The following is a 72,089-nucleotide window of genomic DNA, read 5'->3' as shown; positions in this document are numbered from 1 at the left end:
GGAAGCTACAATCACAGGTAAAGTCTCAGATGGGCCTAAAAACACATACTTTAGATTATCGGGTAGTGGTTTAAGGTCCAACTTTGGGAGCTCTTCTAAAGAAGGAATTAGAGTAGTCTCAGAAACTGGTAATGGTTCAAACCTAGCTTTCCATCTATCAGTGTCTAACACAGGGGTAGAATCTAATAGAGCATTTACCTGTTCAATAGTGCTATCGTCGTCAAAATCTAAACCAAAATGGGATAGACAAATTTCTAATGGGTCTTCAGACAAGATGTTTGGTAATGACTCCTGAACTAAGGCTTCTATCATGTTCACCTCCTCAACACATGTGTCATCTAGCTCATGAGGTTTCTTACTGATATTAAAAATGTTCATCTCCATAGTCATTTTACCAAAAGATAAACTCATCACACCATTTCGACATTTAATGATCGCATTAGACGTAGCTAAAAATGGGCGACCTAAAATCACAGGTATCTGGTTCTCTGGGTCAGGGACAGGTTGGGTATCTAGGACCATGAAATCCACTGGATAAATAAACTTTTCGACCTCAATAAGAACATCCTCGATAACACCTTGAGGGATTTTAACAGACCTATCAGCTAACTGCAGTGTCATCTGAGTAGGTTTCATTTCACCAAGTCCTAGCTGTAAGTATACATGGAATGGCAGTAAGTTCACACTGGCTCCTAAGTCAAGTAAAGCTTTTTCTACCCGGAAGTTACCTATTGTGCAAGCAATGGTAGGAGAACCTGGGTCTTTGTACTTTGGAGTTGTGGTGTTCTGAATGATTGAAATTACGTGACTAGCTAAAAAGGTTTTCTTATGGACGCTAAGTTTTCGCTTTCGCGTACACATATCCTTAAGGAACTTGGCATAAGCAGGAATTTTCCTAATTGCATCTAATAAGGGAAGGTTTATGGTAACTTGCTTAAAAACCTCCACCATGTCATTAAAGTTCGATTCCTTCTTTGTTGGTACTAATAGCTGAGGAAATGGGGCTCTAGGCCTAAAATCAGACCTTTCAGGAACCGAATTCACATCATCAGAAACTTTATCAGTCTCTTCAGCTACTGGTCCTGAGAGGTGAGATCCTGAGGGGTGAACTACAATATGTTCACTATCGGGCATGGTTACCTTATTGTCTACAACTCTACCACTTCTAAGGGTTCTAACAACATTCAATTGATTCGATGGTTTTGCACCTAATTCATGAACTCCTCTAGGGTTGGGTTGTGTTTGACTAGAAAACTTACCTTTTTATCTCAAAGAATCACTTATCAGACCAACCTGGGTTTTTAACTCGGAAATAGCCTGACTATTTTCTTGTCCTATCCTGTTACTAGCTTGTAGACTCTGTTCTATGGATAACTGAAATTTTGCAGTTTGCTGAGTAAACAAGGCGAGAGATTCCTCTAAACTTAGGATTTTCTTATCTGACTGATTCTGAAACTCAGCTAGTCCTGAAGGATTCTTAGTATAGCCAAAACCTGGGGGAGCATTAGAATTACTAAACTGACCTTGACTTTGGCCTTTAGACCATGAAAGGTTCGGATGGTTTCTCCAACCAGGATTATAGGTTTCTGAATATGGGTCAATCTTTTGACGGTTATCAAATCTCGTGTTATTATAAAGAGCATTGGTCTGCTCTTCAATATTCTGGCCTTCCCAAAAAGGCTCCACTCTACCACTAGTCTGGCCCACTTCTAAGGCTTCTAACCTTTTTGCTATAGCAACAATTTTGGCATCTGATTCATAGCCTCCTTCTACCCTATTAGCGTTTCCTCTACTTAAAGAATTGTTTTCTGGGGTGCCCTACTATTTTCCCATTGATGGGTATTTTCGGCGATTTCATTAAAAAATTCCATCGCCGCATCAACAGTTTGGTTTTCAAATCCACCAGTGCATAGAGACTCAACCATGGTCGTTATGGAGTAATCTAAACCCTCATAAAGGATCTGAACTAGCCTAACCTTTTCTAACACATGATGAGGACACTGGGATAATAAATCATTGAACCTTTCCAAATACCTATATAAAGATTCTCCTTCTTGTTGTGAAAATGTGCATATTTGCGTCCTAATAGACGATGTTTTGTGCCTAGGGAAAAACTTATTGAAAAAGGAAGATGTAAGTTTTTCATATGTCTCAATTGACTCGGAGTCCAAACTATACAACCACGACTTGGCCTTATCTTTCAGGGAACATGAGAATAACCTAAGTTTCAAAGCATCATCATCTAAGCCTCTAATTCTTAGAGTACTACAAATTTCCTCAAAATCCCTAACATGGTAATAAGGGTTTTCATTTTCTTTCCCTAAAAAGATTGGGAGCATCTGTAAGGTCCCAGGTTTCAGTTCATAGGGTGCCTCCGTTTCAGCTAACTTAATACACGAAGGACGAGTAGTCCTAGTTGGATTCAACAAAGCTTTCAAAGTTGCCATTCCTGGCGCTATCGGAGCAACAGGGATTCTCTCCTCAGTCAAAGGAAGTTCAAAAACAGATTCTTCAAAAGTCGTACTTTCTAGATTAAGGTAATCGAGATGCTTCGAACTACTAGGTTTCTCGTTAACAAATCTACCTAGTGCGTCTCTTTTACGTTCAGACATACAATAGAATTTTTTAAATTGGAAGGGTAAGCAAACACAGATCAAGGCCGACTCAACCAAATCAAACCTATTGATTTCTAGCAAACAAAAAGCATGATGGCTCCACTTAGATTGTTTCTAGACCAGCTTCCAATCCTTCGAACGGGAATTCGTTACAATTTAAGCAAACCCCTCTGGAATCAATCCGAGTTAACGTAAGTTGAATAGAGGCGAGGGAAGCTCGGTGGAGCTTTGATACCCAAGGCCTCACTGGTATTACAAGGCGGCGCAGTCACGCATTCAACTTACAGAAGCCATCAAGAACTTCGAAGTATGCTTAAAAGAGTAACCAATATTTTTCGAATGACTTTCCTGTTAAGCTCGTTACCCTATCGGTCTCGTTCTAGTCAAAATTTTAGGCTTAGGTTCGCGTAGGTTACGTGTTCCTAAAGCGGGCAAGAAGAGAACGGTGATGAAATCCGAACCTTTATCTTCTATGGCCAGGCCTTGCCCTTTACTAGAAAAATAAATGTCCGTATTCAGTCCTCAACATATATGCATACGAAGGAGTCCAGTAACTCGCTGACAGGGGATTCGCGAGTGTTTAGAATCTTACCTCCCGTTCTAGACGGGGGATGAATCGGTTGTAGTCGACTCGGGCCACTGACTCCGATGTCTAGTGTACGAACCCAAGGTGCAGAGAAAATATCGTAATTTTCCTCCTTCTCTGCAAACAATTTATATTTAAAGTACCCTTCCGTAGGGTAATTAAAAAAAAATAATGTCCAAAAGTCCAAAAAAATAAAGAAAAATTACAAAAATAATAAACCCTAATACAGTTTTTTTTTTAAAAGAAAATAAACAAACCCTAAACTAAAATTGTCTAAAGTAAAATTGTCTTCTTTTCTGTTCTTTTTGATTTAATCTTTAGCTCCAAGTCTTTATGAAATCACCAAACTCCTTGGCTCAATTTTCTTTATGATCCAGAACCTGTAGATACAAGATAAATACCCAAAAACATAAAAAAAGACAAAAATAAAAAATAAAAAAAATCTAAAACCCTAAAAACAAGTCCCCGTTAGCGGCGCCAAAAATTTATGTGATTTGTAGATAGTAGTAAAAGTGGTTCGATTCTCAGACTTGTGAAGGATATTAATTAGACTTAAATTCTAATATTAAAATAGAAAACTCACTAAAAATTTTAGCAAACTCAATCAAAGATGATATCAATATTAAAAGAAACACTGAGGCTAAGATTCCACTATTTTCCAAGTTCAAAGTGATTAAGCCAATACTTATATTTATGCAATTTTCTCATTTAATTTGATTCTAAAATATTGCAACAAGTAGATTTTCAAAAGTAATAATTGTAAATACCAAGTATGAAGCATCAAAAGTCTTAAAACGAAGCATATTCCATCAAAATAAATCACAATCACTCAAATCAAAATCATATTCAATAATAGTTCAAGGCAAATAATCATATAATTATTGCAAATAAAAAGATAAAATAGAATATACCATTTTTTTTTGGAAAAATAGCTTCCTCTATCGCCTCAGCAATGGGGTTTAGCTCCTCATATTAATCATGATCTCAAAATATGTGTTTGTTGCTCAAAAGATGATTAAAAGAGTGAAAAGTAATAACACAGACTGTTTGCAACATTGTATTGGTGTTGCAAAACATCTGTTACAATGGAAGGAGAGACAACCCCTTTCATACGCATAACACTTTTGGAATTTGAATAAGGAAATGATTTCCTATTTGAGCTACGTATGGAAAGAGGCAACTGGGCTCGCAAGAACAAGTTCGCGCCTCGCCAAGCCAGCGCCGTGTCAAGCCAACAGTCCGCGCCATGCCCAGCCGACAGTCCGCGCCATACCAAATCCAAGCCAGCTTCCATGCCAAGCCAGCGTCCACGCCAAGCCAGCGCCCATTCCAAGCCGATCCAGCGCTAACAACTTGCATCTTTCTAGCGCCAGCAGCTTGCATCCTTCCAGCGCTAATAGATTGCATCTTTACAGCAGCTTGCATCTTTCCAGCACCAGTAGCTTGCATCTTTTCTAGCGCTAATAGCTTGCATCTTTACAACAGCTTGCATCTTCCCTGCGCCAGCAGATTGCATCTTTCCAGCGTTGCTCTTGAACGCCTAGTAGAAGGGAATCAGCAATCTAATTTCATTACACGAAAAGATCAAAAACGACTTCTCTAAAATCAAAGCAAAGAAAAATCAGCAACCCCCCTGAGTTCACAAAGACTCTTTTCCCTGTCAGGAGATGCATGATTTCTGGGAACTTCTCCCACAAAATCGTGCAGTCTATGATAAAACATTTATGTGAGATTCTATATTTTCCCTAGGCGCAACGTCAAGGAATATTTGCAGTCCTCAACCGCACTGCATCAGGGAAGCAGCTGTTTCCAACCAGAGAAGCCGTTCCCAAACCCAAACCTCTCCTGGAAAGCACGATTGATAGATGGAACTAGGGACTCCTAACCATTGTTCGCTTGAAGGGTGTCCAGTTTGACAACACAGTGATTAACGCAGCCGCTCCGTTTCAACGCTCGCTCCAGCAGCCGCTCCGTTTCAAAGTTCTCTCCATAAACTTCTCCAGGATCCGAAGACGAGGCTTCAGCGTTCGGCTTCTTAAGTTTCAACATCTTCTCCAAGAGTCGAAGCTTCTTCTTGCAAAGGGTCGTACCACCACGCTCCCCATGTCAAGGATCATGATTACAACCAACCAATATTCGTATTCACGGACAGTTTGCTCGCTTACGCATCCAGCCAATCCTTTTACTTCCACGGATTCCCGTACAACTCCAGCCAATCCTTTTACTTCCACGGATACCCATACAATTCCAGCCAACCTACTTTGTTACCACGACAATGTAGTCTCTTATGATTAAATCTGCTACCAAGAATTGTTGCCGCTCATTTGTTGATACCAGCCAGAGCTTCACCACATCAGGAATCACTACAAATATGGAAACATGTAAACCATACTTGAGGACTGAGGATATACACGGAATCCCTTCACTGTCAAAGCTCAAAAGACACAGTCAACCAAAAGGCCATAGCCGCAACAAGTTCATCTACTCTTCAAGGGTGCAGCGCAAGAATATAGTCACCTCTCTGTCTAGAAGGCGCCTTCAACACTTTACGAGGCCGCGGAGGATCCCAAGCCTGCTCAGAGGAAAACAATTTCAGAAACTAAAGAGAAATGCGACTGGGGACTTCTCTTCGCAGTCCATCGACGACCATCAAAGACTCATGAGATAACTCCAGAGACGCGGCTGAAACATTTTCTTGAAGAAACAGAGGGAGCCATGATAAACAACATAACTCTCCCATCTTCGCTGTCCTGAATATTTCGTCCATGCGATATCCTGAGCATACCAGCGTCACATCCATAAGAGTACGTTAAGCTTGTATCAAATCACATGGACGTGGATTCAAGGAGATGCAATGAAAATAGTATACACATGGGGACTACCAGCATGAGACGCTTTCACTCCCCTCAACCAGGTTATTTCTGATTTCAACATCATCACTGTCGAAGTTTAACGAGCCGTAGGAATTTCTCAACACAAAGTCGTACATGTACACCAAAGACTTCAAGAGCACGCCACAAAGATACATTCACATATTCATCCATGCCATCGGATCAAACCGAAGTATAACTGGGGACTTCTTACCACATCTCATTCCATACGATAGTCCAAGATTCAGAAGATGGTTCGAAGGATGTCGCTTGGAACAAAGTCCTGGAAGACTTGATAGCAACACATCGGCAACTGAAAGTCTCCCTATTTCATTCGGGGGTGCCAGAAGTTTTCGACCATACAAGCATTCACATCACATCATCATCATGATCAGAAGGTATAGGCACTGAACAACCTAAAGCCGAGGATGGACCGACACCGCAACCACAATCTCCAAGATTAACCCTGACATGATCGTTGCGAGCATATATTCCATCCATCCGTCCCAAGAATGCAATGGAGTTTGGTAAATTTTGGAATCCACTGGAGAGACACTGCAGACGAAAGCGCGGATATAAACGAGCAACGGAAAACATAAGAAGGTCAATACCTCTTTTCATATGGACGGAGTTTCTAGATTTTGCACAGAATAAAGTTCCCTTCTTTCTCCATGAACGGGAACAGATGACTCGGCGCGACTATGCTACCCCGGTCCCGCAACATCCCTCCTGAATTCTTCCCGAGTTTCACTGTCGGGCCGTTTTCACCTCCTAAACAAGCTCAAAACCTAAATATTCCAGCGCAAAGAGATAGGAAATTCTTTTCCGGTCAGATGGAAGGGCGGACCGTCAAAATCCGAGTTCGTACGAGAATTAGACAACGATTTTAGTAAGGAGCGCTAATTAGGGTTTCGGCATCCCAAACCCTGATTTCGACAAAGTTGTCATACGCCATCACTACCATTTGATAACCAAAGTTCTAGCGTCATCAACATCATTTGGTAGCCGAAGTTCTGAAACCAGTTTACACCATTCTGCGGACTGAAGACAGTTTCCACCATTCCGCTGACCGAAGCCAGTTTCTCCCATTCCAAGCCGACCAACGCCTGCGGCTCCCATTCCAAGCCGACCTACGTCTGCGGCTCCCATTCCAAGCCTACCAACGCCTGCGGCTCCCATTCCAAGCCGACAATATATATCTCACCACTTCACGGTCTAGCCAGTAACACCACAAGTAGAATTTATGCTAGGCCGCCAACACAAGAATCACGAACTCTCCTTACCTCTCGAAAAAGGTTAGTCAGGTCTTCTTGACCATGTTTTCACGACTTGACATTTCGATTTTGTCCTCGCCTGTCACCATCTTATGCTTACCTCGTAACAATGTTCCTGTTCCGAGCTAAGCAGGGGACTTAATGTTGATGGTGGTTTTTAGCTTAGGGTTAAAATCGTAAAACCTTACATATGACATGACGTCACTATGACCATTAGCACATTTATTAGACCAATCAACATACCTACGTAAGAATTACCAGGGTACCTTTTTTTTATGTGTCATGTTCCACGACAGAACCCTTAACATTGACCGACATCATCTATTCCAAACCCTAATTCTCATGCTATCGTGCCAATGGCAAACCACGTCAGCCACGTCTCCGCGCCAAGGCATGCCAACCATGCCAGCCGCATCACCGTGCCAATGGAAAACCTTGCCAGCCACGTCTCCGCGCCAAGACATGCCAACCATGCCAGCCGCACCACCGTGCCAATGGAAAACCTTTCCATCCACGTCTCCGCGCCAAGGCATGCCAACCATGCCAGCCGCACAACCGTACCAATGAAAAACCTTGACAGCCACGTCTCCGCGCCAAGGCATGCCAACCATACCAGCCGCACCACCGTGCCAATGGCAAGCCATGCCAGCCGCGTCTCCGTACCAAGGCATGCCAACCATGCCAGCCGAACCACATGTGCCTATGGCATGTCGCGCCAGCCACATTGCCGCGCCTAAGCCATGCCATGTCGGCCTTCCCATCACGACTTTCAAAACGAAGGCGTGCGACAATCAACGACCACCCTTCCCTCTTAGATGAAAATCTCAGCCGTCCAAGGTCACCAACCAATGCATGGTAGCCTTTGGCCCAACGCCAAAACCCTAGTTTGTCCGCGCCTAAAACATGCCAAGGCTTGCCGACCATGCCACATGTGCCAATGGCATGCCGCGCCAGCAACCTTGCCGCGCTTAAGCCATTCCATGCCGGACTTCCCTTCACGGCTTCCAAAACGAAGGCGTGCGACAATCAACGACCACCCTTTCATCTTAGATGCAAATCTCAGCCGACCAAGGTCACCAATCGACGCATGGTAACCTTTGGCCCAACGCCAAAACCCTTTGTTTGGCCGCGCCTAAAACATGCCAAGTCATGCCGACCATGCCACATGTGCTAATGGCATGCCGCGCGTAAGCCATGCCATGCCGGCCTTCCCTTCACGGCTGCCAAAACGAAGATGTGCGACAATCAACAACCACCTTTCTATCTTAGATGCAAATCTCAGCCGTCCAAGCTCACCAACCAATGCATGGTAACCTTTGGTCCAACGCCAAAACCCTAGTTTTGCCGCGCCTAAAACATGCCAAGGCATGCCGACCATGCCACATGTGCCAATGGCATGCCGCGCTTAAGTCATGCCATGTCGGCCTTTCCTTCACGGATGCCAAAACGAAGGTGTGCGACAATCAACGGCCACCCTTCCATCTTAGATGCAAAATCTCGACCGTCGGAGGTCACCACCGAGCCGGCAAGTCTCCCAAGCTCAACTTGCCAAACAACAACAACATGCTACATGTTTTCCATGAAAACACTCGAGACATCAACACATGTCACAAACTGGGGGATGCTCATTGGGTATTGGTTTGGCGGTTTACATCGTGCGGCGTACACTACTCCCGTTACAAGACAGTGTCATAAGAATGAGGCGGTTAGTAAATACAGGGAGTAATGGTAAAACACTTTCTTTTATGGAACATCAATTCCAGGCATTACCAGTTACCACCTCCTCCCATTTACTCATCTGTTTTCCATTTCTTACGAGACCAGAGTACGTTTCACTTCGACTTGTATAAATAGGTCTTACTTATTTCCACCGAACAACAAGTTCTGGTCAGGAGCATACAACACTCAGAAAACGTTTGCTAGCTTTCCCATCTGTTAGCTTCCCACTTTCTGATGCAAGTCACAAAACAACTACTCTGCCAGGATCAACTATTCTGGCCTCAACACTCTCTTCGTTTCCCTCCCCAAAACCAACCCTTTTCCTCCTTTTTGTGACTGAAGCAAGTCTGGAACGACCATTTATTGCTTTAGGACGGATTTGTACAGATTGATATCTTGAATCTAAAGTACTCCCTTGCAGTACATTGTTTAGGGTTTAGACTCATTTCTCACTCGAAATCAGCAGAAACCGTTTTCACCCTCAAACAGTAGGATATGGCGTGAAAATATATGGTTTTTTAGTAGCTCGCATGCTTCTTTTGCGTATCTATTCTTCCATTGCCAATATTGATTTGGTTGGTCTCTTGCATCTTCTAAGTATGCTTTCAATTGAATTGGTAGTTGATGACGAACTTTCCATTGAAAAAATGATTTACTTTGATTATTTTAAGTTCTATTTGCTAGTTAATGGTTGAATCTTTATATAGAAAGAGCCTTTGAGGTCATTTTTTTGGGGAAATAGTATCTTCGAGTCATTGAAGGTATATGTATGGAATCGTTAAGTTTGAGTATTAGAAAACGAATGACCAATATGGACGTTTTTAGTCGTCAGGCATAGAGGTAAACGAGTAACGACCCTAATCAGATATGGACTACTTGAGTCGTTAGTTAATTAACATCTTCTAAGAATGACATCAAATATGTATTCTTAGAGTCGTTGGTTTATTAATAGCACAATAACGACCCTAACGTTACAAAACATCCAGGAGATCAACAACGTTGTTTGCTTATAGTCGTTAGTTTATTAATAACGTAGTTCACGACCCTAAAGTTCCAAAACATCCAGGAGATCATCAAATATGGACTACAAGGGTCGTTAGTTAATTAACATCTTATAATGACGACCTTAAATTTACATGTTAGAGTCGTTAATTTATTAATATCACAATACCGACCCTAAAATTCCAAAACATCCAGGAGATCATCTTACATGTATGTTTAGAGCCGTTAGTTTATTAATAGCGTCGTTAACGACCTTAAATATGTATGCTTAGGGTCGTTTGTTTATTAAGATCACAATAACGACCCTAAAGTTCCAAAAGATCCAGGAGATCATTAAATATGAACTATAAGGGTCATTAAGTTTTATGAATACTTACTTAACGACTCACATTGATAAGGTAAGAGTCGTTAGGTTAATTTGTTAAATTGTAACCGACACTATTCCTAAAAAATGAATTATAATGATAATTTTATAACACAAAATAAAACGCATTGTATTCGTTAAAGATTCGTGATAATACAAACATCCAAGTTGTAGATACAACCATCTTCCAAAAGCATGCTTCAAAATAGAAAGCTCCAAAAAAAAAAAAAAATCCTTCCACATTTAGTCGCACATGTCAACGTGTTCATGCATTGTACTTGGTGTTCCTTCCAAAGCATTCCATATGTTCATTCCATACTCGTACTGGTTTGTCCACTCCTTGGTGTAGTCTCCCCAATCACCATAGGCCACCCGTGGTAGAGGACATTCTTCGAAAATCTTCAAACCTATGTAATAGTTATTTTTGACATGTGCCATTACAATTATTCTTTTCTTTATTGCCGCCTCGCACCTAATTCTTGAGGGTACGTACATACAAGAGCCTCTGGGGAAGCCTTTGCTGAATACAATTACAACACAAGTAAATTTGTCCGCTAAAAGTTGACCACCAAAAGGCATTTGCATCCAAAACTTAAAACCGACCTTCTTCGACCCCTTCTGCCATTTCACGTTAGACACCAACTCTTTGAACTTCATTTCTTTCTCTTTTGAATCTCCTTGCATGATCATGGTTAAATAGAGTTGCTTGTCCTCGACAAGTTTAGCTGCCATTTGTCTTCTTGCATATTCGATTTGGGTGAGATTAAGTCCGTCGGACTCGTCGAAATGCCCTAATTGTTCGGTTGCAACATGGTAACCATTTCCATCCCCATCAACGTCGTCGGTGGATATAAGGTGATCTAAGATAACATAAGGAAGTTGTTCGGTATACTCTTTGTACAAAGTGTAAGCAACACAATGTGGTCTTCGTTGCGAATCCCTAGGTGTCTTCGGATTACCCTTTATTCCTCTTATCGTCACCATACCACTAGTTTGGCTTTGCTGGGTATCGACCGCATGCTCAACAATATACATATCATCATTTTCTTGATTTTTTGACCGTTTCTTAGGAATGAAAGACTTTTCGTACTCCTCGTATTCCGCCCGGACATGCTCATGACATGATAGGTTTCTTCCGCAACCCTTGGAATTATTAACAGTTTCTCTAAATGACATTTTAGTTTTTGGTATTCCTGGTGGTTTTTGTTTGATTGGCTCTTCTTCAACCCTCAAGATCTTGCGGGCCGTTGACCACAAGTTAGCAACCATAATTTGTCTTCCTACACAACTCATTTTTCGGTATCTTTCGTTGATGTACTTGCCAATCTCCAAGTCTCCAAATTATTCATCGGCTAAACCCGTGGGTTTGGGATGAACGAAAGTTGCTTCCATAATGGATCAATATCTTCAAGAGGAATGATATATTTATACCCACCAAGTTTATGTTTACACGGGAGGCCGAGCAAAATATCGGTTGTACAATTACACTTCACCACCTTTTCGGCGGCTGCATTGGCTCTAAACTTTAGAAGTTCTTCCATCATATGGGTTATTGGCCACCATTATACTTGGTGTGCTACCCCCCGTAACAATTCTTTGTCTTCAATATGTTGCATCAGAAAACGGTCTTTACTTATCTTCATCTGCTCCACTATTTTTCTTAGGTCATTCTTTGCGTGCTCGTGAATAACTTCTTGTACCATAACTACCCCACCAGTATTCTGTTCCAGAACTTTTTTCAAACGTCCGTGAGACTTCTCTGCAAGACTAGTAGACTCGTTTTTGAAGTGCTTGTATCTATTGGTCCATGCATAAACAAACTTCTCCTTCCAAGGATTCAACCATGTATTTAGGCAATACTCGGCAACCTTCTTATGATCCATGCTCCAATCATCAATAAACTTCTGCAAGTTGGCATAATACTTAACCTCAGTTTTCGAATGAGCCAAATGGTCCCAATCTTTGCAAAAATCTTTCCATGGACCCCCCTCTTCATCATATTTTGCCTTTTCTTTCCTTTTCTCTTCCGCTCGCTCTTTTTTGGAAAGTTGACTTAGACGCTCATCTTCCTCCTTAGAAAGTTGATTACCCTTCTTAGAATGGATCTTTTGGATTTGATTCTTGCAACTAGAAAAAAGATTGATTTGGATGTGCCACGTACAAAGAAAATGTTGAGCAAGTGGAAAAACTTGACGAACGGCACTCATAATTGAAAAATCCTTATCCATAAATATAACTTGTGGTGTCTCTTCTCCACGGTAAATCAACCTCACTTGTTCCAACGCCCAAACATAGTCCTCTATTTCTTCTTTTTTCCATAAAGCACCATGCAATGGTGAATGATTGTTTATCCGAAGTATGACTGACCACGTTCAACATCGGCATGTTATACCTGTTTGTCTTGTAGGTGAAATCTATGAAAAGAACCAGATAAAAACACTGAGCCAAATCCACCATCCTTGGGTGCGCAAGAAAAATATGAGTCACTTTCTGCCCCGGACCCACCCTAGTTTGCATGGCGTAGTTCAGTTTTTCTGCTAACCATTCTGATTGTTTCATAATCAATATACCATTCCATTCGGGTTTTTAAGCGTTGCTTTTGCGGCGTTGATTGTGGAAATGGTATACAAGTTATCCTTATCTTCCACCCTTATTTCATTTAAGATATTAAGAGGCCTAAATCCCTTCATCTGCCTCACCTTGTCCATCTGATGTGGTTTCAACCGTGCATATGCAGGTGTCCATATAAACTTGTGGGTGGACGATGGTTATGACGACCGTCCGGAATACTATACAATCTCCATCGATCGGCTTCATGACGTCTTTTGAAAACAATCCTAAACGGGCATTCACACTTCTTCGACGATGTTCTGTAGACCCTAGTTGTATTCTTATCATACTTGTAATTCTTACCTTTGTGACTTTCTCCCTTATTACCCGCTCTCTCGCATACCATTTCCATATTCTTAAAATCGACGTGTTTACTTTGAACAACCACACACATCTTCTCTTTTGCGTTGGAGATAAGCCATTCCTTGATGTCATCCTTGGTTTCCCATGTCTACATCGAACAAACAAATTTGACAACCATGAGATCACTAATAAAATTATTTTAATATATAAATATATCGATTCGGTTAAGGAAAACGTACCAAATCAGTCGTACAGTGTTGGGAGGTATCCTGACCCATCGTAGATACAGGTTCTGTCTGGGAGCTTTGTTGCACTACCAACTACAAAAGAAAACACAAAACCATTATTAAAGGGTTGTTAAGATCGTAGATGTCAAAATGATGACTCTTAACGAATTAACTTTTCGGCCCTTAGAGTCGTCAACCGTTCTTTTGCATATTGACGACACAAATCTAGAGTCGTCAACCAACATTTTGCAGATTGACGACTTTTCTTACTGAAATTATGGGGATTCATCTTTTAATAGAGTCGTCAATCTGCTAAAATGACAATTGACGACACTTTCCTAACAAAAAACATAAAACAAGGGTCGTCAACTTGTAAAATTTAACAATACCAACACTTTAAGAAAAGTTGACGACTCTCCATGTAAACTAACGACTCTTGACAAACATATATACACCATTCTGCTTGGTTTCCTTCTAGAGTCGTTCGGTTATATATGACAAACCTGACGACAGATGATACAGAGTCTTAGAGTCGTTTAGTTGTAAACGTAATATATTAACGACGCATGAAAGTGTTTGCATTATTGGAGAATTGAACTCCACCAAATGTGGTTGAGGCAGTTGGGTCTTTAAATTATATGAATAGAGACCATATCTCACCTCTTCCTTACCAAAACCATAATTATAAACTTTCACACTCATTCTCATTCATTTATCATCCAAGAGGAAAAAGTAGAGGAAGCACCATGACTACTCCATATACTTCCGAAGAGAATTGCGCCATTGTGAGAGCTTGGTTGACAGTCAAAAACCACTTTGAAGATCTAGAAAAAGACATTGATCAAACATCGAATTCTTGGTGGAACCGTATATTCATCGTCTTTGTGGCGTTAGACGGAAATTGTAACTCAAGGTCTTTGAAACTCGTCAAGGAATGGTTCGAGGAGATAAAATTGGAATGTGATGCTTTCAAAAGAGAAATGAAGGTCGTAAGGGAAGCCATACCCAATATGTTGGGTGATATAAGAGTAAGTATTTAAACAAGAGGTAAAACTTATCAAAGGCTTTGAACAATACTAACTAAGTTTTTGTTTTGTGTTTTCAGTTGGGGAAGGCGTATGCGCGATATGAGGTGCTTCGTGGGAAAATTTTTGAGTTCGACCATTGCTACTTTATCTTGGAAGACACTATGTATAATTACGCCATTTATGGTTAAGTGTATAAGTGCACCTTTATTATCTAATGTATTTCATTTCCTTCAATGCAACGCTATGCAAGACGTATTCCTTTTACGATTCAATGAAAGAAATTATACAAAAAAAAGGTAGAGTCGTCAGTATTTAGAGATGTAGAGAATAACGACTCTCATGTAAATATGAAATGGATTGTTAGGGTCGTCATTATATAGTAATGCCAAACTGACGACCCTTAGAGTAACAACTACATAGAGTAAAAAGTCTTCGAGTCGTTGGATTCTAATGGACTTCATTGTTGGAATGAAGTGTAGAAAAGTTATAGATATTGATTATTCATAGTTCATGTTACAGAATTGACTTCATTTTTTGGAATGAAGTGTAGAAAAGTTATAGATTTATTGATTATACAGTTCATACTACAGAATGGACTTCATTTTAAGAATGAAACTTTCATTTTTGTTATAGATATTTTTTAACGAACTGACGCTTTTAGTTCTTTTTTGTGTTCTTTTCATTCTGTAGGATTTTTTCCTTTTGCGTATGATTTAGTTCCTGGAGAAGACATTGAAGGGTGGAGTGGTTTATGGAGAACTTGCAGCATTGTGTCGACTCTCGTCCTATCACCTTTATCACTGATCGTCATGAAGCGCTGAAGCAAAGTATTCCCAAGTATTTTCCCAACTCTTATCATAGTTACTGTTTCCATCATTTTAAGAATAACCTCCCCATCAAGAAATCACATGAGAAGTATAAACAAGTTCAAGATTTGTTCCATAAAGCTGCATACTGCTATAGTGTTGCTAAATACGAGTCTGCTTTAAATGAGATGTGTATCATAGGATGTGGTTGGGTTGCCAAGTACATCAGAAATATCGATCCAAAGCATTGGGAAAATGCTTTATTCGTAGTATGTAGGTATGGGACACACTCGTCAACTATTGCAGAGTCTTTCAATAACTGGATTCTTCCTAAAAGGGATCTGCCTCCAGCTGCTCTTGTTGATGAGATTAGGATAAAGATTATGAGGATGAGTGCAGAAAGGCGTGAGCTCGGTAGAAATTATAGTGATAGTTTGACTCCCATCTATAAAGCTCTACTCAAGTCACATGTCGATATAGGGCGTCCATGGAGTGTTACGGAGTCAGGTAATGGTATATATGAGGTTCACTCTCCTAGCTCTCATGTTGTTGATCTGATGCATATGACGTGCACTTGCCAGAGATGGAAAGTATTTGGTTTCCCCTGTGCTCACGCCACTACTGCTATTACTATGAGTGGTATTGAGATGTTGAGGTTTGTTCAGCCTTACTTTGGTTCGAATCATTTTCGCCATACGTATGCTCCTGCAATTCGACCCATTTCCAATTACGACGGTCCAGAAGCGTATGAACCTGAAGAGAGAGTCCTACCTGGTATTCCAAGGCCACCTCCAGGAAGACCACCAAAGAAGCGCATCCGTGGTGCTTATGAGAAGGAGAGGAGGCCTATGAAGTGCTCAAATTATAAGAAGATTGGGAATCACAACAAAGCTAACTGTCGTGTATTAATGATGGAGTAGTATGCATGAACCTTTTTTTTCTAGTTTATGTTTTTTTTATGTTTTTATGAACTTCTCTTACCTGTTTGATTATGCACTGGTTGTAGTTTGTTTTTTTTTTTTAACTTTTTGATATTCACTTCATTTTCTGTAATGAACTCCCTTTTTTTTCTTAGAAATGCTTTTTTTAGATATTATTTCTTTTTGGATATGCATGTACTGATATTTTGTAGCAGGTTATGGTATTTTTCCTACATATCAACTCTATGGGATATGTATTTTTCATTATCAGGGATATGTATCAGTTCATTTACTGAAATGAACTTCATTTTCAGGAATGAGCACAAGTTTTCCTATAACCAATAGAGTTCATTTTGGTAAATGAACTGGTATACATAAGACAGAAGACAAAATGCTGAAGTACTAGAGTTAATAGGTATCCATTAGATAGTAATACAATGCATAATTTCTCATTATCTGGACTGAACCGCCCCTCTATCAGTTCATTTACTGAAATGAACTTCATTTTCAGGAATGAACACTAGTTTTCCTAGAACTGACTTGAATTTCATAAAGTTCATTTTCAGGAATGAAGTCCACCAAAACATCAAAGAAGGAACATTCATGCTACAAAAAATAAATTTATAAGAAAATAAGACAGAAAGACAAGGCATAAGATAGAACATTGATGTTATATACTATCCAAAATATGATAGATGAATTACATACTAGAGTATCAATTACATTAGAAGGTAATTCAGGTGATATTACACATAAGAGTTTTCTGTTGCAATAAGAATTAATTTACTGTGCAATATACTATAGTTAAAAAGAGTTTTGTCTGTTTAATGTGTTCCAAGTAAGCAATTGCTAAGGTATTCTGAGTTGGAAAATTCACCCCAGCTCTCTTTATCCCCTGATGCAGTAAGAAGTTTATAGGTCATCCCAACTCTTCTTGCTTGCATCTTCTCTATCATGTAAGATTTCTTCAACACACTCTGCGACTTGTTTATGGTTGGCTTGACACATCTCTTGATCCAATAGCAGGTGTACAACAGGCAATATGGATATGCTCCTTGATCTGGCACTCCTGGCAGATTTTCAAAGTTGACGTTGCTGCATCTCACCCTACCATGAGCTTGTATCCACAAGTTGATGTGTTTCATGCAGTACATAGCCATTCTGTTTGCATCAGCTTTACATTGCTTACCAAGCTCTCCCTTTTTGATGGAGTTGTAATGCTCCCATGTGTAGTTACCGATATCAAAAACCAGCATATGCCAGTGTTCACCTAGTGACCCTTTTAATTTTGCATTACCAGTGTGTGGTTCAGTATTCATAAGAATGAGCAGCTTTTCGGTTTTTTCAGGCATGCTTTTTATAAACTGATCAACTTCTTCTGTTCTCTTAAGTTCATTGTGCCACGCAAAAAATGTCTGAAAAACAAAAAGAGAAATGAATTAGATAAGCAGTTCTCATTCTATGCATGCTGGATTATACAGTTCAAATAGATAAAAATCAAAATAACCTTCATAGGCATGCATTTTTCTCTAAATCAGACAAACTGCAAGCAAATAGTTCACTTTTTATCAATGGATAGGAAGAAACGCACTTATGAATGTTGTTGAATTCATAATCTTGAAGTTGATATACTTTCTTCGAGTCTCACTGTCCTCGCTATCATTGAGCATTCTATCGTTGTTTGCAGCTTTATACTTTCTGTATATATAGTAATCCAGCAAGGTGGTATCCAAGTAATCATTAAACAACAGAGAAACGACTTCACTCCCTTGAACTGAAATTGGAATTTGCTTGTGATTCTCTGCTTTCCAAGCTGCTTGACTGCAAAAAGAAAAAGAAAAAATGAACTGTCAAAAGTTTATACCAAAAAAGAATTATTGAAGAGAAACATATAAAGAGTTAGTAATAGAAACATACGTAGTCATAGATTTGCCGGAGAAATCACCAAATATCGCCAGCGCAACATTATCAAATCTGTGGTACAAAGGAGATCCTCTCAGTTCTGGTAGATTTGGCTTGATTTCTTATCTTACTCTTCGAGGAGCCTGTGCTGTTGCTTCTTGAATCCGATGTTCTTGTTACGCCTGTGGTGTTGCTCTTTGAACATTTGCAGGCTCGGATCCTCTTTTCCTCTTACCAACAGGGTTCTTCTTTATCTCTTGCTGCGCCCGTGGTACATTCTTCTTCTTCACTTCTTTATTTCTATCAACTTCAGGTGGTACCTTTTCCACTACCTTATTTTCTTTGTTCAACATCAGTCTGAATCTTGTTTTCTTTAAACTGTAATCTGATCCTGATACGAATTTATCCCTTATTGGTTTCACTGGTTTGTTTGATCTAGTAGCCATTCTACTAGTTTCTTCCGGTACTACTTTCACAGGTGTCTTCTGAGTCTGCTCCATCGATGAACCAAGGCCTATTTCATTCAGTTCTGCAACTATTTTGGAAACTGTTTCCACATCTGCGGTAGTTGTCTTTGCTTTCTTTGACCTAGTAACCACTCCAGTTGCTTCCTGTGACACAGGGGTGAGCTGGTACTGTGTCATCCCAATCGAGAAACTAGGAGGACTACAGTCATTATTGATCGCCTTTAGTGTAGCTTTGATGACGGTGTCAGCTTCTTCATCATTCAAATCCTCATTCTTCTCATTCTTGTCATCAATAAACTGCAGACTCATATGCTCTTCTCTATCTAATATATCATCTGTGTCACTTGCTGTTACAAATAATTCAAGAAGCATAAATCAAACAAATATACACCTTCATTCTAAAGAATGAACTCATAAATATATCTAACTTCATTCTACAACATCATCATATAAATCTACTAACTTCATTCTATAAAATGAAGTCCAACAAACATCAAAGGAGAAACATGGTTCACTATAGGAATGAGCTCTTTACAATTTTTCTAGACTTTATTCTAGAAATGAAGTCCAACAAACATCAAAGAGGTAACTTGGTATACACCTTCATTATAAAGAAGGAACTCATAGAACACGGTATACACCTTCATTCAGAAGAATGAACTCAAACAACAATTTTCAGTACAATTTTTCTAGACTTCATTCTAGAAATGAAGTCCAGCAAACATGGTATTATTCATCAAACATCAAACATGGTATACACCTTCATAAATATATCTAACTTCATTCTACAACATCATCATATAGATCTACTAACTTCATCCTATAAAATAAAGTCCAGCAAACATCAAAGGAGAAACATGGTTCACTATAGGAATGAGCTCTTTACAATTTTTCTAGACTTCATTCTAGAAATGAAGTCCAGCAAACATCAAAGAGGTAACTTGGTATACACCTTCATTATAAAGAAGGAACTCATAGAACACGGTATACACCTTCATTCAGAAGAATGGACTCAAACAACAATTTTCAGTACAATTTTTCTAGACTTCATTCTAGAAATGAAGTCCAGCAAACATGGTATTATTCATCAAACATCAAACATGGTGTACACCTTCATTCAAGATAATGAACTCCAACTTCTATATTTGTAGCCAGAGTTCATCCATGAGAATGAACTCCAACCTCTACTTGAAAAGTCAGAGTTCATTTCCAGAATGAAGTCCAACTTCTATACTGTAGCCAGAGTTCATCCATGAGAATGAACTCCAACCTCTGCTTGAAAAGTAAAACTAAAATATTTGCAGAAGGAAGAAAAAAAATTAGAATTCTTACCCAGGTTCACACATTGATCAATACTCAAAGGAGCTACGGTGTTGTTTGGAATTGAAGGAAGCTCTACTTCAGTCATCTCATCAAGGATATTTTGCTGAATATCACTTGCATCAACTTCTACAGAAGGATCTCCAACAGATAAGGCGGGAAAGAGATGATCAAAACCTCCAGCAGCTTCATTTACAGCATCTGGTACTGCTTGCATTCCATCATCCACAGCAGCATCTGGGTTTGCAATTCCAACATCATCATTCATATTTCCAACACCAGCTTCCACGGCCTCATCCACAACAGCATCTGATTGCATATCTTTAGCAGCCTTATGCTCATCAGTGAAAAGTTTAGTACGCATGTACTCTGATGCTTGGTCTTCCATGAATTTCGCCACATTCCCTCCTTGAGCTAGCAATGCATCAACTTTAGGTTGCTTTGAATCCAAGTATATTTCAAGGCATTTCATCTTTCAATCAAAGAGTGTCTTCGAATTTGTGGCTTCTGCAAGTGATTTGTCAAGGTCTTCCTGCCTTAACAAAAGATCCAACATCTCCTCAGTATGCTTCTTTGTCAACTGTTGTATCTCTTGAGCATGTTTACCTCTCAGGTCCACTATTTCTTGAACATGTGTAGCTTTCATATGTTCTATCTGGGCATTCATTTGACTGAATTCTTCCTCAAGCAATTCAGCCTTTGTCTTGGCTTTTTGCTTTTGCAGGAGCTTGTTTTCAGGATCGGTATATTCTTCCAAGAACGTATCCGATAGCTTCACACACAAAAAAAATTGATTTCATTACACACAATGAACACACTCATTAAACATTCCTTGTAGGGATCCATTATAATACAAGGAGAATGAACCAGAACATCAGATGATTCGACATTAACAGTCAGAGTTCATTTTGTGGAATGAATTCCCAGTTTTATCTTAAAGCAGCATAGTTCATTATATGAAATTGAATAAAATATAATTGTACTAGATTTTTACCTCTCCAAAATCATCAACATTCATCTTAGACGTTAAGTGTTTGCAAATGGTATCGATATTCCACCTTGCAAATCTTGGACGGTAGTCTACTATTTTCTTCACCTGCCACTTGGGTTTTAATTTCTTTGAATGCTTAGCAAACCAAGGCTGTAAAAGAGAAGAATTATACTGGTCAATTATCAACAACAATTCATTTCAACATCAAACCTCAAAATGAAAAAAATGAACAGTATTTCATCTCACCAACAAGTAAATAAAACACCCTTTAGAAGAACCTCTTATCAAGCTTTCCATCAAATGCTTGTGTATGAGATGCGGCAGAGATACTCTATCTATTGCCTCTAGGCAGGCTAGGTACTTGGTGTGGATGGAACCTCCATCACCAGTAGTATGAAAAATAATAGACAATAGAAAGAGCTCAAACATGGTTACAAGATCTTCAGTAGATCCTCTATTCCTAATCAACTCAACGATTTTTTCTTTCAATTCTGTGTTCTTTATATCAGAAAGTTTCTTTTTAGGTGGAACAAATTCGTAGGTTCGATAGAACCTTCTAGTAGTGTAGTTAGCTACGTTTCTAGTGTCCAAGAAAGATTCTTCCATTCCACCTCCAGGAATACATGGTATTCCAAACACTAACGACAACTTTTCAGGTGATGAACTTATCACATATGTTTCTTCCCCTACTTTGAAAACGAACGTATGGTCATTTGTTTCAGGAATGAACTGATGTGCATCGCAGAAAACTTGGACAACAAGTATTGACTTAATCCATTTAGTAGGAACAATCTCCCCTTCCAGAAATACTTTGGCTACACTCCCCAACGGACTCCTATACAAAGCATATCTCTGTTCTTCATTCAAAGCCTCATGTTTTGGAAGAGCTTTAATCTTAGTAGCAAGAGCAATGGCTCCAGCAAATCTACACTTTATTTTCTTATCTACAATTTTTTTAAAGACAAAAGAAAAGAAGATTAATGGTTACATTTTTTTAAAAAGTAGCTTATAAAAGAAGATAAAGTGTGGCTTGAGAAGGACCAATACTTCAGTTCATTCTACTTGGTGAAATCTCAAGCATTTCGAAGTTCATTCAATAAAATGAGGCTTTCAAAGAAGAACTAACACAAGAATGAATCTAGATAACGTCAAGTATAAGAATATAGTTAATGAACTGTAAAATCTTGAAGCGCAATTTTTCTAGACTTCATTCTAGAAATGAAGTCCATCAAACATCAAATGAGAAACATGGACTCAATACAATTTTTCTAGACTTCATTCTAGAAATGAAGTCTAGAAATGAAGTCCAGCAAACACCAAAGGAGAAACATGGACTTAGCGCAATTTTTCTAGACTTCATTCTAGAAATGAAGTCCGGCAAACATCAAAGGAGAAACATGGACTTAGCGCAATTTTTCTAGACTTCATTCTAGAAATGAAGTCCGACAAACATCAAATGAGAAACATGGACTCAGTACAATTTTTCTTGGCTTCATTCTAGAAATGAAGTCCGTCAAACACCAAAGGAGAAACATGGACTCAGTAATTTTTTTTCTAGACTTCATTCTAGAAATGAAGTCCAGCAAACACCAAAGGAGAAACATGGACTCAGTACAATTTTTCTAGACTTCATTATAGAAATGAAGTCCGGCAAACACCTAAGGAGAAACATGGACTCAGTACAATTTTTCTAGGCTTCATCCTAGAAATGAAGTCCAGCAAACACCAAAGGATAAACATGGACTTAGCACAATTTTTCTAGACTTCATTCTAGAAATGAAGTCCAACAAACATCAAATGAGAAACATGGACTCAGTACAATTTTTCTAGACTTCATTCTAGAAATGAAGTCTGGCAAACATCAAAGGAGAAACATGGACTCAGTACAATTTTTCTAGACTTCATTCTAGAAATGAAGTCCGGCAAACACCAACGGAGAAACATGGACTCAGTACAATTTTTCTAAACTTAATTCTAGAAATGAAGTCCGGCAAACACCAAAGGAGAAACATGGACTCAGTACAATTTTTCTAGACTTCATTCTAGAAATGAAGTGCGGCAAACACCAAAGGAGAAACATGGACTTAGCGCAATTTTTCTAGACTTCATTCTAGAAATGAAGTCCGACAAACACCAAAGGAGAAACATGCAGACATCAGAAAAATTGGAATACATGCTCAATTCAACAATAAACAGATCAAAAATCAACTTCGAATTAGTGTTTTTACCTTTTGATGCTTTCTTTACTGTTGATTTCTTTGTCACTGGTTCTTCTTCTTCTTGAATATCTCCTTCAAAAACAAATAATTGGCTATCTCTTTCTTCAACTTCTTCGTCTGAAGATGTATCTACTACTACTTTCCTCTTCGATTTACCCATTTTAGGGTTTTGATTTCTTCAATTTTTCTAGGGTTTTTCGATTTTCTGGGTTTGGTTTTCTGATTTTGAAGACTGTTTTGATTTTGATTTGCGAAAGTTGAAATAATTTCGACCGATTTTGGTGGATTCTTGGTTTTGATGATGTTCGTTCTCTGGGTTTTGGAGTGAAGAAGACGAAGAAGTTGTGGTTCTCTGAAAATGAAACTGAAAAGAAGAAGAGAGACAGTTGACGCTTTTTTAGGAGATCGTGGGTTGAAGGCGGTAACAGTTAAGGTAAGGGTATTATTGTCTGTTTGTTATTTTTTTTAATTATGGACCAAACAGTAAAGGCGTTTGACCAAAAGAATAAACAGGCATGGGCCCACCTAAAAAAGGACCAACTTTACCCATATTTTTAAGGTTTTTAAAAGACTAGTTCCATTTTCATATTTAAGAAAATAAGAAGATTAGTTTATACATAAAGAACTTCATAAGTTAGATTTGTCCATTCATCACTACAGAAAATATGACGATCCTCGTGACATGGTATTTGTGCAATTACTTGCTCCAAAGGGACTTAGTATAATATATGTGAATCTATCTAACGGAGGACGATAATATCTTAATTAGACATAAATCCTCAAAATCGGTCAGTTTCGACCAGTATACTGTATCAATATCTGTGAGGACCAATACGATACCAATCCAGCGATTCATATTTAAAAGCGTACCAAGTTCAATTGTTATTCTAAAGAGAAGAAGGAACTGTGGAGGAAAGTGATTCAAGAAAAAACAAGTATCTCAGACGAGGCAAGCATCCCAGAGTAGACATGAATATGCCTCAAGGTAAAGGCTTGTGGAAAGAATTCTAAAAATCTAAGTTGTTAACGAATGAGCATTTGGAGAGTGAAAAGAACTTATTTTTTGGCATGATAGATGGCATGGTAATATGACCTTAGAAGAGAATTTTCCTGAAGCTTACAAAAGGGCCAACTCAAAATGACAATCAATTGCATACTGTATAGATTAATATGGGAACTGGGAGTTGAAGATGAAAACTCTTAACACACAAGAAGCAAAAGAAGATTACATAGCTACGATGAGAAGCATTACTCAACCTCAAACTTTGAATCGTGAAGAAGACTTGGTGAGATGGTTTGAAGCAGATCTAACACATTCCAGAACAAAAGATCTTATGAGTCCTACAACAACTCAACTGATCTGACGAATATCTTTGCTCAACATCTTTGGCAGAAGAATGTTCCCCCAAAATGTCAATCCTGTTATGGTTAGCGCTAAACCTCCAACATGGAAAAATCACAATTCAAGACTCTACTTACAAGCTATGTTGAAAGGTTGAAGAATATAACGATCACATTTTCTTTGCACATATGCTGCGAAGGTATGGTTTAATTTTATTAAAGTTTCAAGATATCATGGTGTATGCATGAATCTTTCATGCGAAATCTAAATGCCTGGCGATCGATGGGCCTCAATCTTAGAAATACATACATTTGGAAACTACTCCTGTATGGCATCTTCTAGACACTTTGGAAGGAGAAAAACTCAGAACTTTTGAACGCAAATCTAAGACCAGTAAAGACTGTATTATAGAGATTTTGTAAAATACTTTTCACTTGATAAGTGCATCCTGGATAATAGAGAAGCAATGGGATCATGTGATGGTTGCTTCTCTCTTTTTTGAGTTATATGAAGTTAACATAAAATAAATATTTAAGGGAAAAATATCGTTTGGTCCTTTTTTAGCTGGGCCCATGTCTGTCTGGTCCTTTAGGAAAACGCCTTTACTGTTCGGTCCATAATTATTTAAAAATATTAAACTGACAAAAGTACCCTTCCGTGTTAATTTTTACTTATTTTCTTGTAGCAGTTCATTCCAGAAATGAAGTCCATATAAAAACCTATACAAACCAGAGTTCATTCCAGAAATGAAGTTTAGAAAAATTGCGCTAAGTCCATGCTTCTCCTTTGGTATTTTCCGGACTTCGTTTCTATAATGAAGTCTAGAAAAATTGTACTGAGTCCATGTTTCTCTTTTGGTGTTTGCCGGACTTCATTTCTAGAATGAAGTCTAGAAAAATTGTACTGAGTCCATGTTTCTCCTTTGGTGTTTGCCGGACTTCATTTCTAGAATGAAGTCTAGAAAAATTGTACTGAGTCCATGTTTCTCCTTTGATGTTTTCCAGACTTCATTTCTAGAATGAAGTCTAGAAAAATTGTACTGAGTCCATGTTTCTCATTTGATGTTTGCCGGACTTCATTTCTAGAATGAAGTCTAGAAAAATTGCGCTAAGTCCATGTTTCTCCTTTGTTGTTTGCTGGACTTCATTTCTAGAATGAAGCCTAGAAAAATGTACTAAGTCCATGTTTCTCCTTTGGTGTTTGCCGGACTTCATTTCTACAATAAAGTCTAGAAAAATTATACTGAGTCCATGTTTCTCCTTTGGTGTTTGCGGGACTTCATTTCTAGAATGAAGTCTCGAAAAATTGTACTGAGTCCATGTTTCTCCTTTGGTGTTTGCCGGACTTCATTTCCAGAATGAATCCTAGAAAAATTGTACTGAGTCCATGTTTCTCATTTGATGTTTTCCGGACTTCATTTTTAGAATGAAGTCTAGAAAAATTGTACTGAGTCCATGTTTCTCATTTGATGTTTGCTGGACTTCATTTCTAGAATGAAGTCTAGAAAAATTGCGCTGAGTCCATGTTTCTCCTTTGGTGTTTGCTGGACTTCATTTCTAGAATGAAGTCTAGAAAAATAGCGCTATGTCCATGTTTCTCCTTTGGTGTTTGCTGGACTTCATTTCTAGAATGAAGTCTAGAAAAATTGTACTGAGTCCATGTTTCTCATTTGATGTTTGTTGGACTTCATTTCTTGAATGAAGTCTAGAAAAATTGCGCTTCAAGATTTTACAGTTCATTATCTACATTCTTGTACTTGCATATTCTACCTAGATTTTGTACAAAAATGAAGTAAGCCGGTGTTGACATTATCTAGATTCATTCTTGTGTTGGTTCTTCTTTGGAAGCCTCATTTTATTGAATGAACTTCGAAATGCTTGAGAGTTCACCAAGTAGAATGAACTGAAGTATTGGTCCTTCTCAAGCCACACTTTATCTTCTTTTATAAGCTACTACTTAAAAAAATGTAACCCTTAATATTCTTTTCTTTTGTCTTTAAAAAAACTGTAGATAAGAAGATAAAGTGTAGCTTTGCTGGAGCCATTACTCTTGCTGCTAAGATTAAAGCTCTTCCAAAACATGAGACTTTGAATGAAGAACAAAGAGATGCTTTGCATAGGAGTCCGTTGGGGAGTGTAGCCAAAGTATTTCTGGAAGGGGAGATTGTTGCTACTAAATGAATTAAGTCAATACCTGCTGTCCGAGTTGTCTGCGATGCACATCAGTTCATTCCTGAGACAAATGACCATACGTTCGTTTTCAAAGTAGGGGAAGAAACATATGTGCTAAGATCATCACCTGAAAAGTTGTCGTTAGTGTTTGGAATACCATGTATTCCTGGAGGTAGAATAGAAGAATCTTTCTTGGACACTAGAAACGTAGCTAACTATACTACTGGAAGGTTCTATCGAACCTACGAATTTGTTCCACCTAAAAAGAAAATTTTGATATAAAGAACACAGAATTGAAAGAAAAAATCGTTGAGTTGATTAGGAATAGAGAATCTACTGAAGATCTTTGATGTGATTTGTAGATAGTGGTAAAAGTGGTTCAATTCTCAGACTTGTGAAGGATATTAATTAAACTTAAATCCTAATATTAAAATAGAAAATTCACTAAAAATTATAGCAAACTCAATCAAAGATGATATCAATACTAAAAGAAACACTGAGGCTAAGATTCCACTATTTCCCAAGTTCAAAGTGATTAAACTAATACTTATATTTATGCAATTTTCTTGTTTAATTTGATTCTAAAATATTGCAACAAGTAGATTTTCAAAAGTAAAAATTGTAAATACCAAGTATGAAGCATCAAAAGTCTTAAAACTGAGCATACTCCATCAAAATAGATCACAATCACTCAAATAAAAATCATATTCAATAATATTTCAAGGAAAATAATCATATAATTATTGCAAATAAAAAAAGATAAAATAGAATATACCACTTTTTGTTGGAAAAATAGCTTCCTCTATCGCCTCAGCAATGGGGTTTAGCTCCTCATATTAATCATGATCTCAAAATATGTGTTTGTTGCTCAAAAGATGATTAAAAGAGTGAAAAGTAATAACACAGACTGTTTGCAACAGTGTATTGGTGTTGCAAAGCAGCTGTTACAATGGAACTGTTACAGAAAAACTGTTGCTTTGTCGTTGATTTAAGACTGCCCTGAACAGCTTAATGTCTTCAGCTGTTAAACAACGACACTTTTCTGCGACTGTCTACCGAGGGTCAATGTTCTTCAGCTGTTCTTCTTCTTCAACAGCAGCAGCAGCAGAAACAGAGTTTGGTAAAGCTCTAATTTCTTCTTCTCTGGCTCTCCTTAGGTTCCCAAACTCTCGACACCCCTTCTATATGACCCAAGACATCTATTTATATCAAAAATACCGATTAAATCTCTCCCAAATCTTCCAAAATCTATTTCCTTCTCTTCACGGCCAAGTTGCGACAATTTCTTGTTTTAGGATTTCTACGCGTTTCTGAGCTTTCCTTTTTATTCTAAACTCTTCCTTAGATAGATACAAATCTTTGGGAAGGTTTACAGCGTTTTAATCACTCTAAAATTCCCTAAAAAAGGTCACACACGTGACTTTTCATATTTTCTTGTTGTGAGAAAAATCCGTCGTTTGAGCCCATTCTAATCGATTTAAACACCCATATCAGATTCCTAGACCCATAAGGAGTCTATCCTATGAAAATCAGAGGTTTAATCGACCTCAAACTCCTCCAAATCACGATCACCAAAACTGTTCTTTAACTGCACCATTTTCCCGCCAATTTTCTGGTTTTTGAATGTTGAAGATGGTTGCCCCTTATCCAGAGTAGGAGTGCGATTAGCAGATGCCTGGAAATGGGATGCCCCTTAGTAATTAGGTTACCCCTTATCCAAAGTGAGAGTCCGAATAGAAAATGTCCTCCAGGTGCTTTCCGACAACTTTTCGAGCCAATTTTTTCCAAAAATGTTTATTAGCCAAAAATATCTACAAATAAATAAAACACCATAATAAGTACAAAAATGTGCCCTAACAATATATAGAATCGAGACAAATCGGACACAAAAATGTGTCTATCAATCTTGTAACCATGTTTGAGCTCTTTCTATTGTCTACTATTTTTCTTACTACTGGTGATGGAGGTAAACCTCCAACATGGAAAAATCACAATTCAAGACTCTACTTACAAGCTATGTTGAAAGGTTGAAGAATATGCCGATCATATTCTTTGCACATATGCTGCGAAGGTATGGTTTCATTTTATTAAAGTTTCAAGATATCATGGTGTATGCATGAATCTCTCATGCAAAATCTAAATGCCTGGCGATCGATGGGCCTCAATCTTAGAAATACATACATCTGGAAACTACTCCTATATGGCATCTTCTAGACTTTGGAAGGAGAAAAACTCAGAACTTTTGAACGCAAATCTAAGACCAGTAAAGACTGTATTATAGAGATTTTGGAAAATACTTTTCACTTGATAAGTGCATCCTGGATAATAGAGAAGCATTGGGATCATGTGATGGTTGCTTCTCTTTTTTTTTGATTTATATGAAGTTAACATAAAATAAAAATTCAAGGGAAAAATATCGTTTGGTCTTTTTTTAGGTGGGCCCATGTCTGTTTGGTCCTTTAGGAAAACGCGTTTACTGTTTGGTCCATAATTATTTAAAAATATTAAACTGACAAAAGTACCCTTCCGTGTTAATTTTTACTTATTTTCTTGTAGCAGTTCATTTCAGAAATGAAGTCCATATAAAAACCTATACAAACTAGAGTTCATTCCAGAAATGAAGTCCATATAAAAACCTAAAAAAACAGACTTCATTCCAGAAATGAGGTCCATATAAAAACCTATACAAACCAGAGTTCATTCCAGAAATGAAGTCCGTATAAAAACCTAAAAAAACATACTTCATTCCAGAAATGAAGCCCATATAAAAACCTATACAAACCAGAGTTCATTTCAGAAATGAAGTCCATATAAAAACTTAAAAAAACAGACTTCATTCTAGAAATGAAGTCCATATAAAAACCTATACAAACCAGACTTCATTTCTAGAATGAACTCCATATAAAAACATCAACATCATCATCTTCATCTTCAACAACAGGAGCAGCAACAAAGAACTTCATCAAAATTCATCGTCGTCATTCATCTTCGACAACAGCAACAACAAAAAACTACGAAAAACACCCAAATCTTCATCTTCTTCATCGATTTCAACAACATCATATTCATCGTCGTCTTCAACATCATCTTCAACGTCGTCTTCAACAGAAACAAACAACATCATCGTCTTCATCTTCTTCTTTATCAAGACAACAACAGAAAAAACCCTAAAAACAGAGTTCATCTTCATCTTCAACACAAGCAGCAACAACAACATGAGATCGTCGTCGTCCTCATCAAGTAGATCGGGTTCGTCATCGTCTTCAACATCAAATCTGATCAAATCATCAAGAAAAAAAAAGAAAAGAAAGAGAGAAAAGTAGATCTGAAAAAGAAAAGAAGATGAGAGAGAAAGTAAATCTGAGAATGAGATATTTTCTAGTAATTTTGGTATATGGGGCTGTTTGGTAACCATTATTTTAATGGATTATCATCCCATAATCCATTATGCAGATTATAATGGATTCTATATGCGTTTGGTAACCATTATAATAATTGCTTATTTTAATCATAATTGAAAAAATCTATTATTTCCATAAACAGAAAAAAGTTGTTTAAAAATTATTATAATCAATTATTTTTTCTTAATAAAATTGAGTTGTGTTTATTCCTCTTATTTTGTATAAACTATCAAGAGAGGGTTAAAAAAACACTAGGGAACTTAGAAAAAAGTTCTAGATCATTATTTTTTCCACTACTTTTAGGGAGCATTTTTTAAAGATAATCAATTAATTGATAAAGGTGTTTGTGAAAATTTATTATAAAAATGATTATACTAAAATCATTTATCTATTTTTGATTATCTATAATCATAATAATCATAAATAGATAATCATAAATTTTGCCAAACAAGGCCTATATGTGGTCACCCTAGAACCAAACAATTATTTTCTAAGACCAAACAATAATATAAGGGTATTTCTGCCACCACACAATAAAAATTACATCATCCATGACATCACCCTAAGACCAAACCATAATTTGTAGAACCAAACTATAATATATTTTCCCAAATAGGACCAAACAGACACATGACTGAGTCAGCTGGACTAGACTCTCTCTAATATATTATTTCTAGGACCATATGCTATTTCCTACAAAATTCAATTGGTAAAAGCTGTACCAAGTTAATATTTCCTAGCGCAAATATTCTCCCGGCAAAAAAGAGCTTCAAAATAAGGGAATAATTTGGGGTAGAAAACTGGAGGGAAAGAAATTTACAGTAAAATAAAACCCTAACCATGTCTAGGCGAAGACGTTTTAGGATGAACTCTTCCTCTGATGAAGAAGACATCTCTGTTTCAGAAACCCTAATTTCTTCAAACGCAACCCCCAATCCCAACTCTAATGATCCAGTAAACACTTCTGCTACTTCAGAAGTTATTCCTCTTGAAATCTCCGATGAAGATTTCGCCGATGTTCCTGAAGAATTCTCTCCTCCAAGACCGAACCGATTGCAAAATCAAGATCAATCTTTTCAAGATTCAGTTGCGGAGACGATTCCCTCTCTTTCCTCCTCTACGGAAAGTAGTACTGGAACCACGATTGATAGTTTTCTTGGGAATCTTGGATTGAAATTGAGAACAGAATGGTTGCATTCATGTGCTTCTGAGTTGAATAACTCTATTCCCGGTTATGCTAACTTGAATGTTGCTGAGAAAGGGAGGCTCATTTTCGAGCAGTTTTTGTTTTCTGATATGAATTTATCTGGTGGTGGTTTGCTTCCTGAAAATGTTCATACTTTGCATCTAGTTGATCTTCCGGGTCCATTTGTTCTTCAGGTATTACGTTTAAAGTAACACATACTGCTTGCTCTTAGAAGTAATGTAGTTACTGTTACATCATGTTTGAATATGTCATTATGAATTTGAACTCGAGCAACAATTTTTACTGGCAGGTTGATGAGATAGTTAATATAAGTTGTCATCTACGAGATAGGTATCAGAATGTTCCTGCAGGGATCAAGAGGTGTCTTAAGTTGTCTATGACGGATGGTGTTCAACGTGTATTTGGCATGGAGTACAGACCTATCAATAGTCTTCAAGTTTTAGCTCCTGCTGGTTTGAAGGTTTGTTTGTACAACTGAAATAAAATAACTTGAAATTGGGTTTTTTTCTTTCGTGTTACTCTTTTGTTTCTTTAAGTAGGTGTTTCTTGTGGGATAACTTAAAGTACTTTGTTGGGTAAGAAAAACTTGGAATTTATGTTTTTTGGCATATAGGTTGTCATCCGTAATGTAAATGTTCGGCGTGGGCTTCTAATGCTGGTGCCTGAAGTCTTGGAAGTACTTGGTGGAGTGGTGGAAGATTTGGAAATTGCACGCAAGAAATTAGTTGAAGAAGTAAATAAGCCTCCTAGGGGTAAAAGGTATATATATGAGATGGATGTTTGAGCTCCTTGCTAGCGACAATATCTAACTTCTGTTGTTCAAAGCTGTCTTTAGCTTCAAAATAGTTTTAACCATTGAATAATCTACCACCATTCAGTATTAGTTTACCCTGATGCAGAACGCGGACAGGGGTTGTTCATCCTTTGGCTTCTAGAGCTACTATTGCTGCTTGGAAACCTGATGATGTTGACGATGGTGCCAATGGTGTTGGAAATAGTGCCATTGCTGACAATTCAACTTTGCAGGATGCGATTCCCTCTAGATCATCTACCCAAGGTATTCTTGGTTTTTGTCATGTGAATTCGGTTCCTTAAAAAAAAAAACCCTTCTTTCTCAACTTTTAAAGCAGATTTCTTATCTGTATTTCATGTTGTGACCAGATAGGCCACTACTTCAAATTTGTTAATACTGTTATATGAGAGATTTGAAATACTTAGGTTTGGGAAGAGCGTCTTTTGCCAAATTCATACTGAAGTTACGGGAAGAATAAGGATGCTAGCTACTTCAATTAATGCGATTATTAAAAACATTTTTCATTTCCGTGTTATGCTTCTTCCTCTGCTGATTCACTTATTTTCTTTTCCATTTGTCAGGAACTCCATATGCGCCATCTTCTAACAACACCTTTATAAGGTCAAGGGGAACGACCGACCAAGTGTCTGGATTTCCCAATAGGGCTTCCAATGTTGAAGGTGATCCAATATCTAGAACTGCAAGTGCCCCATCTGCCACCAACACCTTTGGAAGGTCAAGAGAAACGACCCAACAAGAGACTGGAATTTCCAATAGGGCATCCAATGTTGAATGCAACACGGCATCTAGAGTTGCTGCTGGGTTTAATGAAATCAATATGGTTGATGCTACTGCCCCATCTGCCACCAACACCTTTAGAAGGTCAAGAGAAACGGCCCAACAGGAGGCTGAAATTTCCAATAGGACATCCAGTGTTGAATGTAACACGACATCTAGAGTTGCTGCTGGGTTTAATGAAATCGATATGGTTGATGCTACTACCCCATCTGCCACCAACACCTTTAGAAGGTCAAGAGAAACGACCCATCAGGAGACTGAAATTTCCAATAGGGCATCCAATGTTGAATGTAACAGGGGATCTAGAGTTGCTGCCGGGTCTAATGAAATCAATATGGTTGATGCTACTGTGGCTATGTCTGAAATTGATATCACAGAAGAAGAGTTTGCTGTCCCCAGTAGGAGGCCAAACATAGAATGTAACCCATCCTCTAACGCTGTTCCTTATGTTGGGGAAATTGCTATAGACAACTCACACAGATTAACTGGAGATAAAGAGATTCCTTTTACATACTTGGCTAGTTTGTTGTCTGATTGGGCCGTGAAGATGGATGGCGCACCATTCATCCGGGGTAAAATCAAGGTATCTCACTCATCCATATGTTTCCAGCAAGTTGCAGTGGAATGTTGAATTTAGCTCTTCCATAATTATTATTTTTTGACTTGCAACACGATTTCAATCTGTGGAATTCTAGTGTGTCATGACTGGCGTAAGAGGATTCCAGCTTAAGAATAGGACAAAGTATGAGCTTCTCGTTTATGCTGATGATGGGAGCCTCATTTCCGAGGTTTGCATCGACCACAATGTGAGCTTAACTTGAACCTTCTATTACTCTCTTTTCCGGGTACCTTTTATTTTGTGGATAATCTTATGCAATGAGTTTCACATGCTATTCAGGTTGTGCAAACTCGAATAGGTCATTCTCCGGAGGAGGTTAATGCTGCTCTCTCTTCTCCAGACAAGAACATAGTTGGTAAGATGAGGGAGACCATGATGGCATTTCAGACCATTTTGTCCAATTTTGAGGTATTGTTCCTCAGTTTTAATCGCTCAAATTGGCAATCAGAACTCTAAAGCTGATCTTATTGAAGAATGTTTAGTAGTAAATGACGGAGATTAAACAGGAATTTTATTATCTGACTTCTATTTCAGGGTACGTTGCTGGTAGAGATGAACAAAAACTCTACTGTCCCTGTTGTCCTTGAGATGAACGAGGGCAGTTCAACATCTGATGCCTGGTGGCTTCTGAGACGACTTGACTTGTTCACATCTCCGCAAACCCCACAGCATCATCAACTAGAACCCATTGCAATATCACCTTAGGGTGGAATGAAGCCACTGAGAATGGATCTCCATCAACAGAAGTTGAATCTCCATTTACTTCTGAACATTCAGCCAAGAGCACCAGAATGCTTTTCTTGAAACCCAAGAACAAATTGTGAGATGCATTTGGCATTACATGCACATTCGTCATTAGTCCCAGTGATTTCTGGAAAAAGGAATGATTGAGCTTGTAAATTACTAGCCGAATCCGTTAGGTGCATGCCGAGAGACGAAATATAAAAGGTACCTTTTGCACAAGATTCAGGGACAGGGTGTTTGTTCTTCCGGATGAGGTACTGTTGGCATGTTAAATATCCGAACCCAAAAAACACCTGATTACCGTCGATGCATATATAACAAGATGATTTGGGACAAATAACTGCATAAGATTCTTCTAGTTTATTCAAAGGTTTAAAGGAAAAAATACCCCCAAATCTAGTGTTCTATTTTGCTTTGCTTGGTTCTGGATACTTTTTTCATCTAATGATCGAAACACCAGGTTTTCCATTTTCTTGTAATTCATATATTCAAGATGAATAGCACTACATTTTGTAGATCATAGCATTTACGGAACCAACACTGACACAGAAAGTTTCTTTTCTTCATAAGCTGATGATTTCAAAGTTGTAATGGAATTCAGGAAGCTATTATTATAAGTCAGAGCGCAGGTTCCAAGCAGATGCTATTTGCTAACTGGATAGAAGAAAGTATTGCCTCCTACTCAAAAAATGAACGATATTGGAGTCCTGTTAACTTGTATACCCGTATACATGTCAAGGTTTACTAAAACAATAATTTTTTGCATTGGAAACAAGATTTGTTTGTTTTATTGCATTGAAAACATGAATTCTTTACATTGGGAACTAGAAAACACACAATTTCCAATGAAATAAAATAATTTTTTAATAAACCTTAACATGCCCGTATACAAGTTAATAAAAGCCACGAAATTGATTTAACATTTCAAAAACAAAAATAGTACGTAATTCTACAGTCGAGCCATTTACTTTTTAAAAAACATAGACAATGATCTCATTGCTGGCATTTCCAAGCCTTTGTTGACCCCATGGCTGCCATCATGACTCCTCCAACATTTTCACCATGACCACTTTAATCCAGGGAAGTCAAAACCCTTCCTTCAGACGCTTCATTTACCAACGCATTAGCACCCTTCATTTAAAACCACGCGACAACAATCTGACGGTATATTCTGATAGCAAATTCAAAATTCAAATTCCCTTTGTCCAGGGCGGTGCTGAACGGTCACACATTTTTCCATATGTAGTCCCTCTTTAACTCCATATATACATCTCACTACTTGAACCCTAAACTCTTCAACTTCTTTCTCTTTGAAATCTCTCTAGAACTCTGAAGAAAAGCCTTTTTTCTTCTTCTTCTTTTCGTAATGAATTTTTTCTTTGAGGATAGAGCGATGGATTTCCATAGTCTAACAAGGAGACAGCTACAATCTCTTTGTAAGAAGAATAAGATTCCAGCCAATATGACTAACGTCGCCATGGCGGATGCACTTTCTTCTCTAACGACAGTACGTTTTACTAACTCCGTTTGATCTGTCCTAATCTTGTTTGATCTCGTTAACCCTAATAATTAAATGGATGAATCATGTTTTCATTTGTACAGTATATTTTGCCCTAGTTATATATATTGGTTTCATTTTTTTGATTATTTTGGTTTCATAATTCTACTTTGCCCTAATTCTGATACTGGATTAAGTTTTGATTGTTTGATTTCGTTTGTTTCACCCTAATTAGTTTTATGTATTGATATTTGATTTCATTTCTTACTGTTATGCTTACACTGAAGAATCAAAGGGATTTATATTTGTTTCATTGTTTTGATTAAATATATAGATAGTCCTGAAAATCCATGGAAATAATGTTTCTCTGGTTCATTTTAGTAATAGAAGCTAGTGGTTACTGGAGTTTTGGTACCCTGATTCTCTTAATGCTGTGTTCCTGATTGTCTAGTTACGATATCAATGCCTTTAGGGTTTCCGATGACATTCTTATACGGATTCCTTAATTTGCCCTAATCTATTGTTACTTTTTTGATTAGGTTGAGGGAATTGAAGATGTTGGAAAATCTATGCCAGAGACACCACTCACCACCAGGAAAACCACCACTGCAAGAAAACCAGTTAAACGTGAAACTGATTTGGTCTCTAATAGTGTTGCTAGACCTAATCGTGCACCATTAACAGGAAAGCCATCTGGATCGCAGATTATTATACCCAGTACTCCAGCAACAAGAAGTTGTAGGAAAAAGGTAACTGGAGCTTTGGTTTCTCGCAGAAGTGTGTGCAAGATTGAGGAAGATAGTGATGTGGGGGAGGAAGTTCCTGTGGTTGATAATGTGTATAGTACGAGGCGATCGACCATATTGCAGCATAAATCTGGAGTTAAAGTTTCTGTGTGTGACCAGAAGGTAGGAGGAGGAAGAAATGACACTATTAAAATTGAAATGTTGTCTGAAGAAGAAAATGATGGGGACACAAAATCTGAAGTAACTAGTGATGTTCAACAGGAAAATGATGTTGTTAAGATTGAAATGGTGTCCATAGAAGAAGATGAATCAAAGGCTGAAGTTACTAGTGATGTCCAACAGAACAACGATGCTAAGATTGAGATGTTTATTAAAGAGGAAAATGATGAGGAGATCAAGTCACAGTCTGAAGTAACTAGTGAAATTCAACAGACAAATGAGGGTATACTTTTTACTTTACAAAATTGTGCCCTTCATTTACATTTTCAAAGTTTGTCTTATAACCCTAACTTAGTGATGGTGTAATTTTCAGGAATTAAGGTCGAGGTTTTGAAAGAAGAACAAGATGTTGATTCTGGAAACTTGTCTAATACTTTGGACTTTGTTGAATTGTTTGTGTTGGAGAAATCTAGAGATTTGGAAGAATTTCCAGTTGATTCAGATGGTGATCAAGATGCTACTTCTGAAGGTTCTTCTTCTGCTCTGATCATGAGAGAGGTCTCTAGGGACAACATTTCTGAGGCTCTTGATGGATGCATTTCTGAAGTTTCTTCTGCTCCTATGATATCTACAGAGGAATCAATGGACATTGCTCTTCATAAATCTTCCCCAGTGGAGGAGGAAACTGAACAATCTAAATACCAAAATGAGCATCAAAGCATGGTAAGTGAAGATCAACCCATGGAGATCAATGAGGTTGTAGACAGTAAGGGTGCTAAGGATTTGGAGAAGTTCATAGATGAGAATGAGCTTAGTGATGTCAAAGTTATTGAAGTTATATCTGAAAATCTGGAAGACTTAAATGTTGATGAAGGAAACTGTAAGCTCACATCTGAAGTTGAGCTTTACGATGTCAAAGGCACTGAAGTTTGCACTTCTGAAGTTTCCTTTGCTCCTGTTGTATCTGTAGAGGAGTCCATGGACATTGCTGATGTTCTCAGTAAAGCTTCTCTAATGGGTGAAAATTTTATAGACAAAAATGAAGATCAAAACATAGAAAGTGAAAATCAATCCTTAGAAACTTATGGAGTTGAAACTGGGGTCACTAGTGATTTGGAATTGATGTGCACACACAAAGATGATAATAGTGGCGTCAGGTTTACTGAAGTCGAAGCAATATATACAGATGGATCTTCTACAATGGTGGTGAAAACTGAAAATTTGGGGAATAGAAATGAGGTTGTTGCTGGAGTTAAGGCCGCTCTTGGTTTGGAATCGAAGTTCACAGATGAAAATGTGCCTAGTGATGTAAAATTCACTGAAGTTGAAGATACACACAGCGACGTATCTTCTCCAATGGTGGAGATAACTGAAAATTTGGAAGACTCAAATGTGGTGTTTGAAGTTAATCCCACTTCTGATTTGAATTTGAAGTACGTAGACGAGGAAGAGCTTGGCGATTTCAAGGTGACTAAAGTGGATGCATTCTATGCTGACGAATCTTCTCCAATGATGGAGAAAACTGAAAATTTGGAAGACTCAAGTATGGTTGCTGAAGTTAAGGCCGCTCCTGATTTGGACTTGAAGTTTGTAGATGAGGACGAGCTTAGTGATGTCAATGTCTCTGATGTCGAAGCAATCTATGCCGATGAATCTTCTCCAATGGTAGAGGAAACTGACAAATTGGACACCTCAAATGTGGTTGTTGAATTTAAGGCCACTCCTGATCTGGAATTGAAGTTCGTAGATGAGAATGAGCTTAGTGATGTCAAGGTTTCTGAAGTGGAAGCAACATATTCAGATGAATCTTCTCTAATGGTGGAGAAAGCTGAAAATTTGGAAGACTCAAATGCAGTTGTTGAAACTACGGGCGCTGATGATTTAGAATTGAAGTTCATAGATGAGGATGAGCTTACTAATGCCAAGCTCGCTGAAGCTCAAGCAATCTATGCTGATGCATCTTCCCCAATGGTAGAAAAAACTGAAAATTTGGAGAACCCAAATGTCGAGGAAGGGAAGAGTATGCGCATATATGAGGCCTCTAAAGCTGAAGAATTTGAATCCTTGAAAGGCTCGATGAAGGAAGTCATGAGTAGTCTGGAAGATAAAAAATGTAATATAGAGGCTCAGCAAGAGGATATCCTTCTAGTTTTAACTGAGGTTGAAGCTGCCATCAATCATGGATCAGAAATTCAGCTGGTGGGTTTGGAAAAATCTGATTCAATTTCAGATTATCTTGAAATGGCAGCTATTCTTGATGATGATTGGTTGTCTGACAATGAAACATCTTCTTATGAGTCTGAAGATGATTTTGATACCAAGGCACCTAATCCTGATACCATGGAGGAGATGGAGGATACTGAGTTAGATGCTGAAGAGGAGATCTCAGCTGCTGCCGAGGAGAATGAGGACTGTTCCAGGGTTGACATTTCAAATGCTGTTGAGGAGTACTCCATCTCTCCATCAGTCAATAATCCAACTGTGAACGAGACTGTAATGTCTGTTACAACTCCTACCAAAACTATTGCTTTAGAGAATGTGGTACGAGGAACGACACCCTTGAAATCATCTACCAAGAAGAATGCTGCTACTACTCCCAGAAGTTTTATCATTTTCAATGAAAGCAAGGAGATCAATGAAAGCGGCAAACTCGGTGCAAGAAGTACTTCTAAGGTGGCAGATAAAATAGTACCTATAGAGAAGGAGAACACAGGTGAAAGCACTGCTCAAAGAAAATTGAAAGCTACAAGTGTAAGACAACTAAAAAAGATGATCAAACAACTCACTCTCAAGGACAATAAGAATACCATTGTCGAGGTAAACATGGAATATGAGCTCCTCTGTAGGGTTCTGCAACTTGATACTTTAAGTAGCAATTGCTATATGTTATAAGTTTACTAATCTTGGACTTCTTTTTGTGTAATCAGGAGCAGGTGCATTTGGGGAAAAAGCCTGCACTACAATACAATAAAAAAACCACTATCAAGGTAAACATGATATGTTAGCTCCTATTTAGGGCTCGTCGAAGTTATACTATATTAGTAATCGTAGGATTACGTTAGAAACTTACAAACCTTGATCTTCTTTGGTGTAATCAGGAACAGGTGAAGGTGGGTAAGAGGGCTGCACTACAACAATTGAGCGATAACTGTTTGGCGGATGAGAAACAAAAGTGAATTGTTCTTTACGTAGAACTGTTTGATTGGGATCTATCAATGAAAAAAATATGGGTGGGAAGTGAATATGTGAAGAGTTTTTTTTTTTTTTTTTTGGTTTATGAGGTTCATATATCTGTTGACCTCATTTTTCAGCAGTGTTTTCTTTTTTCTGGAGTTGTCTGTTTGGCCTAGGACCAATGTAGGAGTCGATGAATAATTGATTTAAGGTTTTACTTTTGCAATTATGTTGAATCTTACCCAGTAATGAAAATATATGAATGAAACATAAATTAGTTTTCCATGTCTTTTCTTTTGTTTCATATCACACAGGATTTTGATAAGTTGAGATTGACTCCCTCTCTGGGTTTGCAGTAGCTTAAGTATAATAGGTTGTCACTCGCAGTGTAAATGGTCGTTGTGGGATCGAAGTTCTTGATCTTGAAGTCTTGGATGTGCTCGGTGGATTGGTAGGTTGGAATGCTGCAATCCAGAGACTAATAGAAATAAATAGACCATCTTCATGGGCTTAAAAAGGTACTTGCTGTGGCATTTGAGTTTCCAGCTAGTTACTACCGCTAACATCTCATCGGACAGGGTTGTTCCTCCTTCGCAAAGTCACTAGTGCTGCTTGGTCTCGTAGTAGTAGTGATGATGGTGCCAGTGCCGACCATTCGATTATGTAGGGTCTCATTTATGACGGCCTTCTTAATTGTGAAGAATCTTCAGTTTTAGAGAAAGGATCCCAGATATCTAGCAGCCCTTATATTTTTTGCTTAGATATGCATCTTTTTTGCAGCAGAACACTTTTCATTTTATAGATTATTATTAACTGATGAACATGGAAATACAAGCATCCTTTATATCTACACCAATACAAACACATGATGATCTTCTGGTTAAGCTCACGGTTTCCGGTTTATAAATATCTTGTTCATCGAGATTGAGATTTCACTTCAGTCAGTCTTCAGCTCAGATTGTGTGCGGATGGAATCTGGATAAAAAAAGTATTTGGCTCCAGTAATGTCCAATATCTTCTTGCTCAGTGCATCAGTCGCAGAAGATCCAGTTCCTGTCATTAATAGCATTCTCATCATCCATTCCAGCAGCTCGGGACAAAACACTCTCCACAGGTATGCTGCCTTGAACCAAGTAGGCTCCGTAACATATCACCCCTACATGCGCTATTGACTATTCCCCTTGCACACTGTTCTGCTCGTAACACCGGTGCTGGACCAATTTGAACCTGCAAAGACAGAATCACACGCTATAGAGTTTAGCTGACATGTGAAATTTATTCAATATGTAACTAAACATGGTTGGGGGAGTGAGTGTAGGCCCTACATCCCGCATATCTTGATCCACTTCCATATTACCATCTTTCATCAGGAATTTGCCTTGGGTCAACTCTGATTCTATATACCCCGGAGTTGCTATTGTGATTTTGATGTCAGAGCCAAATTCGGTCCTTAAGCCATCAAAGAAATTTATGAGTGCAGCTTTGCTTGCCTAGGAGAAACAAAAAGAGATTGTTAAATTGTTCAAGGGTATAACGGAAATGAAGCAAGATTGCTAGTGTTTTCCTCGTGTTTTACGTTGTAGTAGCTCATTCTGGGAGTAGGTAACCATCCAGCGGCGGAAGCCGTCACAACGATCCTACCATTGCTCTTCCTAAGCTGAGGAACCGCAAAATAAGTTGGATAAACTGCTCCCCAAAAGTTTATGTCCTAATAAAAGACCAAGGTCGGTTATTAGTAGTATTTACAATAGATGATTGCAGAAGCAGTAGTAAGCTTGCAAATGTTCTTACCATTACTGGTGCAAAGTTTGCAATATCCCCAGATTCTTCGAACATGCAGACAGAACTGATGCCAGCATTATTTACCAAATGATCCACTGTAAATCAACATACATACAAAAATAAGTTTTGGTGACCAATTGACAGTGTTCAGAAAACCTTAATAGTATCCCTACACTATTACTCAAGACTCAGGTCTGAGTCAGCAAAATTGATCTGTTTGTTGCATTTTTTTTTTTTGGTCGGTAAATTATGTCTGTTGCGTACTTACTTTTGGTGCAAAAATGATCACTCCAACAATCTTCGAGATGCGGGAAAATTGATCCAATCGCTACCGTTGATGAAAAATCTCCAAAGAATTGATCAAAAGAGGTGGGGGTACCTGCAAAAACACTCCGATGCTAAAATCAACGGATGTTCTATGCAAGTGTATTATGGTGAAAAGAATAGAATTCTATACCTTTTGATTTGAGATTTTACCTCTATATATAGGCAGAAAATAGATGTAGCTTTAGGGTTTTGATAGTTATCCAAATAACCTCCCTCATCTGTATAAATCCCAAATAACAACCAGATTCATGATAAATTCTAATATTTATCATAATCTTCACTTATCCAAATAATTATTATCTTGAATAATAATTATAACTACTTAAGATAAATATCCTCTTTTATCAGGATTTATCTTAAATAATATTTAATAATTATCTATAATAATTATTCCATGAAAATCTTAACCTCTTTTTATTAAGATCTTTTAACCCATGGAGTTGTGGGTTTCCATAACAAACCCACCGGTTTCCATAATAAACCAAATCCAAGCTTCCATGATAAGCCTTGTGGGTTTCCATAACAAACCCACCGGTTTCCATAATAAACAAAATCCAGGCTTCCATAATAAGCCTTGTGGGTTTCCATAACAAACCCACCGGTTTCCATAATAAACCAAATCCAAGCTTCCATAATAAGCCTTGTGGGTTTCCATAACAAACCCAACGGTTTCCATAATAAACCAACCCCAGGCTTCCATAATAAGCGTTGTGGGTTTCCATAACAAACCCAGTTTCCATAATAAACCGGATTTAGGCTTCCATTATAAGCCTCATGTGATACGCACGTACGCTATTTTAATAGGGTACAAACATCGCCCCCTCTTAATTCTCAACTTGTTGATGGATTAAGAAAATCAAAAGGGGAACTAACCTTCGCGGCTCGCTTTATGTTATTTATCCGATAACCTTTCGTGGCCTTGGCCAGCTTGTTCTGCGGATTAAGAAAATCAAAAGAAGAACTAACCTTCACGGCTTGTTCAAATTCATCATATGATGTTTATTCGATAACCTTTCGTGGCCTTAGCCAGCTTGTTGTGTGGATTTTCTCCAAAGTTGGCTTAATAATTCGAAGCACCAAAAATGTACTCAATCATCTCATAAGCCATTGTTCTTTAATCACCAAACACGTTCAAAGTACCAACAACGTACTTAAAACTCCATATAGTATTACCCAAACGCCAAACAGATCAACATGTTATGTTCTCTTGCTCTTCCATTAGCTAACATATGACCTAAGTGTTGGTCTTGTAAATCTTCTCTAATCTCATCTCCCACCCTTATGGTGAATGAAGCATTTCCTTGGTTTTCTCTTTGATAGAAAAACGCTCCAATTTATCTCTTTAATAGAAAAATTATCAGGATCAAATTAATAATTCAACTTCGACTCTGAGAACATACCTCACTTGAATGTAGGTTGCTCCCGTAATTTGCTAGGCACATTGGTTGCCCACTTGTTCCCGTACTGGCCTAGAACTTGACGATTCAATGCTTGTGTGTCCGTGAATAATATACGACAATCTCTGGTCTACGGGTTGACTGTCTCTAGCTTTTCGTCGTACATTTCCTTTCTTTCGCTCCACCTCCTTTACTAAACACTTTTCTTTTTATTTTTCTCTTTATTAGAAAGACATTGCAGCTATTTCCTTGATAAGCAAAACACTTTGTTTTTCCCTTTATTAGAAAAACATTGCAAGCATTTCCTTAATAAGCAAAACACTTTGTTTTTCTCTTTATTAGAAAAACATTGCAAGCATTTCCTCCGCATGTGTTCTTCAACATTTTTCCTTTGCTCCTTTCACTCCATTATAGCTTCAGCTTAATTATATTATAATACTTTGTTTTTGCCTTTCTCTTTACTAGAAAGACATCGCAACAATTTCCTTCATAACTAAAATACTCCGCCTTTGTCTTTCTCTTTTATAGAAAGACATTGCAAGTATTTCCTTCATAATTAAAATACTTCGCCTTTGATAACTAAAATGTCTCGCCCTTGTCTTCCTCTCCTCGGGCGTTTGTTCTTTCCATCTTATTCGCCCCCAGTACTTGGCACGATACTGAAAAAGATGTCTTCTATTATTCGACTTCTTTAAACAAGTTGGTTTTGATTGCATGCTAGGCGTCACTTTAGCCGCCCCCCAATATCTGAAGAGATATTCTCGAATAGAAAAGACGCCCCCTTGTAAAGCAGGAACTAGATCTATTATATCCGCTTCTCACTTGCTAGATGGATCTGGGCTTATGGTATCTTTTCCGTTGCCATCTTATTTCGGGGTTCATCGTGATTTTTCCTTTAAAATCGCCTGAAAATGCTGTCGTGGTGTGGCGTGTCCCTCGATTCCGTACCCTTTGGTCGTACATGACAACTTTCTTTTCTTTGCTTATCTTCAACTGATCAAGTTGCTGCTGAACCCAGCATGTGAAGCCTCACAAGCCCGTGTGTACCCCTATGAGACACAAAGCTAACACGTTTATCTAGTCTTCTTAGCTCTTCCATCGGTCTCTTAGTGGAATCTTATTAGCTCCGCATCTTGATCATACGCCCACGTGCTAATTTCTCCCTCTACATTTCAAAGAGAACACGTCCCTTTATGACCCAATTCATGCCACTTATACAAGTGACCTGCCTCAACAGACAGTGTTTTTCAATCTTCACGTACTCCATCTATGATGCGCTTCATACCGCATCAGCGTCAATCTCTACGGTCGGTATTGATTAATCCAATTCCTTACTGGATTGAGAATTTGACTCCTCTTGAAACTCCATTTCCGTCTTCTCATCAAATTCTTAACCAAAATTGATTGCATATCACCGTTCCTTTCTCTATAAATATAGATGAATAATTTCCGTTTTCCTTCCAGAATTTAGGTTTGTTATTTTGTAGGGTCTTTCACTTCACCGGAAGACTAAACAGCTTCATTCAGAATCCTTAGCCAGCCGGGATGGAGTCCAGGTTTTTGCTTTGCAGAATTACCAGCATGAAACTGATGAGCTTAAGCACCAACTCGAAGTCCTTCAAGCCAGGAATCTAGAAATTACGGAAGCTCTCAACGTTATGCGAGGGCAACGAGATCGCGCTCATACCCTCCTTGATCGTGCTCGACCTCATGGATATGGAGGACATGCTGACGACTCCTCCAATAATTGATAGACGCATTTATGTGTCTATTTTGTTCTCAATGTTCTGTATTGTTAGACTCGATTAAATACTTATTGTGTTATTTTATGTTTTTGTATATGTTTTTGGAAAAATAAGCTCTTGCGGCGAAATTGGCTCGAAAAGTGGTGTTTTACACCCTAGGATAGAGTAGTAAAGACACCCCAGAAAAGCACCGGAGGAACCCAGAAAAATTACTAAAGGCACCCCAAGAGACATGTGTTATTCGGACTCCAGCAACGGATAAGGGGGCGACCACTGGATAAGGGGTGACCTTCTTCACAAATTCAAAAAAAATATTTTGGCGGGAAAATATTTGCTCTTCACTGGCAGATTTTCTCGATTGCATTTGGACGTGATTTTGTGCGATTCAATCGCTGAAACTTTGTGGAAAGATGTGATATATCATAATAAAGATGGTATGGGTGTTTGGTTCGACCATAATTGGCTAGGCAATCCACGAGCTGGAAAAAGGGGAATACGTGCAGGGAAGAGTTATTCACGGGATTCAGCGTGTTTGTACGTGTTTGGATGGAGTTGGGATGCTGTAGAAACTTGTTTGGAGTGTGTTCCACATCAACAGAAGTGCGGAAGAGGAATTAAAGGAAAGAAAATCCCGTATTTCTTTGAAAAAGGAAAGAAAATATCCCGAGTAAAAGAAGATTATTTGGGATTAATGGAGGAGATTCAACGCGTGTTTTTGGTTTAAATAGGTTCCCTGGGAGTCCTAGAGGGGGTGTTGAGAGTTGGAGGTCGAGAGGATAGCTCAGGAGCAAGAAATCACGAGTTGATCAAACTCTGTTTCTGCTGCTGCTGCTGATGAAGAACACCAAGAACACGAAGAACAGACTGGCGTAGACAGTCGTTAATCAACAGTGTCTAAGACGCACACTAGAGGGTCGCAGTGCAGTCTCAACATCAGCAACACCTGTCTCTTATCGTTCTTTTTGTGATGCCTTCTGTGGGTCGTACATTCACTGTTTTACTCATTTTTATCATTTTAATCAGGTTTTGAGCAACAAACATGTATTTTGAGCAAGTGATTAATATGAAGCTAAATCCCAACGCTGGGACGACGGATGGAGCCCTATTTCACGCATGTGGTAATTTTAATAATTCTTTTTATGACTTTTGCACTTGTTTTTAATTGATTTATGGTTCGAATTAATTAGTTATCATTTTATTTGATGGGTCATGCTTGCTCAAATATTTGATGTTCCATGCTTACGATTTATAACTAATATTTTGAGAATCTATATTGGCAAAGAATAAGAGTCCATATTTTTAATATTTGAGCTATAATTGCATGGAATTATTATTTGAATCACATGAATGGAATTTGGTGAAATTTTTAGTCCCAGTACCTCTCACCATTGTTAATATTTTTTTTTGTATATAATTTTATTAAACCTTTAAATTTAATCTTCACAAATCTTTGAGTTCGAATCCTATTTACTACAACAACGACTCTCAAAAACTTTAATCATTTCGGCGCCGCCGACGCGGATTTGTGCTTAGGTATAATTTTTAGGTTTTTATTATTTTTTATTATTCCATTCGTTCTTTTTACGTCTCTTTGGTTGTGTCTTTGTATTACAGGTTTGAAATTGGATACTAAAGACCTTGGAATCAAAGCTTAAAGCTAAAAGAGAAGGAAAAAAGACAAAGCAAAAAAAAATAAAGAAAAAAGAGAGAAAAAAAAAGAGAGAGATTTATTATTTTTTATTTTTTTTAAGAGACTTTCCATTTTATTTTATTTTTTTTGTAATTATTATTATAATTTTTTGTATTTCTTTTCATTGGATTAGACTTTGGACAATTTATTTTAATTTTAAACCCTACGGAAGGGTTATATAAAAAAATTAAAAAAAAATAATTAAATATAAACTGTTTGCAGGGAAGGACGACGATTACAATATCGTCTCGGCCCCTCGGGTTCGTATACTGACACCGGAGTCAGTGGACCGAGTCGACTACAACGGTTCTTCGCCCGTCTGGTACGGGAGGTAAACTTCTAAACACCCGCGAATCTCCTGTCAGCGGGTTTACTGTCTGCCCTAAGGTGATTATATGTTGAGGACTGAACCGGCTGCTTTAATTTCCTAGTAAAGGGAAAGAACTGGCCATATAAGATAAGGGTTCGGATTTCATCACCGTTCCCTTCTTTCCCGCCTTAGGAAAACGAAACCTAACGCGAACCCAAGCTTAAAATTTGATTAGAACGAGACCGATAGGGTAACGAGCTTGGTAGGAAAATATTTCGAAAAATATTGGTTACTCTTTTAAGCATACTTCAAAGTTCTTGATGGTTTCTGTAAGTTGAATGCGTGATTGAGCCGCCTTGTAATACCGGTGAGGCTTTGGGTATCAAAGCTCTACTGAGCTTCCCTCGCCTCGATTCAACTTACATTAGCTCGGATTGATTCCAGAGGGGTGTGCTCAAATTGTAACGAATTCCTTTTCGAAGGAATATAAGCTGGTCTAGAAAACAATCTAAGTGGAGCCATCATGCTTTTTGTTTGCTAGAAATCAGTAGGTTTGATTTGGCCGAGTCATCCTTGTTTGTGATTGTATAGAATTCCCTTGTAATTAAGAATGTCGAACTGGTATGACAGAATCCAATACAATGAGTATCGATCTGAATTTGAATATGGACATCATCATTTTTATGACCATGGTGGGAATAGTAGTTGGGAACGCCAACCTTTTCAAGGTTATGGTTCATACCATGGTGAGCCCAATTACTATCCACACGCGAATTGGTCTTACGAGCAAGAAAATCAGGAACACTGTAGTACTGGTTACTCGTTTTTGGAAACTAGTCCTGATTATGATATTTCTGAACCTGTTCCATCTCTACAAGAGACCCAACAACGGATTGAAAGGACGTATAAACGTTTAGTTGCAATGAATAGTTCAAAAGAAGAGTGTACACGATATTCTGAGATGATAAACGAGAGTGGTGAACGTATAAGTGTTATGCTCAGTGAAATTCATGCACGTCTAGAGGCAGAAAATGAACAGTTGGCTAATGCTGCTCGAAATAATCTAAATTTCCAAAATAGGGTTTCTAATTCTACCCTTGATATCAATAGTGAATATTTGCCTAATTTAGAGAACGAGGCTAGAATAAAAGACACTACTTATTTAGATAAGGTTCAATCATCTTTGTACTATTACGATGATGAGGATAGTAGTAATGAAGAATCTAAAATATGTAGGCATAGTGATCAGGAATCTATTAATCCAATTGAGCTTTATAATGATTATATTATTTCTAGTTCAAATCCAAATAATTTTTATGATTATTCACCTATTCAAAAGGACGAGGATTTGATTAGGGATACCACAGTTTTAGATGATGTAGTTTTTCCTTTTGATTACGAAACCGATAGTGGTTTAGAGGGACGAGTTTATTCCGAAAATGCTGTTTTAGAGTCTAGCGACTTAGAAACAATAGTATCAGATGAAGAAGATATACCCGTAGAGATGAGTAAAGATGCACTACCTGATAATAAATTAGAAGAATCAATTGACCATTTTCAAGAATCTAATGATCCAGAAATTAGGGAGATTGTAACTAGTTTATCTAGAGACACTGAAAACTCTAAGTTTGTGGGTGATTATCACCTTCCTAGTGCCTTACCTTTAACTCTCAGAAAGTCCCTTCACTTAGGACTTGATATCTCTGCCTCGACAATTTTACAAAATTACCTTCATACTCGTTTTCCCGAACCTAATGATGTCCAGGAAGAAGTTCAGTCGTTAGAAACCCATCCTCTGGTTGATGTGGTTTGCCCAGGCTATGATCCCCAGATTGACTTTGTTTTCCCACCAAATAGTTTTCTTCCAACTTTGGGAACGTTTATATTCCAAATGTGTCAAATATTAAGTTGTGAGACTAAACCTAAATGCTTTAGGAAATTAGAATCGACACATTTGCTTAAGAATGACCACTACTCTCATTATGGTCAACTTTGTGAGTCAAATCTAATTGACTTAGAGGATCCCCAATTATTCAGGTTGTTGTTATGTGCTTCTAAGTTCTTAGTTGAGTTTTTCCAGACTCTAATACCTGAACCGGATCTTAGCTTTGAGGAAATACAACCGATGAAAACCTTTTATTTAGACCCTTTTATAGAGCCTGAACCTGAACCACAACTAGATGTAGTTGTCTTAAGCAAGGGTATGTTCGGTATCTTCTTGTTCTGTTGCAGTTTTCTCTTCTTGTGGGTAACACTTTTTGATCCAGATGACCCACAGTTATTCCGGCTACTACTATATGATTCTACGTGGTGACTAATCCTTGCTTAGTCTGGCTGAAGACTTTAAACTTATCACTTCTTGGGAGGTAACCCAATATTCATGCGACACGGTAATATATTTTCTTATCTCTTTTGCTTCATTGGTAACAGTTTCTCCTTGTTCATGCTTTTAATTTCATCTTTAGAACATTGAGGACAATGTTAGATTTAAGTTTGGGGGTATGGGAGAAAGTTCTTAGTTGCAATAAATAAGCTCCAGAGACTAGAAATTTATGCTTATTAAGGTTGGCACTAACTAATCTAAGTGGATGGAAGCATTTTGGTTGTAGGATTTGAGGAACCAATCCGATTAGATGGAAACATCTAAAGAGTCTATTCATAAAAGCACAGAGCTCAGGTGTTAGAAAAAGAAAACATGGTAGTTTCGCCATATCCTCGTGATGGAAACATCGAAAGAATCTTGATCACTTTTTTTTTTTACAATTACTAGGGTGAAATAGAGTGACTGAGATGAAAATAAAAAATAAAAAATTGAGACCAGACCACCAGACCAACCGGAATAAATATAATAAAGTCGACCACTGGTACCCTTGTATATGCCAGCTGAGTTGACCTAGAGTTAGGATTATCGACCACTGTTCCCTTGTATTTGCCAGTGTGTTGATATTAGTCCAAACCAGTATCTCAGTCCATTAGGATAGGTTCACCTTTGTCAACATCATCCACATTTTTCTCTACATCCATCTTCTTAATCTATCCATGTGATTGGTTGACTCCGGTTTATGATGTCCAGAAACTATCTGAGTAGAGCTCTGTCACTTTATATGAATTTTAGTATGCTTGAGTGCAAACTCGTGTACAACAATTGGAATTTCGCATCAGGGTACTTCCTCCTGTAGTCAATAAGTATGCCAACCAAGGAGATTCTTTAGTGCCTTCCAAGGTTCTGCATAGATAGCTAGGGTCTGGAATAATGGTTTTGTGGGCACACCTCTGGTAAACCCTCCCGAGATTAACTCGGTTTTATTTATTTTTATTACTTTTGCTCGAGGACTAGCAAATAATAAGTTTTGGGGTATTTGATAGACGCATTTATGTGTCTATTTTGTTCTCAATGTTATGTATTGTTAGACTCGATTAAATACTTATTGTGTTATTTTATGTTTTTGTAGATGTTTTTGGAAAAATAAGCTCTTGCGGCGAAATTGGCTCGAAAAGTAGTGTTTTACACCCTAAGATAGAGTACTAAATACACCCCAGAAATGCACCGGAGGAACCCAGAAAAATTACTAAAGGCACCCCAAGGGACATGTGTTATTCCGACTCCAACAACGGATAAGGGGGCGACCACTGGATAAGGGGTGACCTTCTTCGCAAATTCAAAAAAATATTTTGGCGGGAAAATATTTGCTCTTCACTGGCAGATTTTCTCGATTGCATTTGGACGTGATTTTGTGCGATTCAATCGCTGAAACTTTGTGGAAAGATGTGATATATCATAATAAAGATGGTATGGGTGTTTGGTTCGACCATAATTGGCTTGAATTGGCTAAGAAATCCACGAGCTGGAAAAAGGGGAATACGTGCAGGGAAGAGTTTTTCACGGGATTCAGCGTGTTTGTACGTGTTTGGATGGAGTTGGGATGCTGTAGAAACTTGTTTGGAGTGTGTTCCACATCAACAGAAGCGCGGAAGAGGAATTAAAGGAAAGAAAATCCCGTATTTCTTTGAAAAAGGAAAGAAATATCCCGAGTAAAAGAAGATTATTTGGGATTAATGGAGGAGATTCAACGCGTGTTTTTAGTTTAAATAGGTTACCTGGGAGTCCTAGAGGGGGTGTTGAGAGTTGGAGGTCGAGAGGATAGCTCAGGAGCAAGAAATCACGAGTTGATCAAACTCTGTTTCTGCTACTGCTGCTGATGAAGAACACCAAGTACACGAAGAACAGACTGGCGTAGACAGTCGTTAATCAACAATGTCTAAGACGCACACTAGAGGGTCGCAGTGCAGTCTCAACATCAGCAACACCTGTCTTTTATCGTTCTTTTTGTGACGCCTTCTGTGGGTCATACATTCACTGTTTTACTCATTTTTATCATTTTAATCAACTTTTGAGCAACAAACATGTATTTTGAGCAAGTGATTAATATGAGAAGCTAAATCCCAACACTGGGACAACGGATGGAGCCCTATTTCACGCATGTGGTAATTTTAATAATTCTTTTTATTACTTTTGCACTTGTTTTTAATTGATTTATGGTTCGAATTAATTAGTTATCATTTTATTTGATGGGTCATGCTTGCTTAAATGTTTGATGTTCCATGCTTACGATTTATAACTAATATTTTGAGAATCTATATTGGCAAAGAATAAGAGTCCATATTTTTAATATTTGAGCTATAATTGCATGGAATTATTATTTGAATCACATGAATGGAATTTGGTGAAATTTTTAGTCCCAGTACCTCTCACCATTGTTAATATTTTTTTTTGTATATAATTTTATTAAACCTTTAAATTTAATCTTCACAAATCTTTGAGTTCGAATCCTATTTACTACAACAACGACTCTCAAAAACTTTAATCAGTAATGACGAACCCTACGACCTTGAGAAATAATCATCATTTTAGCAACTCTTCTGCCATTCTCTGTAGGCTACTACGACCTTGTTTTTTTTTTTTTTTTATCGAGCCATGCAACTTCAATTTCCAGTCAGTATAAATAATTTTATATATACTTTCTACTCCTCACTAATCTTCCTTTTTCCTTTCGAGGTTTAACTTTGCTGACGTGCAGGGGCTTTCCCTTCTTCGGAGGACTGGACAACTCCACTCAGTGTCCTTAGCCAGCCGGGAAAGACTCCAAGTGCCTCCTTGGTCGTGCTCGAGCTCATGGGTACAGAGGACACGCTGATGCTTCTTCCAGACCTTAGAAATTCTTTTGGGATTTTTTGTAGGCTTCTTTAAGATTCTGATCTTTACTTTTATGCTTTTGTGAATGTGCTCCTTGTTAGCACTATTTAGCTCTTTCCTTCGTAGATTTGCTTCTTGTTAGCGCTATTCCTGACGCATTCTTTTTCTGGTGCATCAAAAAGTGTTGGTCCTTTGCAGTGTGATCCAAGGATGCGCGTGGGCGGCCAATCCTTCCGTTGGTAATGCATCAGATGAGATGGGAAATCCTCTTACCATCGTTATAAGTGACGATGAATCTGAAGAAAGCCTTTGTTCACTTCAATATAATCCATCAGCTCCGCCCGAATGCCGTCACCCCTTTCTCGAGCTATCCTTTTAGTGCTATCCTTCGAATGATTCCTTTACTGCTGATCACCCTGCTACTGTATCTATCCCTGTAACCTCGATCAATCTTTTACCATTGCGGCATCCAACTGCTCCTTTGATGATGATCAATTGGTATGTATGCCTACTGGAGATGACCAAAAAACAGGGTCGTCCTGGACCTTCCATAGTCGGTGGTTTGATATGCTTCCATGTTGCCAATCCACGAACGTCTATATGACTGGATCGGTGGCACTTGTGAGGTGTTGAACGGAGCTAATCACTCTTCGAGCATTCCAGTGTTGATGTGTGCATCCAGTTGTCACAAAGATTGTTTCTGAATCGAATTTCTTCTCTTTATTTGAGATGATCACGCATATTATGTCTCCCAAATAAATTTGTGGATGTGTATTGTCGTCGTTATTTTCCCCGAATTTGTTAATGTAATCGGCTCTAATTAACAAGTATTTGCCTCCTCATGTGCAGTGGAAAACAGACCTCCAATATCCAATCCCCACTACATAGCAGCCATGGATTAATAAATGGATGTAACTCGGGCCATGTAGCCGACATGCCGTTCATTCCTTTGGGTACTCCTTTGCATCATTCTCTCGAGTCACACAACGCAGGTACCGTTCCACAACAATCTTTTTTTCCGCAACACTTTTGGAACTGTCTGCAAATCTGGATCACAACTTCTGAATCACAACGTTTCTGGAACTTTTTGCAACACTGGATTACAACGTTGTGGATCACAACGTTTCTGGAAACTTTCTGCAACTCAGGATCACAACGTCTCTGGAAACTTTCTGCAACTTATTCGGATCTTCTGCATCTTTGCTCGAGACGTTTCTGAAAATTTTCTGCAACCTTTTGGAATGTTCTGCAACTTTTCTGTTCTTTACAACTTTGATAAAAACGTTCAGAACTTTCTGTAACTTTTTGAAAGAGTTCAGAGACTTCCTGGATCTTTCCGCGACTTTCTGAACACGTTCAGAAACCTTCTGCAGCTTTCTGAACACGTTCAGAAACCTTCTGCAACTTTCTGAAAACGTTCAGAGACTTCCTGGATCTTTACGCAACTTTCTGAAAACGTTTACACCTTCTGCAACTTTCTGAAAGAGTTCAGACACTTTTTGTAACTTTCTGGTTCTTCTGCAACTTTCTGAAAGTGTTCAGAGACTTTCTGCGACTTTTCTGGATCTTCTACAACTTTCTGAAAGTGTTCAGAATCTTTCTGCGACTTTTCTGGATCTTTTGCAACTTTCTGAAAAGAGTTCAGAAACTTACTGCAACCTTTTGAAATAGTTCAGAAACCTTTTACAACTTTCCGAAAAAGTTCAGAAACTCTCAGCAACTTTTTGTTCACAATGATTTTGAAATCATGGTTTCGAAAATCGTTTGAGAACGACTTCTATCAAATGGGGAGCACGATCTTTTCTTCGTATCCCCTTAGTCGGCGCCAAAAGATGTTGGTGCAAAAATGATCACTCCAACAATTTTCGAGGTGCGGGAAAGTTGATCCAATCGCTACCGTTGATGAAAAATCTCCAAAGAATTGATCAAAAGAGGTGGGGGTACCTGCAAAAACACTCCGATGCTCAAATAAGCGGATGTTCTATGCAAGTGTATTATGGTGAAAAGAATAGAATTCTGTACCTTTTGATTTGAGATTTTGCCTCTATATATAGGCAGAAAATAAATGTAGCTTTAGGGTTTTGATAGTTATCCAAATAACATCCCTCATCTGTATAAATCCCAAATAACAACCAGATTCATGATAAATTCTAATATTTATGATAATCTTCACTTATCCCAAATAATTATTATCTTGAATAATAGTTATAACTACTTAAGATAAATATCCTCTTTTATCAGGATTTATCTTAAATAATATTTAATAATTATCTATAATAATTATTCCATGAAAATCTTAACCTCTTTTTATTAAGATCTTTTAACCCATGGAGTTGTGGGTTTCCATAACAAACCCACCAGTTTCCATAATAAACCAAATTCAGGCTTCCATAATAAGCCTTGTGGGTTTCCATAACAAACCCACCGGTTTCCATAATAAACCAAATCCAGGCTTCCATAATAAGCCTTGTGGGGTTTCCATATCAAACCCACCGGTTTCCATAATAAACCAAATCCAGGCTTCCATAATAAGCCTTGTGGGTTTCCATAACAAACCCACCGGTTTCCATAATAAACCAACCCCAGACTTCCATAATAAACGTTGTGGGTTTCCAAAACAAACCCACCGGTTTCCATAATAAACCGGATTTAGTCTTCCATTATAAGCCTCATGTGATACGCACGTACGCTATTTAATAGGGTACAAACACTTACATCTGCCGAAGTGATTCACCGCTTCATCAACAAATCTTCGGCATTCATCAACCTTAGAGACATCTGCTTTGATAGCAATAACTTCAGGAGCACCATGATAACGGGCATTATCCGCAACTTCTTCAAGAGCTTTCTTTCTCCTGGAAATGAGAACCAAGTTTGCTCCTCTTCTCGCATATTGATACGCCAGTTGCTGCATATTTTTGACACAAAATCAAACCAACATACAAAAATCAAGCAAAGCAAGGGTTTTCGAGTATGACAAGTATTAATGAACGATGAGTGATATTTGTTTGTATGTGTACCTCGCCAATGCCCGAGGAAGCACCTGTGATGAGGAAGACTTTTCCAGAGAGGTTTTCACTGAAAACAGAATTGATAGCAGAAAGAAATAACTTGAAAAAGTAATATGGTGGTACAAAGAATAAGAGTGTGATGAAGCTGGTTGGTGGTAACACCAAATTCATTAAACGATGCAGTAACTCCACCAACATTGTTGCTATAAATTTGTTCTAAAGCAAGAAGAGAAACTTAAGAGGTATTATTCTAAAGTGAGTTGATGTATTTGGGTGGATTGTTTTTTTGATAATTTCGGTGACTACATTTATAGAGAGGGGAACAGATGGAATCAGAAGAAGATGGAAAATGTGAAAAGAGGTGTTATAGCGATAAGCATTGGAATTGCATGGAGGTTTCAAGATACGTTATTACATGACTAACGATACGTGTCTTATCATTTTTTTTTCTGTTTGTGTGTACATATTTCACCATCAAACACGTGTATGTAGGAAGACACGTGGAGAGCATGCGGACCAAGCCATCAAAACATGATGATACACGCCCACATCCAAGAAGCCCATCCCATGGACGTCGGATCTTTGCTCGAACAAATCCAAGGGCAGAAGATAAGAGATGTATCAAAAACACGATGTACTGCGGAGCACCAAATAACTCCCGAAGAGTTACTTTATCTCATCTCCAAAAAAAGCCAAGATCAACGGTGAAGAAAAGGTCGACTGACATGGACGTGACAGGGGCAGAAGACACTTGTCTGACACGAGCATGCGTCTCAACTACCCGCATTAAACACTCTGAGCAATATACGTGTCGATCAACCCGTGGAACGAACGAGGATTACTCTGCGTGATTAAGTAATGAACGAAGACCTCCGCGTGATGGACACAAAGCACAAGAAGATAAGGTTCCAACGGCCCTCAGAAACGGGTCCCAAAATCTAACCCTATAAATACCCCTTCTCCACCAAGAGTAAAGGGGATCGTAAAAACGAGGGAGAGAAGGAGAGAGAAAAGGATTGTGAGTGTAAGTTTGTCCTTTACAATACACAGATCTATGTAAACTCCAAAGTCACTCGACTATCTCTGTAATCATCAAGTACATAGTGAAACAACCCCGTGGATGTAGGCCTTAGTGATGAACCACGTAAATCCCAGTCTTATTTACATTCCAGCACTTTATATTCGCCTAATGTTCCACGTATTTTACTTTTGTACCACGTTTTCTTTATCTTCCTCTATGTGAACGCCTCTAGTGATGATATTAGATGAGGCTATGATAAACCCGAAGGTTTTGAGCCAAGGAATCAATAGTCATTTCATCAGTCCGAGTGGGCACATAGAGTGCGAACATTGTTTGTGAACATATAAATGCCTTCGTGATTTACGTGTTCACAATTTGGCGCTAGAAACAGGGACGTCGTCCCGGTGAAAGATTTATCTTATCCTGTGATTTCATCTTAAACTAGCATATGATTGCTCTGCTTCATTAGCTCTAGCAGTATTTACCTTTTGTTAAACTTTACCATATTCAAAGCAATTTAAACTGGTTAAAAGATTTATTGCTTAGATCCATGGATTTACATTTTCTAGATCTCGTACGGACCTGTCTTTCCGGTGGGTTTTCGAAAATTTTCAAAAAGATCTACGTGCATTTTCAAAGGGATCCTTTCACGTGGCCCTCGGGCAGTTTTTCCCTGTCTTGGAGTAAGGTATTTCGCAAACTAACCCGATCCGCACGGACATTTCTGTTTCTCGCTGTTTGAAATTCCCTTGTGCAGAAAGAAGATGACAAAAGGTCCCACGATGGAAAAGATGCAGGAAGCAGGAAAATCCAAAGCCTCGTCAAAGGAAGCACCAAGGACAACCCCGGTCATCACCCGGAGCAAGCAAAAAGGAGAGAAAGCCAAAATGACTAGTCAGAGGCAGGATACTGCGGAGATCACTTCGCCTATGAACGCTAACTCCGTTGCATCCGCGGCCCTCAGAGCAGCGGCAACAAAGTACAGTACGGCAGCGGCAGCCCCAAAGGCTGCGGAAGCCAGCAAAACTCTTGCTACGAATCAATTTCACCAACCAAAAGAAAGGGTGGATGAATCCGGAACACATCAACCTGCGCACCCGCTAACCTTCGGAATGCCATCAACAAACGATCAGAATCAAACTGTGCCGGCAGCTTTAACACCGCAGATGGGCACTCGGCCCGATATGGAAATGCCAACAATCGAAGCTGAACCTCTACCACCCTTAGTGCAAACCGTAGAAGAAGGTGGCACCATGGCCGTAGTAGCACAAGCTGGGACTCTCAATCAGGGATCAAACCAATCACATCGATTGATGGCTGAGCTTGAAGAATTGAAGAAGAGCCAGCAGGTTTACGCAGATGCAGTAGCTCTGCTGGCCAGAGAAAACCAAGATTTAAAAGACCGGATTGCCCAAAGCACGAAAACCAGCCAACCACTTGATGAAGCAAATTCAAAGGCACCAGAACCAAATCGAGACCGAAGAGTCATCGTAGCAGCTAATGGAGACACGTCTAGGGGAAGTAGCGCATCCGACCCGGATTATTATGACGGAGAGTCAGACTATCACGAGCAGAAGAGCGTAGGGCACCACAGCGCGATGGAAGAGCTGCGTGATGAGATGATGGCAGAGATCAGGCAATTAAAAAGTAGACAAGGCGGGGGAAGGTTAGAAGAGGTCATGAGAGAGGCTAACTCCACGCCCCTAACTCATCGCCTGGCCAACACCCCTATTCCGCTGAAGTGCCCTGTCCCGACGTTCGAATGCTATGACGGATCCAGTGATCCCGCTGCACATATTCGGTATTATAACCGTGTCTTTGCTAGATGGAGTCAGAACGACACCGTACTCTGTAGATACTTCCCATCAAGCCTGAAGGGATTGGCATTGTCTTGGTTTGATAATCTGCCGCCAGACTCCATCCACTCCTACGACCAACTCGCAGAAAAGTTCTTAAGAACTTACATGTACAACAAGGCTGTTAACACCGGAATGGATAAGCTCTTTTCGCTGGCAATTGGCTACAAGGAAACCACGAGGGAATACACTAACAGATGGCACAAGATCTGCCAAGCCATAGGAAGTGTGGACCCAGTGGTAAGTATCAACTGCTACAAGTGGGGATTAGACCGAATGAGTCCACTATTTGTTAAGATTCATGGAAGCGTGCCTAAGACAGAGGGAGATCTTCGAATAATTATTGAAAAGCACGCTCGTCTTGAAGAAATCCAGCGTGAAAACCCGAGGGCGTACCCGCAGAGGTCTCACCGTACCAATTCTGCAGAACAAACCAATGGGGACAAAAGGAATTGCTCAGTGGAACGGCCTCACGAAGATAGGAAGGAACGAAGAGATGAACGACGAAAAGACGATCGAAAATTCGAAGATCAAGTTTACACGAAGCTCAATGCTAGCTATGCTCGGATCCTGCGAGAGATCAAAGGAAGGGAAAATCTGGAGTGGCCATGGTCTAAGGGAAAACAGCCCCCAAGAACTGAGAAGTCTAAAGATTACTGTGAATATCACTGCTTCAACGGACACCAGACCGAAAAATGTAAAAACCTCAAAATAATGATCCAAAAATTGATTGATGCTGGCGAGCTCAAACATTACATACGAAAGGATATTGCCGAGGATAGATCCAAACGAACCAAGCCAGTCCAACTTCCAGAGGGAAACCGCACAATCAACACCATCTCGTGTTCTGAAGCCGCAGGGCCCTCACCCACAACACAGATAGGAAAGAGGTTACGGAAGCAGTTCGAGGACCGCTGCGAATTGTATAAGATCGATGGGGTAGAGGTGGACGAGCACGAAGAGTGGATGGACTCACCTATTATCTTCGATGCTGAAGATATCGAAGAAGATATGGAAGACCATAATGACCCCCTGGTCCTCACACTACCAGTGGCTGGATTTAACCTTAAAAAGATCCTCATAGACGGGGGAAGCTCAGTGAACGTTCTATTCTACGACGCATTCAAACGAATGAAGATCCATGAAGAACAGCTAATGACCTCTTATTACACCATCTACGGATTCAACGGAGAACCCACGAAGCCATTGGGATACATCGTGTTGCAGGTTAATGCCGGACCCATGAAAGTAGAAACACGATTCAGCGTGGTTGACGCCCCATCCCCCTACAACGCCATTATTGGACGAAAATGGTTACATAAACTCAAGGGAGTGGCGGCAACTTACTACCAATATCTCAGATTCCCTACACCTGAGGGAGTGATGGAAATCAAGGGAGATCGGGTCTCTGCAAGAGAGTTCCAAGCCACTCAGGATCGTATCAACAACGAACAAGAAGAGCAGCGAAAAACCCGAAGAATTAAAAATAAAGAAGCCGCGAAAGAGAAGGCCATAGACCTGTTCCTCAAGGAAACTACAGGAAGGGGTTTGGAAAAAGATGATAATGTCCTAAACACAGAGACAGGTCATTCAGCAGCCAACGAAGGACAGAAAACTCGGGGACCCGAAGCCGGTGTTCACGCCAGTAGAGCCCGTAAAAGAAATCAACATAGGAACGGAAGAAAACTCGAAAATGATCAAAGTAGGGACCATAATGGACGAAAGAAGGGAAGAGTCTCTAACCAAATTACTTAAGGAATACGCTGATATATTCGCTTGGAAACTAGGAGATATGTCGGGGATTGACCCGAAAGTAATCCAACACGAGCTGCGCATCAAACCAGGCACGCCGCCGTTCCGGCAGAAAATTAGAAAAGTTGCACCAGAGTACCATAAGGCAGTGGAAAAAGAACTTCGGAAACTACTAGACGCGGGTTTCATCAAGGAAGTCAAGTACCCTACATGGATCTCCAACATGGTCGTCGTTCCTAAGAAAAATGGAGGGGTTATGATATGCATCGATTTTACTAACCTCAACAAGGCATGTCCAAAGGACAGCTATCCCCTGCCAAGCATAGATCAGCTGGTGGAAGCAGTAGAAGGATATGAAGAACTGTCATTCATGGATGGACATTCTGGCTACAACCAGGTAGCCCTGGCAGAAGAAGATCAGCCACACACAGCGTTCTACACCCCACATGGCCTTTATTGCTACACTATAATGCCCTTCGGACTTCGAAACGCAGGGGCAACATACCAAAGAATGGTCGATACTATCTTCAGGCCATGGATTGGTAGTACCTTAGAAGTCTACGTCGACGATATGCTCGTCAAAAGTAAGCTGCGCAAAGATCACCACCAGGATCTGAGAGATATCTTCGAAGCAATGAGGAAACATCACATGAAAGTAAATCCAGAGAAATGCACTTTCGGTGTCACCTCGGGGAAATTCCTCGGATATCTGGTAACAAAAAAGGGAATTGAGGTAGACCCAGTGAAGATTTAGGCAATAGTAGAAATGCCATCCCCGAAGAATTTAAAAGAAGTGCAGAAGCTCAATGGGTCCATAGCAGCCTTGGGAAGATTTATTGCCCGATCCTCGGACAAATGCAAACATTTCTTCAATATTCTCAAAAAAGGAAGCAAGTTTGAATGGACCGCAGAATGCGAAGAAGCCTTCCAAAAAATCAAAGAACACCTAGCTTCAATTCTGATCCTGCAGAAGCCGGATCCTGATGAGGTTTTGGCATTGTACATATCAGCAACAGAAGACGCAGTTAGCGCAGTGTTGGTCAAAACCAATACGAAGATAGAACAACCTATCAATTATGTCAGTAAAACCATCAATTCTGCGGAAAGGAACTACACGAAGATCGAACAACTTATCCTAGCATTGGTATGGGCTACTCAAAAGCTGAGAACCTACTTCCTAACTCACTTCATCCGGGTCCCATGCAAAGCACCACTGGAAGCAGTCCTTAAAAGCACAGGAAAAGTGGGAAGAATAGCCAAGTGGAACACCCACCTGGATCAATTCAACATCATCCATGAAATTCAACATTCCCGAAAATCCCAAGTTTTGGCGGATTTCTTAGCAGACCTCCCCCTGGACCACGACGAGGAGATTGAGGGAATACCAGAAGCCAAGGAAGAAACCAAGGATTCAATGGATATCCTCGAACCCGCGAGTCAAAGACAATGGGAAGTCTTCGTCGATGGGTCCAAAAATAATGAAGGAGCAGGAATAGGCATCGTCATCACCACCCCAACCATAGAAAGTATCGTACATGCACTCAGGTTAGAATTCAAAGAGCATACTAACAACATCGTCGAATACGAGGCAGTCGTACATGCCCTCCACTTAATAATAGAAATGGGGATAACCGATGTAAGACTGACAAGTGATTCACAGCTTGGCATACGGCAAATAGGGCTCGAGTACAATGTGTACGACGACACCCTCTCATCTTACATGGCCTTGGTACAAACATTGGCATCACAAATTCCAAACATCAAGTTCCGGCACTTATGCAGAAGGGATCTCAGGCACGCGGATGCCCTAGCATATATATCATCCATGCTGAAGGACAAAAGCGTCGAAGCTATTAAGATAACAAAGGTATACGAGCCTTCGATTGCATCACAATTCTCCTTCGCTACCAATCAAGATACAGTGGAAGAAAATATCGAAGACCAGGTAGGAGAAGACATCCATAACGATTTTGACGAAGAAGACATCCTGTCAAGAGCAAATCAAGATGAATATTTCAGCAACGAAGATGATTGGAGAAAGGTGATCCATGCGTTTCTCCAAGAAGGAATTTTGCCCGCAGATCATAAACAAGCCCGGAAAATACTCTCCAAAGCAGGAAGATATGACCTTCGGGATGGAATCCTGTACAAGAAATCCTTCCTCGGACCGTTACTACGCTGCTTGTCCAGAAAAGAGGGGCATCGAATTCTAAACGACATCCATTATGGAGACGCAGGGAATCATAGCGTCATGAGATCACTGGCCGACAAAGCAAAAATGCAAGGATATTACTGGCCCACAATGATACGGGATGCCGCAAGAATGTCCCGACGATGTGAAGAATGTCAGCGTTTCACCAAAAAAATACACGCGCCAGAAACAATGTTAAATTCTGTACGTAGCCCCTGGCCATTTGCAAAATGGGGCATAGATATCGTCGGGCCTTTCATCGAGGGATCAGGGAAAAGACGATTTTTGATAGTAGCCACAGACTATTTCAGTAAATGGGTGGAAGCTAAATCCTTAGCCAGGATCAGAGACGTGGATGTGTTTACTTTCATATTCCAAAACATCATTTGCAGGTTCGGCATACCGGCAGAAATCGTGTCCGATAATGGTAAGCAGCTACAAGGGAAAAATATAGACATGCTCTTCGACACTTTCAAAATAAGGAAGAACAAATCCACCCCCATATACCCTCAAAGCAACGGACAAGCGGAGGCCACTAACAAGACCCTCACCCTTATCCTCAAAAAGCAATTATACGAACATAAGGGGCGATGGTGTGAACAGTTGCACAATGTGTTATGGGCATACAAGACAACACGAAGATTTGCCACTGGGGAATCCCCGTTTCTCCTCACTTATGGAGCTGAAGCGGTCATCCCAACAGAGATCCTCATGCCAACCACAAAGACTGAAGCATGGGAGAAAAATCTCACAACAGACATGATGTTGGAGAGATTGGACGACCTGGAAGGAAGAAGGGAAGCAGCATTGCAGAAGATGGAAAATTATCAACGAAGACTAGCAAGGGAGTACAACAAAAAGGTAAAACTTTGAAATTTTGTAGAGGGGCAGTATGTGCTAAGAACAATCCCACAGTATCAACGAGAAAAGAAATGGGGAAAGCTAGCACCTACGTGGGGAGGACCTTTTATAATACACGACATTGCGGGAACGGTTCCTACCATCTTCGCAATATGAAAGGAGAAGTTCTCCGACATCCTTGGAATGCTAAGTGGCTCAAACCATACTACCCATAGGTGCAACACAGCTTTGCATCTGCGTGAAGAATCCCAGAAGAAGAAGGCAGTGTAACCGCTCTACATGTTTCTATCTTTGTACGAGGAGTAGCAAGCCTCAACCTATCAATCAAACAAGCCTTCTGAAACTCGAGTAAACAAAACTAATCAACAATATTGGGGAAAGTAGTCAACCTACAATCTCTCAGGGCTCTCCCATCAGTGTCCATAAGTGTAAGACCGGGGAGAAGGCACCCAGCAGAAAGAGATACCCAACCAATCTTAAGGAAACGGGTCGACGTAATGGGTGTATGTAAATATTTTTACCCCATATCCTAGAACGTTGCCTCGACCCCCACCGTCTGGGAATCCTCTGGCCAAGGGTTCGCCAGCGGGGTGACAGGTCTCAAGACGATCACGAAGGTACCTCCCTTCGGTATCGCACCCAAACACTTAAAAAACTCTTCTTTTGTTTTTAGTGTCCTTCCTCACAATACTTAAAATAAACAACAAACTGATATTGCAGGTATATTGGTGTGCCAATGGAAAACACACAGAAGCTTGCAAGTATACAAGGCCAAGTTATGATATAGAAGGTAAGCAGGGGAAAGTCCACAGGGAGTGGGAGCAAACTAGAGAGAAACCTAAGCTAACAATGGAGACAGGGCACTATGGCAGTGAGCAAAGCAAGGTAATGTGGCAGATTCAAAGAACTAAAACAGTTACACAACAAAGCAGCACAGCAGAATAACAATAGCAGGGAACCAAGGCTATAAGCCAAGGGCAAGGTGAGGATTGTGCACTGATTTCAGTGCACAACAGCTACAAATTGCAGGAATTTAAACAAGAAAAACAGGCAAGGAGAATAACTGATCAGGAAGCAAAATAGAACTAAATAGAGGTGACTGCAAAGGGATTGGTGGTTAAGCCAAGGCTTAGGATCCACCTTGTGTCCTAATCAAACAACATGTTTCTAGGTTGAGTTTGATCCTATGCATACATCTAGAAATAGAAGAGTACTAAATTGCTCAATAGTTTGCCCCTAGCATTGGCTATCTTTTGACAGCACAGCCAATCACAGGCACTATGAGCATTGGTATCTCCCATTTGCTCAATCAAAACATACATCAGGAGAACTATCCTAGCAACCTGTCAATTGACAGTACACAAGGCTTCAACAGAGCCTTAGCTTAGTGCTACTTAGCTCATGCTCAACATGTTACAAACACAAGCATTCATCATACAGAAATAATTCAAACATAACATAACAATCAACTGTTAATTGCATAAGAAGACTGAAATTGAAATTCATTAACTAAAAATTGTCTCAATTCTCTACTGGCTAATCCAGAGAGATACACAGTGTCCTTCACACACACCACATAATACCAATTTATACCCCCCAATTATCAGTTTAGGGTTCACAGCCCCTTTTCCCCAAAAACAGAAAATTAGGTAAATTTGGTTTACCTAATTTTGATGAGATACTCACTCCATCTCGTCGACCCACTCTTCTTCTGCTTCTCCTGGGTCATCTCCTGCTCCAATTGCTGCTCTAACATCAACTTATATCTTCAATTTCTCACCTAGGGTTTCAGTGATGAGAGATGAGAAATTGAGGAGATTAGTTGATGAAAAAGAGGTAAAACGTGATAGTGATGATGGGTTTTTGGTTATAGGTAGAGTAGAGTGATTTGGTGGCATAGGGAGTGGTGGTAGCGATGGCAGAGCAGGTGTAGAAGGTGGTGGTGGTCTGCAACAGGGTATGGAGGAGAAGAGGTCGAGTGATTTTGGGTTAGGGGGCGTTTGGCTAGGGGTATAGGGTGTTCGATACTTGGGTGTTAGGCGGGTGCAGCGAGGTTTGATGATCTGCGACAAGGAGCGATGGATGGGAAGATGGTAGGTGGATCTGACGGCGATGCGGAGGCAGGCGATGAGCGACCGTCGGATGAAGAGATACAACGAAACGAACGGTACTTGATGGAGTTAGGTACTGTAGTGTAAGGCGGAGATATCAAACTTCGATGCACAGCAAGGGAGCGACCGTCGGATGCTTCTGAGAACTGATCTGACGGCTGAAGACGCAAGCGGGTATGGATTTGGGTTTTAGGCTTTTGGGTATAGAATATGGGTTTGGGAAATGAGTTTGGGCTTGGAAAACCTTGAGCCCACTTCTTCTTTAAGACCAACTTTCTTCTTCAAGCCCATTTCTATCCTTTTTTTGGTCTTCCGCACATCACTCTTCGCGGCTTCCTTGCGTAATTCCTCCTGGCTTTTCACTACTTTTCTGCTCTTTTTGCTCCGTAACTCATCCAATCTTTATTTATTACCTAAAAATGCAAAATTAAGTAAGAAAAATATTTATTCTTGAAAACAATGAAAATACAGAATATGGGATAAAATGTAGAATTAATGCACAAAAGATGAGTTAAATGCCAAGAAAAATATATAGAAATATGCACTTTTTAGCACTCATCAAATACCCCCAAACCTGAATTTTACTTGTCCTCAAGTAAAACAAAACTAAGGAAATCCTACCTATACCACTGTCGCTGGTCTCTCGAATGCATTTAGCGTATGCACTAAGCCTTTTAAACCACTAAGTGTCCCTAGTGGACGAGTTAAGTCTCGTGAAGGTTTGCTTAGAACGTACCTACAAAGTTCTAGGTCAAAATATAAGCTCAGATTCCATCAAATGTGACATGTGCAAGTCAGTTTAAGCTCACAGCAAAATGGAGATGTCAATCTAGCTATCAAAGGCAGAATCCTAGCACTGATAACAAATAAAGACATGTGATAAGAGTGTAAAGTGTATCTACACATGTGTAAAGAAAGATCGGATGTTATGACTACTAATCACCAAGAGATAGTTTCTCAGGCTAAGAACCAAGGTCAAAATCTAGCTAGCTGTCCGGACTTTACGAGAATTGTGAATGAGTTGGAGGTATTTCACAATTACTCGCGTTGTACATCAATGGCATACACCCTCCTTGCTTATTACAATGAAACAACAAAATGACTCTTTACATGACTCTTATTTACATTGACTATTCTCTTTTTATTTTTGGAACAAGAGATGATGGAATTGATAAATACTTGATTTTTTTGGAAACACTTTTGATACATGTACAAAAGGAAACAAAAGATTACATGACACTTTGCAAGAGGTAGCCCTTTTTGATGCACCCAGTTAAATTCGATGGTTGTCTTTCTTAATGTAACCTCCACCTTCTATCCCAACCAACCAAAGAACAAGCTAGTCAAGTTTCGTTCAGTATTCTAAAGTGATTGGCAATCGTAACTTCCTATCAAACACCTTGAAGATCGAGGCCATACATGTATTGGTAGATCGTGCGCGTGCAAATTTCTTATCACTATGTGAATTGTGCTAGAATCAGGGTGCCTAAATATCTAGACTAAGACTCCTAATAATTACATATTTGCACAAGAGTCAACATTTTTAAGGTAAATTAGCTCCATTTTTATGTTTTTTTATCATTTTTTATTTTTTTTGGAATTTTTCAATTTTTTCAAAAAGATGGAGTTTGATTTCAATTATAGCATATTATCGTGGTATCTACTCTATACCCCCAAACCTAAACTAAACATTGTCCTCAATGTTTAAAAAATATGGAAAGAATTAAAATGCAACATATGGAAAGGGACATGCTGAATAGAGTAAAAGGAGAGAGAATACCCGATTTCGGCGAAAGCAGAATTAAAACTCCGTTATCCAAGGCAAAACTCCAACATATTCGGAGTCACAATGGATGAGCACAAAATATATACAAAAGGAAATTTAACTAACACATTATCTACAAGAAAATTTGGTTTTTAATGGGATTGGACTTTTTGGGAAAAATTTGGTTTTGTCGGGAGACATTTGGTTTTGATGGGAAAAAGAAAAATTTTGGTTTTTTTTTTTTTTTTTTTTTAAAAGAAAATAAAATTTGGTTTTTGAATGGGAGCAAGCCCACTGTTGGTTTTGTGTTTGCTTTGGCTCAGCTGGTTTGAAAACGTTTGGTGAAACTGAGTCCAAAATCTCGGCCTAGAATTTGGGTACTCGGCTCACTAACGAGTTCAACTAGCGTGATCGGTTACAAGCTCAGCTGGGTTTAAAAACCCAGAATACAAAATACAAGTCCAAATTAAACAAGCTCACAAAAATTAAATACAAGCCCACAAATTAAACAAACAAGCCCACAAAAATTATTACAAACCCAACAGAAAATAAGAGAAGCCCAAAAATTGGCTTTAATATTACAAGCCCACAATTAAAAAATTGGAAGCCCACAATTCGGGTTCTCTTAAATGGGTTACCTTTTAAGCACAGCCCAGCTGCTCTGATATTGTTGCAAAAACCCAGTTGGGCTTTGGTTCTTTTCCTTGGTGGCGTCCCAGCAGAGGAAAAACAGGTTCAGAACAGCAGGTCCAACATCAAATGAAGTGAAGCAGATGCAGATGCAAATGCTATGCAGTGAAATGCAAAAATAGCTAATAAAACAACAAGAAAAACACAGCACCAATCCCCGGCAGCGGCGCCAAAAACTTGGTGTGACAAGCAAAGACACACAAAAGCTTGCAAGTATACAAAGCCAAGTTATGATATAGAAGGTAAGCAGGGGGTCAGTCCACAGGGAGTGGGAGCATACAAGAGAAACCTAAGCTAGCAAATGATGTAAAACAAGGCAAAGCAATATGGCATACAGACAAGAACCACAGCAGCAAGGAAAGAACCTAGTAAAGAACCACAGCAGCAAGGAAAACAGACAAGAACCAAGGCTTGGAAGCCAAGGGCAAGGTGAGGATTGTGCACTGATTTCAGTGCACAACAGCTACAAATTTCAGGAATTTAAACAAGAAAAACAGGCAAGGAAAATAACTGAATTGAAAGCACACAGAACTGAAAATGTAAGTGACTGAGAAGGAATTGGTGGGTAAGCCAAGGCTTAGGATCCACCTTGTGTCCTAATCAAATGACATGTTTCTAGGTTGAGTTTGATCCTATGCATACATCTAGAAATAGAAGAATACTAAATTGCTCAATAGTCTGCCCCTAGCATTGGCTGTCTTTTGACAGCACAGCCAATCACAGGCACTATGTGCATTGGTATCTCCCATTTGCTCAAGCAAAACAGAGCATGGAAGTAACTATCCTAGCTTCTAGTCACTTGACAGTGCACAAGGCTTCAGCTGAGCCTTGGCCTGATGCTATTTAGCTCATGCTAAACATGGATAAAGCAATAACATTCATCATATGTGATAATTCAGATACAACTAGCAACATTTGAGATAACTAAAAACATATGCAACTTTCAACTGTCAACAGTTATGCAAAAATCAGAAATTGGAATTGCAAAATTAAAATAATTCTCTACTGGCTAGTCCAGAGAGATACACAGTGTCCTTCACACACACCACATAATACCAATTTATACCCCCCCATTATCAGTTTAGGGTTCACAGCCCCTTTTCCCCAAAAACAGAAAATTAGGTAAATTTGGTTTACCTAATTTTGATGAGATACTCACTCCATCTCGTCGACCCACTCTCCAATTACTTCTTCTCGTTCATCTCCTGCTCCAATTGCTGCTCTAACATCAACTTATATCTTCAATTTCTCACCTAGGGTTTCAGTGATGAGAGATGAGAAATTGAGGAGATTAGTTGATGAAAAAGAGGTAAAACGTGATAGTGATGATGGGTTTTTGGTTATAGGTAGAGTAGAGTGATTTGGTGGCGTAGATGGTGGAGTGATTTGGGGAGAAGATGGTGGTGATGGAGACGGACATGGTGGTACTGTTGCAGAGAGGGGGGGAAAGATGGTGTCGATGGGGTTTGAGGAAGGGTGTGTTTGGCAATGGGTATAGGTATTAGGTACTAGGGTGTTGAGCAGGTGTAGAGGATTTTGATGTTTCGCGAAGCTGGACCGATGGATGGGAAGATGGTAGGTGGATCTGACGGCGATGCGGAGGCAGGCGATGAGCGACCGTCGGATGAAGAGATACAACGAAACGAACGGTACTTGATGGAGGTAGGTACTGTAGTGTAAGGCGGAGATATCAAACTTCGATGCACAGCAAGGGAGCGACCGTCGGATGCTTCTGAGAACTGATCTGACGGCTGAAGACGCAAGCGGGTATGGATTTGGGTTTTAGGCTTTTGGGTATAGAATATGGGTTTGGGAAATGAGTTTGGGCTTGGAAAACCTTGAGCCCACTTCTTCTTTAAGAACAACTTTCTTCTTCAAGCCCATTTCTATCCTTTTTTTGGGCTTCCGCACATCACTCTTCGCGGCTTCCTTGCGTAATTCCTCCTGGCTTTTCACTACTTTTCTGCTCTATTCCGCTCCGCAATTCATCCAGACTTTATTTATTACCTAAAAATGCAAAATTAAGTAAGAAAAATATTTATTCTTGAAAACAATGAAAATACAGAATATGGGATAAAATGTAGAATTAATGCACAAAAGATGAGTTAAATGCCAACAAAAAGGGATAAATATATACAATATTCGGCACTCATCAAATACCCCCAAACCTGAATTTTACTTGTCCTCAAGTAAAACAAAACTAAGGAAATCCTACCTATACCACTGTCGCTGGTCTCTCGAATGCATTTAGCGTATGCACTAAGCCTTTTAAACCACTAAGTGTCCCTAGTGGACGAGTGAAGTCTCGTGAAGGTTTGCTTAGAACGTACCTACAAAGTTCTAGGTCAAAATATAATCTCAGATTCCATCAAATGTGACATGTGCAAGTCAGTTTAAGCTCACAGCAAAATGGAGATGTCAATCTAGCTATCAAAGGCACAATCCTAGCACTGATAACAAATAAAGACATGTGATAAGAGTGTAAAGTGTATCTACACATGTGTAAAGAAAGATCTGAAGTTATGACTACTAATCACCAAGAGATAGTTTTTAGGCTAAGAACCGAATTCTAAGCCAAGCTAGCTGTCCGGCTTTACGAGAATTGTGAATGTTCACCCAATGAGTTGGTGATATTTCAGTTTACCCGCGTTATACATCGATGGCTGCACCCTCCTTGCTTATTACAAGACTATTTACAACAAAAAGATGACTCTTTACATGACTCTTATTTACATTGATTACTCTCTTTTATTTTTGGAACAAGAGAGAACTATTGTCTTTAACATGACAAAACATGGAATAAATACTTGATTTTTTTTTTTTTTTTTTTTTTGTAAGAAATAACTTTGATCTTTACAACATAGTGACACTTTTGATACATGAACAAAAAGAAAAACATAATTACATGACTCTTAGCAAGAGGTGGCCCTTATCGAATGCATCCGGTCAAATTATATGGTTGCTTTTCTTAACGTATCCTCCAACTTCTATCCCAGCCAACCAAAGAACAAGCTAGTCAAGTCTCATTCAGTATTCTAAAGTGATTGGCAATCTAACTTCCTATCAAACACCTTGAAGATCGAGGCTATACATGTATTGGTAGATCGTGCGCGTGCAAGTTTCTTATCACTATGTGAATTGTGCTAGAATCAGGGTGCCTAAATATCTAGACTAAGACTCCTAATAATTAAATATTTGCACAAGAGTCAACATTTCAAGGTAAATGAGCTCCATTTTTATGATTTTTTTTCAATTTTTTAATTTTTTTCAATTTTGATTTTTCAATTTTTTTGGAATTTTTCAATTTTTTCAAAAAGAAGAAGGAGTTCGTTTTCAATTATAGCAAATTATCATGGTATCTACTCTATACCACCAAACCTAAACTAAACATTTTCCTCAATGTTTCAAAATATGGAAAGAATTAAAATGCAATATATGAAGAGGAACATGCTGAGTAGAGTAAAAGGAGAGAGAATACCCGATTGTACGGCGAAAGCTCGATTAAAACTCCGTTATTCAAGGCAAAAATCCATCATATTAGGAGTCACAATGGATGAGCACAATATATACAAAAGGAAATTTAACTAACACATTATCTACAAGAAAATTTTGGTTTTTAATGGGATTGGACTTTTTGGAAAAAATTTGGTTTTGTTGGGAAAAAGACAAATTTTGGTTTTGATGGGAAAACGAAAAATTTTGGTTTTTAGGGAAAGATTTGGAAAACTTTTTTGGTTATTTAGGGAAAGAGTGGACCAGTTTAGTCCACATAGACTGGGTCCTCCAGGTTGGTTGTTTCAATGTCGGGTGGAAATGGCTCAAGGAATGGCTTTAATCTCTGCCCGTTGACTTTGAAAACGTTCTTGTTGGAGACATCCTCCAGCTCTACAGCTCCATGAGGAAAAACTGTGCGTACTAGGTACGGACCCTTCCATCTGGAACGCAGTTTTCCTGGAAAAAGATGTAATCGGGAGTCATACAGTAAGACTTTCTGACCAGGAGTGAAGGATTTGCGTAGAATACGCTTGTCATGAAACATCTTCATCTTCTGCTTATATAGCTTGGCACTATCATAAGCCTCATTTCTCAATTCTTCCAACTCGTTGAGTTGAAGTTTCCGTTGAATTCCAGCTTCGTCCAGAGAGAAGTTCAGCTCTTTGATTGCCCAGTAGGCACGATGTTCTAATTCCACAGGTAGATGGCACGGCTTTCCATACACTAGACGATAGGGGGACATGCCAATTGGTGTCTTATAAGCTGTTCTATAGGCCCACAAAGCATCATTCAATCTCAATGACCAATCTTTCCTGGACGGGTTGACCGTCTTCTCCAGAATGTGCTTAATCTCCCTATTAGAAACTTCTACTTGTCCACTCGTCTGAGGGTGGTACGGAGTAGCAACCTTGTGAGTTATTCCATACTTGCGTACTAAAGACTCGAAGTGCCTATTGCAGAAATGTGAGCCACCGTCACTGATGATAGCTCTAGGGGTACCAAAACGTGAAAATATG

The 72,089-nt window shown here is 39.0% G+C and overlaps 3 protein-coding genes and 1 pseudogene across 4 annotated transcripts; 3 read left to right on the top strand and 1 right to left on the bottom strand.

Moving 5' to 3' along the window:
- Nucleotides 1–15,349: 15,349 nt before the first annotated feature.
- Nucleotides 15,350–16,324, top strand: LOC113273164. The gene has a single exon (XM_026522927.1). It carries the CDS (start codon nucleotides 15,350–15,352, stop codon nucleotides 16,322–16,324), a length of 975 nt encoding a protein of 324 aa, XP_026378712.1.
- Nucleotides 16,325–30,899: 14,575 nt separating this feature from the next.
- LOC113362746 (recQ-mediated genome instability protein 1-like) lies at nucleotides 30,900–34,748 on the top strand. Its single transcript, XM_026605235.1, has 8 exons — nucleotides 30,900–31,517; nucleotides 31,634–31,804; nucleotides 31,958–32,103; nucleotides 32,244–32,401; nucleotides 32,719–33,518; nucleotides 33,631–33,741; nucleotides 33,834–33,962; nucleotides 34,089–34,748. Exons 1-8 carry the CDS (start codon nucleotides 30,978–30,980, stop codon nucleotides 34,257–34,259), a joined length of 2,226 nt encoding a protein of 741 aa, XP_026461020.1. The 5' UTR covers nucleotides 30,900–30,977; the 3' UTR covers nucleotides 34,260–34,748.
- An 842-nt stretch (nucleotides 34,749–35,590) lies between these two features.
- Nucleotides 35,591–40,143, top strand: LOC113362745. Of its 2 annotated transcripts, none has more exons than XM_026605234.1 (5): nucleotides 35,591–35,805; nucleotides 36,336–36,984; nucleotides 37,075–39,518; nucleotides 39,629–39,688; nucleotides 39,806–40,143. In XM_026605234.1, the coding sequence occupies exons 1-5, from the start codon at nucleotides 35,665–35,667 to the stop codon at nucleotides 39,875–39,877; spliced, it is 3,366 nt and encodes a 1,121-aa protein (XP_026461019.1). In that variant the 5' UTR covers nucleotides 35,591–35,664; the 3' UTR covers nucleotides 39,878–40,143. The 2 variants fall into 2 exon arrangements, with proteins under 2 accessions (XP_026461019.1, XP_026461018.1); XM_026605233.1 differs by having other exon boundaries at nucleotides 39,800–40,143.
- Nucleotides 40,144–40,812: 669 nt separating this feature from the next.
- LOC113274293 lies at nucleotides 40,813–55,529 on the bottom strand (annotated as a pseudogene).
- Between the last annotated feature and the right edge of the window lie 16,560 nt (nucleotides 55,530–72,089).

This window comes from Papaver somniferum, chromosome 4 (genome assembly GCF_003573695.1).
Source record: "Papaver somniferum cultivar HN1 chromosome 4, ASM357369v1, whole genome shotgun sequence".
In the NCBI taxonomy this organism is placed as follows: Eukaryota; Viridiplantae; Streptophyta; class Magnoliopsida; order Ranunculales; family Papaveraceae; genus Papaver; species Papaver somniferum.
Note: the sequence above shows the minus strand (reverse complement) of the source record. Positions and strands in the feature narration are given on the sequence as shown.

Bases quoted from the DNA above. Each gene is read 5' to 3' on its own strand.
- LOC113273164 (XM_026522927.1), top strand. From the start codon at position 15,350: ATGGAGAACTTGCAGCATTGTGTCGACTCTCGTCCTATCACCTTTATC.
- LOC113362746 (XM_026605235.1), top strand. From the start codon at position 30,978: ATGTCTAGGCGAAGACGTTTTAGGATGAACTCTTCCTCTGATGAAGAA. The intron at 32,104-32,243 runs GTATATATATGA...ACCCTGATGCAG, and splicing joins AAGCCTCCTAGGGGTAAAAG to AACGCGGACAGGGGTTGTTC. The intron at 33,519-33,630 runs GTATCTCACTCA...GTGGAATTCTAG, and splicing joins TCATCCGGGGTAAAATCAAG to TGTGTCATGACTGGCGTAAG.
- LOC113362745 (XM_026605233.1), top strand. From the start codon at position 35,665: ATGAATTTTTTCTTTGAGGATAGAGCGATGGATTTCCATAGTCTAACA. The intron at 35,806-36,335 runs GTACGTTTTACT...TTTTTTGATTAG, and splicing joins CACTTTCTTCTCTAACGACA to GTTGAGGGAATTGAAGATGT. The intron at 39,519-39,628 runs GTAAACATGGAA...TTGTGTAATCAG, and splicing joins ATAAGAATACCATTGTCGAG to GAGCAGGTGCATTTGGGGAA.